The following is a 72,089-nucleotide window of genomic DNA, read 5'->3' as shown; positions in this document are numbered from 1 at the left end:
TTCAAATGTTTTCTAACTCCCACTAGAAGCACATGTTGCATCAACACATCACAATCATGGCTCTTCAAACCTAACACCTTCTCTTCATCCATACTCACTTTATGGGATATATTTGCTGCATAACCATTTGGAAATTTAATTGATTTCAACCAGTGCAAGAAATCTTTACACTCAGATGGCTTGAATACATACTGAGCCAAAGGCTTATCCAATATATTACATGCATTTAGTTTCAAATGCAAACTTTCCCTGATATTCATGTCTTGTAAATCCATCCTCGCCTTGAGGGTATCCTTTGACTTCCCCGTATTCAGCAATGTCCTGATCAAATAATCAAATATATTCTTCTCAATATACATAACGTCAAGATTATGACTAATCTTTAATTTGGACCAGTATTCCAACTCGAAAAAAATACTCTTTCTTGTCCAATTTAATTCTTCAACATTCCGCTTCCTCTCCCTATCTTTATTGCTATCATGTTTACCAAACTTATGGGGTACAAGGTAATCAAATTGATCAAGTATATCATCGCCTAAGAATTCTCGTGGACGATGTCTCATCTCTCGATGACCATTAAACAGTTGAGTATTTTTGCGCCATGAATGATTCATAGGTAAATAGCGACGATGTCCAATATGACAATACTTACTTCTCAACTTGGTGAACAATCTATCCTCATTGCACACCGGACATGCCAACTTATCGTGAGTGCTCTAACCTAATAAATTTTCATAAGCGGGAAAATCATTAACGGTCCACATAACAGCTCCATGCAAATTAAATGTACTCTCAATCATCTTATCATGAGTTTGAAAGCCATTTTCCCACAATTCCTTAAGCTCATCAACTAATGGGCGCAAATACACATCAATCTCATTTCCAGGTGCTTTTGGCCTAGGAATTAACAAGGTTAAAAAAGAGAATGGGTTTTTCATGCATTTCCAATGGGGCAAATTATATGGAAATATAACAATTGGCCACATACTGTACGTCTTACTTATATATGAAAATGGAGTAACCCGTCACTTGTAAGGCCGAATCTGACATTTCGTGGGTCTTGAGCAATATCAGGGTACATTTGGTCAAATTATTTCCATGTGATAGAGTCTGCTGGATGTCTCATTGTGTTCGGATCATTAACTCTTTTTTCCTTGTGCCACCCTATGTCTTCACTCATATGTCTGGACATGAATAACCTTTGTAGCCTGGGTTTAAATGGAAAATATCGAAATACTTTTTTTGGAACCTTTTTTCTTTGCTCATAATGACTATCTTTATACCTTGGCTCATTACAAACTGGACATCTATCTTTCTTTTCATGTTCTTTATAGAACAATACACAATCATAATAGCAAGCATGTATATTCTCACACCCCAATTCAAGACTTTTCAATAACTTCTTGCACTCACGGAACGATTTGGGAACACTGTTTGGTTTGGGACACATCTTCATCATCATTGCTAGCATCTTATCAATGCCCTTGTTTGTCATGTGATTATCAACTTTGTTGTGAATTAACTAACTCCACAACATAAGACAAAATTGTATATTGATTGCATCCAAGGTATAGTTCATTTTGAGCTTCATGAAGCAACATATCATAAGTATCAACATCTACCTTAAGAGCATTGGTCATATCTCCGCCCCACATGGTATCTTGGACCCCCATTGTATCATCATCCCATCATCATGCATTCTTCCAAATGCATCATCCATCATATTAAACATGTTGACATTAGAATTATTGATCGGCTCATTGTTCGTAGACATTGAAGACTCTCCTTGCACTTGATTAATATGCTCACCATGATTTATCCATATATCATAATTCATATCCATACCAGAATTCAATAAATGGAGATGAACATCTTCAACTGAGTGAAAAAATATGTTTTAACAAACTGTACAAGGACAAAGTATCTGATTATTCTGGTTCACATGGTGACAAGCAGCGTCAATGAATGCTTGGACCACTTCTCTATACTCAGAACTAAGGCGATTCTGACAACGAATCCATTGTCTATCCATAACGTCAAATCACTTCAATACTGGTATTAGGCGCAAACTTTGATATATTCTAATAGGTTGCCATAAAAATTTTAAAAAAATTGTTAAGATAGGTATATAATATAGCAAAGATGAATGTCAATAAAACAAAGAAAGCAAAGATAGGCATACAATATAGCAAAGATGAATTTCATATAACTGGAAATTCAAGATCAGGAAGATGCTAAAACAAAGAAAGTAGACCATTAAGCATTCGCACCCATCTAACTACAATTTTTTTTTTTTTAAAGCATGCCATTTAAGTATTCACACCCACATTGTAAACCCTAATTTAGAAATATATATCAACTATAAGACTAAGTCTTGACTCCTCATCCAAAAGAAAATCTTAAGTTGTTACTCGATCAACAATTATATGTTGGATACGTTTTATATTTTTGAATATTTGTTTTTCAAAGATTATTGTGATTAGCTTCCACCGTTTAATCTGGTGGTGATTTTGAATTTTGAATTGTAGCTTGTAAATAGGATTTTCAAAACCCTGATGTAATCTGTATTGAATTATAAATACATGGCACCCTACATTATTAGGGTATGCAAAACCATTGAAGAAAACCTTGTTCATTGTTTTTAGTTTCCTACGAGTTTCTATTTTTATAATCTTCTGTGATTCTCTAGTTCTTTATGGTACTTAGAGCCCTATAAGTCCAACAACAGAAGATAAATTTTTTTTTTCTACCCATCATGTCCCAGATTAACCCCCCACCCACAATCCCCACTGCAAAAATGTCTTCATACATGATTACTATTGTGAACATCAAACTAGATAGGACTAACTTCCACTGTGGTTAGCCCAGATTCTAGTCGTGATCCTATGGGTTACGTTGATGGCATCATCCTAAAATTTAATTAAACAACAAAAATAGAAAAATCTTCTACCCCAATAACACGAGTGAGATTTCTATTGCTGGATTTCTCTGCACATACTCAGAATGCTCTATTCCACCAAAAAACATTCCTTACCAAAGGTGGCCACTAGCCGATAAACCCAAATCCGAACAAGCTGGTTGTACCTACTCTTCTCCAGTTGATCTTTAACTCTTCATCTTCACCCTGTACACGAAGACAAAAAAGTTAGTCTATTATCATGGGAAGCTAATTAACAACATATTTGATAGCAACGTCTTGCAGGCATGCATTTGATCATTTAATATAAAACAAAATGTTGAGAAATTCCAAAACTTCTACGTTATATTCTCTCATATATGTAGCCTAAAATTGGGGACTCTGCATAAGGTGTTATGCTTAACAGCTTTTTTAGAAAGTGTTTGGTACATTTACAATAGAAAAATCATTTAAAAACATTACCAAAACATGTCATGTTTCTCTAAACTAAGAAAAATAAACACTATGAACAAGTAGTTTAATATCCTCTCCAAAATATTTGATCCTCCAAATCATGAGATAAAGAAAATGCAGCTACCAAACCTTTTACCTAAACATGGAGAAAGACTTAAATGGAACGAGTTCAATGCCACTTACACATGGAATTGTATTATTGAACACCATGCAACAGTGAACCTACTCAATGTAAGTTGCTCACAAGGAACCACATCCGCTTGGTGCCACATTGACCCCATTATTAAGTAACAGATTAGACACTTCTTGAAGATTAAAAAAACGACAAGCACAATGAAAGTCTTTCAAAAATCCCATGGCAACAATTCAATAAACAATGACAGATGAAATAAACAAATATAGAGGTCATCCCAAGCAAGAAAGCAATTCCACAAACACAGACACATAAACACAAGAACAAGAGTTAAAGAAGAAAGTAACCATTCTTCGAACAATGAAACGAGATATTTCAAATTTTTTTGCAAGACACAAAAGAAACTAAATTGGTGTTCCCCTGCATTTCTATAAACTGATGATATTTGTGTTTTCACATAATGCTCTTACATATTCTATAAGTTCTACTTGAAAAATACTCCACTCCCATCCCCATATTAACTTTAAAAGACAAATGTGTACTTGTGGAAATTTTAAGTTTGTTTGAATGTATTTTTCATAGATTGATTGAATGTACATATAATGAGGTAGAAGGATACAAGCAACCCTACCTTGGCAAATCCTACTAACCCGGTAAACCCTAAAGCTATCACTCCTTAAATTAAGGGAGTGCAGCAAGTAGCTAACACACAACTATCAAGTCATCTAGATGTCAATCATCCTCAAATTGAGGGATTAGACTTAATAGAGAATCCCATGGAAAGAGGAAACATAAAATATGGCAGCATCAGTCACCCCATATCGTCTAATATCCACATGCAGCATCAGTCACCTTATATCGTCTAATAGTACTAATTAGCCGATATAAATCATGCTCCATTTGCTAAATGCTCTCATAAATATCATTTTACATTTCAAGAACATACCATCAGACTCTTCCCCAACAAAGTTCATCAACTGGTCAATCCCTCTTACTTAAATAGCACTTGAATAAGAAGATTCTTGTCTGTCCCACACTAAGCGAAAAACCTACTCCATAACAATGCAAAAAAAAAAAAAAAAAAAAAACCTCTAAGACAATGCACCTAATATCAAGTAAGGACCTATATATATAGTACTTCTTAAAAATTAAACTTGTGTTGTGCTGATATTTCAAAAATTTGTTCATCGTAACTTGTAAACATAGATAGAGTATCATTATCAACTTAACTAAAAAGCAAATTGATTCAAGAACTACTAAATACATGACCCTATATCACGGAACCTGCTTTGATTGATTCATCCTTAATACCATCTGGCAAAGGCCATCCTAAGCATGAAAGTAATTCCACAAACACAGACACATAAACACAAGAACAAGAGCTAAATTATCAAATGTAGGAGAAAACAAGAGAGACCCATATGGGAAAACAGTGAATAACATAGACCCATTTAAGCAAAATTTCAAATTTTCACAGTTGAGACAAATTTACAAGAGAGAAATCAAGAAAAGTGCAGTAATTTCATGAGATAGAGAGAGATTTGAATACCTTTTGAGAAGAAATTGGGAGAAAGGATAGCTGATAAACTAGGTCTTCTTAAATCAAAGAGAGTAGAGTACAAGAGCAAGCAACTGAGGTTTGAGGAAGACAAAAGCACGATGCAGTCATGGCCACCAACAATCCGTCATCGGCAAAGTTGAGATACTAAGAGACGAAATGGGGTGGAAGTAGAATAGATGAGTTCTAATTGGGGCTTTGTTTTTATGTTTTTTTTTTTTTTTAAATTTTTTCCCTCTGCCTTTAATAAAAAAATGGTGATGAATTGACTTTTCTCACATACCTAGGTCACCTAATCTTAGGTTATGTGAAGAACCCAATCTTTTTGTCACCCGGTGAAAACAATTGGGCGGCAAAATTTGGCGCCAAAAAATTTGTGAGGAATTTAGGCTTGCTATGTGATGAACAACATTCCAAAATTGTTTTGTATCCCGCAGTAGTATGTATGTGACGCTTTTTTTTTAATTCCTCACCTATTGTACTAAAATGTGATGAATTTATAGGCGTCGCATAAAATGTCGTCACCTAATTCATGTTTTCTTGTAGTGTCGGATTATTTCCCAAATTACCAATTGGTCTTATGGTGGAATCTTAACTTTTTCTAATTTATTTAAAACCTTGTGTTAATGCACACAATTTATTCAAACGAACGGTTAGACCAACTATTTTTTTCTAAGTTGAAAACTAGAAATTCGTTTTCTCATCCAATATAAAAACGCAACGGAGATAAATCTAATTTATTGCACATGTTAGAGTTCTAACCTAGTACTCATGAGAAAAAAATAAAGGGATAGTTTAGTTGCGGTCTCGTCCCTAACTGTTATAGGCTCAAACCTTATGCATTTTAGGTTTTAGATGAAGCCCCTCTCCACATAAATAACATAATAATAAAAGAGATGTAATAATATCAATAAAGACTTAAACCACTATCTTACTTGCATTTACACCACCAATTTAATTATTGAAATTTGCTTATGGGTTTCAACAAAAAAAAAAATGCTTATGGGTGCATTCTAGAATTTTTTAAAAATATTTTTTTTATAATATGAGGACATTTATATAATAAAAATTGGGTACATTTTACCTATAAAAAAATTGGTACATTTATACAAAAATGTCACATCCCGGCCCGGGGGGGACCACTTCCCGGGCCCACTCCACCACCGTAACACGATATTGTCCGCTTTGGGCCCCCAGCACACCCTCACGGTTTTGTTTCTGGGAACTCACACGAGAACTTTCCAGTGGGTCACCCATCATGGGATTGCTCTCGCGCGCTACTCGCTTAACTTCGGAGTTCCGATGGAACCCGAAGCTAGTGAGCTCCCAAAAGGTCTCGTGCTAGATAGAGATGAGAATATACATATAAGGATCACTCCCCTGGGCAATGTGGGATGTCACAAAAATGTATATACATTTCACATACAAAAAGTTGGTACATTTTATACAAAAAAAGGGGCACGTTTTATATAAATTAAATGGGTACATTTTATATATAAAAAAAAAAAACAAGAGGTATATTATATATATATATATATATATATATATATATATATATATAAACCAATGGGTACGTTTTAGATTAAAAATAAATAAATAGATTGTTCATTAAAAAATGGGTACATTTTACATAAAAAGAATGGTACTTACAAAACAAAAAAAAAAATGGTAAATTTTGCATGTAACAAAGTGGTAATTTTTAATAAAAATGGATACATTAGAAATAAATTAGAGTGCTACTAGACCCACCCCAGTGTCTTATTTTCCCACCCACATGATAATCCCACCCACCAAAGAAAAATTAAAAAAGTAAAATGTTATTTCCCCACCCACCATTATTCCCAAAATAACCATAATATTTTTTTTTAAAATAACTCTAATATATCTTTGAATAATATTATAAATAAATAAAAAAATAGAAAAAAAAATGAAAGAAAACGCAAGACATAAGACCGAGACATTCATCATCTCCTTCACACCAAATGCCACCCTGCAAAAACCCCAGATCCCCAAACCACTCTTCTTCCTCCTTTTTGTCAAAACCGCAGATCTCACACCCAATTCTCTTTTTTCTCCATTGAAGTTTCTCGCCTTCATTTAGCACACGCCCATTCCTTCCTCCAACCTTTCCATCGATTCTAACCCAAATATTTCTCAACGTCTTTCCACCAAAGATATCACACCCCACCCACCATTATTTAATTTTTTTTTAATTTTTTTTTGTTTTTTCAAAATTTTAGCACTGAATTAAATAGGGGTTTAAGAGTCTTCTTTTAAAATGATAAATATGTTATTAACATTTTCATTAAATGGTGGGTGGGGAAATAAGACACCAGGATGGGAATATTACCACTCATAAATTATGGGTACAAATAAAAGGTTAAAAAATTATGAATACAAATAAAAGGAATGGTACTTACAAAACAAAAAAAAAAATTGGAACATTTTTAAATAAAAATGGATACATTAGAAATAAATTATGGGTATAAATAAAAAGTTTAAAAAAAAAAATATGAATACAAATAAAAGTTTAAAAATATGGGAACAAAAAAAAAATATGGGAACAAATTAAAACTAAAAAGAAAATTGGTACAATTTAAAAAAAAAAGGTTGCAAATTAAAAATGGGTACAAACTAAAAATAAAAATATATGATACAAAGTTTAGCCATTACTATAAATATATCAAAAGTAACATTTCTAACACTAAATGAATATATTTAGAAAACACAATTTAATTGAAAAGAAAAAAAAATTAATTATCTTGACATGTAATTATTTTATAATTAAAATAATTAATGACCTTATTAAAATGTAAGAACCTTGATTAAAAATTAAAAATAAATAAGATCTTAATTAATTGAGTAGAAAAAATAGGAATAGAAACTTAATTTTTCCAAAAATAAAACAAGGGATAAAGATGCAGTAAAATTTAAAACCTAAACCCTTAAACCATATTTATATTGTGTCATGTGGCCTAATTATTCGTCGACGCTGACAGTCTAACACCATGGGGCGTGAACATGTGGTGCAATATTAAACTCAGCATCATGGAAAATGGGACTACGTAGCAAACAAAAGTTTAACGCACGTGATCAAATACGTGTTTACTTTGATATATGGATAGGCATTACAGCATTAGGGACTCACGCAACATATTTTCAGATAAAAAGGAAAAAAAAGAAGACAAATGTATGTGTTTGTGTTGGTTGAAATCATTAGGTTATAAAAGGTGTTCACATGCACTTTGAATCTTCTGCTTTTTTTAAGGTATAAAATCGTCAAATCTTTTACGAAAAAGGGGAAACTGTGAAGCAAAAACATGATCTTATTAGTTACTTAATCTTGGATTAATCGAACTCTCCCGAGATATCTAGATTTTGATGTTTCCTGTATCATTAGGTAGGTACCATCAGTGACGTGAGTAACTGTATGGTTTCCCGAGCAACGTGGTCATTTGTTGTCCTAAGAAACTTTGAACATTATATGTAATTTTTCTAGTGCTTCTTGTTGAGTCCATCTCTTTGTTTCTTCTTTTCTTCGATCTGATCCGTCGGTGTCTAACATGATTTGTTAGGTAAAGAAAAAATTTCAGATTTTTTTCTTAATGTTATTTTAGCGTAAACGTTTAGGTTTCGTGAGAAAAAAGATAGATAAAACATGAAATATAATCGATACAGTGAGTTGTATTGACAGCTAAAATATTTAATATTACTGCTAAAACTAATATATAGGACAATTAATATCTTATGTATAGGTTGAAAAGTCTCAACAAAGTTTTAACCAGGCCAGATCTCACATGTGCGATATTCTTATGTACCTAAATCAAGAAATATCTTAACTCTTTTATAAAGCTACACTTGATAGAAAAAACAAAGTAAATAGCTAGATAATTGGTGATATCCTTGCAAATAGATGCCACAATAACTTTTCAAGGATACAATTTACACAAAACAAGTAAGAAAATGATTAATGCAGTAATACCACTAATATATATATATATATATTAAAAAAAAAACCTGTTAATTACTATCAGTGTTAATCTCCTGTGTCAACTATTTTTTCAATTCATATAAAATTTGGTGTTAACTACAAAAACTCTCACATTTATTCGAACAAACGGTTGAACCAACTATTTTTTCAAGTTGAAAACTAGAAAATCTCTCTTATTTATTTTCTCATCCAATGTTAGAGTTCTAACCTAGGATTCAAGAGGATTCGCATGCACTTCGAATCTTCTTCTTTTTTAAGGTAATAAAATCATTCTTAATTTACGAAAAGGCGAAAAGGTTAATCTTCAACTAATCGAACTGTCCCTCAAGATCTTAGATGTGATGTTTCCTAAATAATATATGCTAAATCTGTGGAGGCAATTAGGTATGGTTTCCTAAGCAACGTGGTCATTTGTTTTCCTCAGAAACTTTGAATATTATATGTAATTTTTCTAGTGCTTTCTATTGAGTCCATCTCTTTGTTTCTTCTTTTCTTCGATCTGATTTGTCGGTGTCTAACGTGATTTTGTTAGGTAAAGAAAATGTCGGGGTTCCATTCTTGAGGTCATCTGAGTGTAAACATTTAGGTTACGTGAATAGAGAGGTAAATATTGATGCGACAAAATAGCTAAGATAATTGGTGATATCCTTGTAAATACTGATGCCACAACAAATATTTCGTGGATACCCTATATTGAAAACAAGTAAGACAATGATTACACAATCTTTTCCCTAAAAGTTATTTATCTATCGCAAGCGGAGAAAAGTAAAGTATTGGACAAATAGATAGAGTTTTTTTTCTTTAACTCATTGCGTCTTGAGTTCAACTATTCCTTATCCTTATTCTAGTGTAAAATTAATGCAACAATATATATATGTATATATATTAAAACAAAAAACCTTATTAGTTACTATCAATGTTTATCTCTCGTCACACTACTAACATATGAGATGGTTATCTTATGTAATTACATTCGAAACAACGCTTGGTTACTAAAAGTTCAACGTGAAAACCTCCATAAATACAGACGTTCTCATAACGACATTTGTGTTCTATATTTCTTTGTATTAGTTTTTTTTCATATGCTAACCAACGCATTCCATTGTTCTATATTTCAGCTACTCTCTTGTCCGTAAAAGAGAGGGAAGGACAAAGAGAAGTCTTAACAGAACTTACATGAAACAGGAAGAACTCAGGAATAAACATTTCCTATTCTCCAAGTGTACTTGGTCTCCGTTACCATAAACATATCTTCTCTGTTCAACTTTACACTTTTGTCTGCTCCACTCTAGCATGTCCAATGTGTTGGCTACCAGCAACGAGAAGGGTATTTTTGTAATAGCACACTGAACTCGCTACATGCATAACTATCCTAGATAGGAGAAATTTTTCCTTGTGCTCGTAACATAAGTGATACACCACGTGTTATTATATAAGTGGTAGAAAATTTTATTTTTGTATGATTAATTTTTTAATACAAGAATCTCACCACTTATATAAAAACACGTGGTGTATCACCCTATATTCCAAGCATATTGGAAAATCTCCCCCTATATAGAGAAAGAGATGCACGTGTTCTTCGTGGTTGGTCTTTGGGTAGTAAAGGATATACTTGGAATTTCCAAGATCTTCCTATTTGTTTCTTATTTTTGCATTGAAATAATTTCAACCGTTGGATCATTCATTCACGGTGATAGATTTACATAGGATAATAAAAATGGTATTTGATTTGGTGATTGTTATTCATCGTGTCCTCACCTAAACGGAAACTAGCAGATGAGTCGAAAAGAGTAGGGTCTCAGATCAATGCAAAGATTTCCCTTGCCCCACACGGGGGGTCCCACTACATTATTTGACCTGTCATTTTGTTGCATGTGTGTCGTCATCTTGCTTTCAAGATTAGAGATGAGAAACCCAAATTTAAATTACTTCAGGAGGGAAATCTCTTAACAATGAAGATGATTAAGAATTCAGATAAAGTTTCAAGAAGTTTGTTTCTGCTCATGTGATTTCCTCATTCACCTATTTTCGGCTCGTAAAGCTTCCAACTCTACTTTTGTGGGTGGTGAAGATGATGGTGGCCGCATCATGGCAGTCCATACCATTTTAGCAACCTCCATGACATTCTTCTCGATGTTGGCGACTTGAGTTGTAGGTGGAGTTGGTGGTTTTGAGTTAGGTTTGGAGATGACGGCCTAATGAGGGTGGTGGTAACTATTAGTTGGTGGAGGCTATGCTTCCATGACTTTTTATGGAGACAAAGTAATCCTAGTTAGTCTAACAGATTTTTACTAGGACTTAATGTATGACATTTTCAATAGGTTGGGTACTTGTTTGGAATGTTTAAAAAGATTGAAACTAATTTGGAATGATATTAAAACGTTGAAGAGTTTCAGGTACTAAATCTTAAAAAAAAATCAAATGACTTCTACTGCACGATGTATGATGAACAGATAGGATGTAACGATGCCTAGGATCCTCACAAAAAGGATTCAGATGGGATCCAAATCTCAAGTTCAGGGTCATCGTGACAAAAGAGGATTCCAAGTGTCGGTTGAACTGGAATATCATATTTTCCTTGTTGTAATTCACATGGATCATTTTTAAAACAAACGGAGGGTATTAGGAGAGAAACTAAACGATAATTGGGATTTATTATGATACATTTTAATGTTTTGTATGGTAGATTGTGATTGGCAGGAAATGCCGCATTCTGTGTGAAAGTTATTCTCTAGTTACTTTCTTTCCGGATTTTTTTTTCTTTTATTTGTCACTTAATACTAAAGATTAGTGATATTTATATTCATTGTTTGGAAGTGTCAGATTTTATGTTTGAATCACATGTATAGCAAGTTTGAACTGTTTATCTTTGTAGAACACTTTTTATATATCATATTTTGTCAAAAAAAAAATATCTAACAAATCGAAATTATTTTGTCATCTAATAGTAAAATTTTTCAAATAAATATATGAATACAATGTTTGATGAAACACTGGATTCATATTATTAATGAAATGAACAATTAAATAGTTTTCAACTTGATTAATTGTTTGCATGAATGACCTTGAAGAATGACCTCAAAGGGGAAGGGTAAGTAGGATTTTCTACTCAAAATTTTTCGTTACCAATCCATAAAATTTCATGTTTATGATCAAAATTGTTTATATTATAAATCACTCGATATAAAGATCATCTATGCAAAAAATTAATTAAAACCAACGCTATTTAATCAGCAAACTATATAAAAAGAGATGAATATAATTGTTAAAAGCATTACAAATTGTCTACGTATTTGCTACAATAACTTTATTAAACAAGTTAATTCATTTTTTTATAGAGATGTTCTTCGCATAGTGATTCATAATATGAACATTTCTTTTTATAAATACAAAATTCTGTAATTCAAACATGAATAATTTTGAGTAAAAGTTACCAAATCATTTTTTTAGTGGCAAAAAATTGTTCTTAAAATAATCATATAACATTGCAGTGGACAATAAAATAAAGAAAGTAGAAGTTTGTAGCTAGCATTGCCCAACAAAGAATGTGAAATCCAACGTAGGCTAAAACTCCCTATTGGTTCTCGATTTATGTTCCTTTTTTGGCGTGGAAGGGAATTTCAATTCTTTTAAGAATGATTAGTCTCGTCGCTTAGTATAACGGTTTAATGATATTATTCACTTGTAAGTGAGATGTTTTAAATTTGATCACTTGCCAAATACGAATTTAAATCATATTATTGCTAGCTCATTTGTGAGGCTCAACCTACCCACTCACCTTTAATGTAAATGATACTGTTTGTTCAAATAAAAAAAATGGATTACCCTTGTCTTCTCCTTTAAGTATGCTATTTTTACAGGATCATGTGATTGCTCAGTCAAAAAAAAAAAAAAAAAAAAAAAAGGGGTTATATATCATTAAATTGCAACGTTAATTTGATAAACTTACAAAATCAAAACTAACACAATTTAAACTAAAAAAATTCAAGAAGATTTTGAAATAAACCACAAACTAAGCTTTCTTTTGAATGATGGTAACATTTGCTAACCTTAAGATTGGATTGTTACTGTCAATTAATTAACATTAAGATTGGATGATGGTGACAATTAATTAACATTAAAAGTACCTTTCTTAATTAATTAAGCAAGCTGCAATTTAATTACAGAAAAACTTTGTGGCTAAAATTAAATTAAATTGTATCTGTATCAAGTTGGGCCGTTATCAAATAAATATTTTGCAACATGGGATGTCAAATGATCAATTTTTTTGTTTTTTTTTTTTGCCAAAAGTTGGATTAATATTAAATACGAATCGAAATGTTTACATCAGATACCAAAGTGTTAAACAACCATTCTGGTTCAAAACCATCCCAAGAATGACTACCCCCCATATGCACAACATAAGATGTCACCATATGCGCAGCCTCATTACAGGCACGAGGAGCATATAAAAACTCAATAGCTTCAAATTGTTGCTTTAAAATACTTATATCCCACAAGATACCATCCAAAACCGCCTCCGGTTGTATACAGCCATGAATCATATCAACAAGAACCTGGGAGTCAGTCACCAATTGTATAGAGGTAAAGCCTCTCTCCACACAAGCCACCAAAGCCACCCGCATTGCTTCCGCTTCCGCCATAATACTTGAGACACAAGGAATTTTTCCAATACCACCAGCACCATTGAAAATGCCCACAAAATCCCTAGCCACCCACCCAACACCACCTATGCCCGTATGACTACACCATGTCAAATGATCAATGACTCATAAGTTTTTGTCAACAAGTTTAATTAATGACCAAAAAAAAAAAAACAAGTTTTAATTAACACACAAAGTTGGTTTTCCACAAGTTACCTAATATAGATTACGTAGGGTGGCTTTTGCAGCAATTTTCTCTCCATTGCCGGATTTAATTATACTGTATAGATGCGGTATTTGCACAAGTGAAACGATTTCTTCACAACGCTTTTCAGTTTTGCACGTCCTTATTTATTTTTGTCTTTGATTCTCTTTTTATTTATTTTTTTTGTTTCAATTAGACGGATTAGATTTTAAAACCCGTTTAGTGATATTATTAACGGATAAGATACTAATATAGGTGGTTTGCTAAGCGCTCGTTTTTTAATTTACAATTGTTCTTGTTGTTTAACCCAGAGATAAATGGATGTGGATGTATGTGGAAGAATGAGGATTGAAGCATGGTGAATGAAGAGTAAATGGAAGGGGGAGGAAGAAATGAAAGAGAATGTAAGAAACAAAAACTAGAAAGAAAGGAAAAAAATCCTATTAAAAAGTCTTTTTGTTAGGATTCCGACGAAAAAGTCATTAATTCTTTTGATCCGGATTTACATTGAAAATAATCATGTTTGTTAAGTTATTTCTTTCTATGGAGTTTCTAATAAAAAAAAATTAAAACAAAATTATTACCAAACAAAATGTTTAATTTCTAATTGCATTTTAATGCTTCAAGTAACATATTGCATGTACATTAGACTTGATTAGTGGTCTCACCGTCCTCACCAAAAACCAATTGTCCACCGTTTTTTCAGTCACCAATAGCCTTTGAGTCGAATAGGAGCAAAGTTTAACTCGTTATCTTCTATCACGATGCGTCACTATATATTAACTACTCAGCTCTTTATGCAAAAGGATCCTCATTTATTTTTTAAAAAAATAAGGATTATGTGTGAGGTTCACTCCACATCGAATTTTAACGATCCGATTCATAGATTATCCTTGCAAAAACTCAATTCAATCCGAAACTATTTTCCTATTTAATTATCAAAAAAAATTTCATTGTTTCTTATATAACAAAGTATTCGATAATTTTTTCGAACCCAATTATATGTCTTAAATATTTTCGATTTGGTTAATATTTTGTAAGGATAGTCTATGAGGTGCAACTTGAAACATAGACGGTTCGGATTGTTAAAGTTCGATTTGGTGTGGATCCCACAACTAATCCCCATTTTTATAAATAAAAAATAGAGATCCCTTCCTTAAAGGCTTCCATTAACTATTGGCATATGTCAAGGGAACATTTTTTTTTTTTTAAATGGAAATGGGAGAGGTAGAGAGAGAAAATGTTGAAGTGGGGAGAGAGATTTTTCCTTTTATTTTTTTATTTTTAAATTAGAGATACGTTAGGATCACATATGAATATGATTTAAAATATAAAAAAAACAAAATATAGTTTGTGCGAAGTTACTTTCCTACCCATGATTTTATTTTGTGATAGAAGACTAAATTGTATTTTCACTCTCTTTTGGTTGACAAAGAAGGTTTTATTAGATAGCAAATGCAATAATTTTCTTTTTAATGAACGATATTATCTATAATAAGGGGGATGGGTGGGTTTAGCCTCATAATACGCTAACAATAATGTGGTTTAAATTCACATTTGACTAAAATCGAACATAAGATCTGTTACTTACAAGTAAAGATGAATATCACTAGACTGTAATAATAAGTGACAAAACTTTTACGAAATCATGTTTCTCAATGATATAAAATTACTCCAATTACCTCTCAATCTAACTCTAAGAATTAATATTTCTCTTTCATAATATTAGGCTAGATAATAAAAAGGGAACTTTAACGAAAAACTACATTTTTACACTAAAAAGTCAATTATGATACTATTCACTTTATCCTTTATTTTATCTTCATCGTTAAAACTCAAAGTTTTTAAGCATTTTTCATTAGTTTTCCTTAATAAAAATTCACGGTGTCACATTCATTGACATTTAAACGACGTCAAGAATTGCCAATGCATTTAAGCTATTAATATGCACACGAAAAGACGTAAACGTAAAAACATATATAGGCCCCACTCTACATAGTGTCGAATGTGGTTTTGAATGCTTAAACTATTAGAAAATAGTAAATTATAGCAATGGTTCTTCAACTAAAAATTCATTTCCATTAGTCCCTTTACTCATCAAAACGTATAGCTATGGTCATTTTCTTCAACTTCGTCAGAATTTTGTCAAAATGAGTTATGTTGGAATGACCATTGCTATAATTGAGTTATAGTTGATGGACCATTTCTCTAATTGAGTTAAAGTTGAGGGACCATCGGTAATGGATTTTTATTCGAGGGACTGTAGATGCACGTTTTGATGAGTTGAGAGATCAGTGGTAATGAATTTTTAGTTGATGGACTATTACTCTAATTGAGTTAAAATTGATAGATCATTGCTACAATTTACTCGTTGAAAAATAAGCAAACAATGCAAACAATCAACAATATCAACATAATACATTAGAATAACTTTTACTCTAATTAAACATGTAACACAATAATCGAATGCAATGTTCATAGAACAAAAGCATACATGGTAAAAAGCTATATATTTACTATTTTAAACAGGTCGGCCGCGGGCAAAGGGTAGTTGTTGGTTATTAGACTCGTAGACGGGTGTTCCCACGTATGAGACACCGGAACGATAGTAGAGAGAGAAAATATCTCTTGGCAGCATCAAAGTGACCGGCCACCGAGGTAACCGGTTGATAAAAAAATTAAAAAATTGTTAAAATATATATCCCATCCGCTTAAAATGGGTCTGAAATGTTCCCTCACCGGTCCTATCAACACGCACTCTCTCTGTGAGCGTATGATATTCTCAGACTCTATGCCTCTCTAGCTTATGGTTATGGAATCACAACACACACAGCTCAAACGACGCCGTTGAGATTTCCATTCAACCCCTCAATCGCCGCCGACTAATGGAAATTACTAGTCCACTGGCTTAGAAAACGACGGCGTTGCCAGCTTCCTGTTTTACTTTCTCCGGCGATCGCCGACGCACCGTCTACTCTTTCTGTATTTCACGTTTGAGCTCCGATCACGTGCTTCCCGGTGTATGTTAGTGGTGTCTGATTCGGTCCATCTCCGCAGTCCGATTAGAGCTGGTGATCGACGGTCAGCTGAGTGGGGAGGGCTGAAAGTGTAGAGCCGGAGCTAAATTTGGAAGGACCAAATTTGATAGAGATAAGAGGAGCTATGTTGGATCTTAATCTGAACGTCGTCGTTTCGGGGCCAAACGACGTCGAGTCGTGCGGCACTCAAATGGACGAGTCGGGGACGTCCAACTCGTCCGTTGTCAATGCCGACGCTTCCAGCACCAACGACGACTCGTGCTCCACACGCGCCGCCAGAAACGACGCCGTCACAACCTTCAACTTCGGTATTCTCAAGGTCCAGGGCGGAGACGAAGAAGAAAACGACGACGTTGTCGTGACCAAGGAGCTCTTTCCGGTCACCGGAGGCTTGAACAATTGGTCGGGGCAGGCTCACGGGCATGGGCAGTCCTCTTCATCGTCGCTTTTGGTGAGGAAGAATCTGATGGAGCTTGGGTTCGATCTTGGCGGCTCCGGGGAGGTCAGGTTGGTTCAACAGAAGCAACAACAACAACCGGCTGCGCCGCCGCCGCAGCAGCAACAGGCGAAGAAGAGCAGGAGAGGGCCGAGGTCGCGTAGCTCTCAGTACAGAGGAGTCACCTTCTACAGAAGAACTGGTAGATGGGAATCGCACATTTGGTTAGTCCAGTTTTGATTTACTTTATTTGGGTTTACTTAATTTAATTTAATTTTTGATGGTTTGGTTCCTTTTGAGTTGATTTCTTCAATTTGAATGCAATTATGCAAATGAATTTTTCCAAATTTGGTATTAATCCGATGTGTTAATTTGTTTTATTAATTTTTTTATTGGGTGCAGGGACTGTGGGAAACAAGTGTATTTGGGTATGGATTTTTGACCTTGTCTATTTGATTGACTTGGATTAGTGTTACTAATCCAATTATTTGTCATGATTTTCTGTTTGGAACTTTTTTGATGAAAATTAAGTGTTGGATTTTGACATATAGGTGGATTTGACACTGCTCATGCTGCGGCTAGGTAAAAAGCCTTACTCATTTGTTTTGCTTGGGTTTTCTTACTGTTTGGGAATTTAAATAATTTGATTATTGTGGGAACTGTTTGTATTATTGTTCTTAAATTGGGTTTTCCCAATTTAGAGCCTACGACCGAGCTGCGATTAAGTTCAGGGGAGTTGATGCTGATATCAATTACAACCTAAGTGATTATGAGGATGATATGAAACAGGTTGGATGATGAATATGTTTCTTTGTTAAATTTTGATTAATTTCGAATGGGGAGTGGGATCCGGTTTTAATCTTTTTTTCTTAACCAATGAGCAGATGAAGAATTTGACCAAGGAAGAATTCGTGCACATACTACGTCGGCAGAGCACTGGCTTCTCAAGAGGCAGCTCCAGATATAGAGGGGTTACGCTGCACAAATGTGGTCGATGGGAAGCTCGAATGGGACAGTTCCTCGGAAAAAAGTGAGGAATCATTTTTATGGAGTTTTCAATTTTGTACTGAATAGTTTGGGTCTAGACCTTATAAGCATAGTGGCTTGGTTTGAACTTTGAGCTGAGAATTGGTTTCGAATTAATTCTCAATCAGTTGTCAGTCTTCTCTTTTCGTTGTCTGAAAAAAAAGTCCAAGTGCATATTTCAAAGAAAAAAAAATAAACATTGTGGGGACGGTGGTTTCATCATGGAGGTTACAATGCTTCATGCAGGTATATATATCTTGGGCTATTCGACAGTGAAGTAGAAGCTGCAAGGTCCTAATGTCATGAATTACACTCTACCTGATTGAATTTATTACCCTGAATTCTCAACTCATTAAGGTTCCATCCAACACATCTCTCCCTTTTGATTTTTTCTGGAAATTAGGGCTTATGACAAGGCAGCGATCAAATGTAATGGAAGGGAAGCGATCACCAACTTTGAGCCAAGCACATATGAAGGGGAGATGATGTCTGAGGCTGGTAATGAGGGTATAGTTTTACAAGTATTTTTGCAGTAGTTGATTTATTGTTGTCAGAAAAAAGTTAAAAAATTTGTCTTCGTGGGATTGTACTTGATTTTTTTTGTTCCTATAAAGCAGATGGCAATCACAATCTTGATCTAAATTTGGGGATATCTCCCCCCTCATTTGGCACTGGTCAAGGGGAAGGCGAAGGGCGTCTTCAGTTCCACTCCAACCCTTTTGATGTGCACAATGGAAAAAGGGTAAGATATAATTAGTTTGAAACATCAGTTCCCAAAAAAAAGATAGTTTCATCTTGAGAAGCCCCTAGTTCATAAAGTTCTTGAAGGGGCGGCCCTCTTGAAGGTTTTGAGGTTAGACAGTAAAATATCCTGTTGCCTATCTTAAACGTTTCTGAAATTCACTCGAATGAACTTGGAAAGTGAAAGAGGAGTTGTGATAGAGGTCATCTGTTTTCATTCTCCTAGCTGTCAATTTTTGGCTCTCCCTTTCTAAACATGCTTGGTAATGCTGCAGCATTTATCTTGATGCTAAAACTAAACATTCTCTTCTGACTTTGCAGATGGAGCACAATGTGAATGTAACGATGAGTGATCCACCTTTTAGAGGGCTAGTAATGACATCAGATCACCCACCACCATTGTGGAACGGTGTATATCCTAGTTACTTTCCCAATCAGGTGAGTTTAAATGCTTTGTCTATAATGACACAATTAAGTCCGATTCGATTAGCTTTATGACTTTGTTTTAATCCTTGGACCCTACGGGTACCCTTTTTCAAATAACCATCGTAGCTCAACCTGTACATACAATGTCATATTGATAGGTGAACATAACCAATGAAGTTACCAGAGAAAACAACTTTGTAGCTAAGTTTTAACTATGCTATTGTGCAAACATAGTATATAGTAGGTTTGGACGGTTTGTATTCTATGTTCTATAAGAGATGGTAAATAATAACATGGCTACAGCATATCTGTTGTAAATGTTCGTAGTTTCGTGGTCTATACAATATCAGAAACTTGGTATGGTAAATGCTGAACTGTCTCAACTGACGCTGCTGAAATAAGAATCAAAACTCTCTTTCATGCAAAGAGTGCCTATTCCTGTTTAGGTCTTGTTTATGTGTGGCATGAGAGGAAGTTGCATTTCGTAATTGTATGAGATCTTATAGTATATTGGGGAACGAGGATGAAGATATTTTTTCATTACATAAAATATGAGGAATTTTCTAACGAGCAATTTGCTCTTGAATAATTTTTTTGTCAGGAAGGAGCAACAGAGAAGAGACTTGCATTAGGATCTCAAGGACCCCCCAACTGGGCTTGGCAAATGCATGGCCAGGTTACCCCAATGCCACTGTTCTCAACTGCAGCATCATCAGGATTCTCATTTTCAGCTAACGCTCCAGCCGCTGCTGTTCACCCCTTACAACCCTCGAACCCAACAGCCCTCAATCTCTGTTTTGCTTTGCCAGCCACGGCTGCCACCCACACATCTCAACAATAACATCACCAAGCAAAAGCCGCGGCAGCCTAAGTTCCCTTCAAATTCAGATACCAACCATAACAACGGGTGGCCTTGAGATTTTTTGTATGATCCAAATAGAGATTCATACATACACTGCAACTCGATTTCTGACTCTTTTTCCTGTCTTGACCACTCAGTTGGATATATCGGTTCTGTTCCGTTCCATTGATTTGTATTTGTTCTCAGAAATATTTTAACTAACTTGAGCTCTCATGTAAAGTATCGAGTGGTTATTGTGGTACTTATATCTAAAACTACTCTTGTTCAGAAAGAGATTCTTAATAATGAACTCTTTTAAGATTGTTGTAGTCCAAGGTCTGTAACTTCTCCAGCTTACAAGGATTTTTGCTACGAACAGTCGTCCACACGCCCTAAAGATGTGTGCACAGTCAAGATACCCTCTACGCCAAAAGTTTGATGGCGGTCTGTAGAAGTACGGCTTATGCATTGGACATTCTTAGTGATAGTTCTGTACATAATGCTTGATAGTGGGAAAAGGAACAAAATCGAGAGGGGGAATTATTTCCCGTTGCTTTGTAGTGAAAGCCAATGCTTGTGAAAAAGTTGACATGAAACTTCAGCGCATCTCCTTTGCATATGCTTCTTCGTGAACTCTTTACAATTTACAACAATCCTTCGTAACAAATGTACATCTGGAGATGCTCTAATATAGTCATGTCCCTTCATCAAATTGCTTTGGCATATGTTAATATATGTTGACGTGCGTACAACTTGGTTCGATTGACGATAACAAAGTTCATTAAGTATTCGATAAAATATGTAAGAGAATAAACTAAATTTCTTTTGTATGCTTGGTGCACTGTTTTTATCTAAAAAATTTGAACTTCCAACATTCAACTTTTGGATTCGCCACTCATCGTAACCATCTCTTTTTTGGTTTTTGGTTTTTTTTTTTTTTTTCGTGTTTTGTTTAATGTGTCTAGACAAAAAAGAAAAGAAAAAGAAAAAGTAAGTGGACATGCGAGTCACATGAGAAGACAGAAAATTGGAAATCAAAGCACATGTCGAATGATGTTTCTGCTGCAGCGCACAGGTGCCTGTCTATCTTTCAACAAAAATAGTGTTTTGCAAAAGACAACACACTTTTTGCAGAAAATGAAAAGACAACACTGCCCACCCCATATAGGCATATACCATGTAGTTTGGACAAAAGCAAAAATGAGCATATTGTTGTTATATTATATGATCATCATTGTATGCTTTGCGTTGGAAGCCCTGCCCCCCTCCACTTGTACAAGATAAGCATCCCATCTTCCTCTCCCTCACAACCACCAAAATAGCACCCCAAAACTCGTTATCATTTGCATTTTAGTATAAGAACTTCGACATTAAGTACGCTTTTTGAAAACCAAAAGCATTTCTCATTGTGTTTGACAGAAAACCTACAAGTGCTTCCAAATTATACTTTTGCTTCATGGAGAGGCACTTCTAACTTCTTTCCATGAAGTATTTGAATCCTTAATAAATGTCGATATTTTTTCAAAAAAGCAAGCTTATAAACAAAAGTACTTCTTATAAAAGCAACTTTAAATATACTAGTTAGTCTTAATTAGTTACTGCTAGAGATGGCAACGAGGTAGACTGAGTTCAGATGTGCCATCATCATACTCGAATCCATTTATTTTCCCCGAACTTGAACCCATAGAATCCCCGAACGGGTTTTCTCCATAACCGAACCCGTCGGGTAATGGATTTTTGATCGGGGAACAGTTTTCCCCATTATGATATTTATATGTTTATTTATATTATTAACTAAATGAAGAATATTAAAAAATGATGTTAAATAAATTGCTATTATTTTAAAAATTTATATTACTAAGAATACATTTACATTCTTAAAAATTATAAGCATATAATTCCTATTATTAATGATATAAAAGTAAATAATTAATTTCATATTTAATATTTTTTTATTCATAGATGAAGTGGTTCTGTTTCGAGTATAGGTTTGGGGTGGATACCCCAATAACCAAAACCGAACCTGAAACCAAAAAATTTACCCGACTGTTACCCATAATCATAAAATACCCGAAATTTTATACCTGAAACTGAACCATTCAGATCGGTTACTTGCAGGGATCAGATTTGACGGATTAAATTACCATCCCTAATTACTACAACATGCTTACTGCTCCCACGACAGCTAAGATCAAGTTTTTATATCCATAAATTAGATTAGAATATCGCTCAAAACCTTCATTTCTTTCTCACATCAAAGTTTGCGCCAAAGTGGAGGACCCAATTGGGTTCTTACGACTATGATCCACTGTCCCACGTAAATTTGGTCGATTTGAAATGTTGGGTTAATTAGCAAGTGACTTTTAACTTATTTGGCTAAAAGCATTTATCTTTACGTCTGAAATTCTACGCTGTGTTCAACTTTCCTAATGTAGATATCTTATTGTTTGTTAGGAAAAATAAATAAATAAATAAAGGAAATGTTGGGTGCTCTTAGACAAACACTAAATACGTGACATTGAGTAGGACAACCCACTTGGTGGAAGACTGTCGATGCTGTTGTGGGGCTTGGTGGGTGAGATTTCACTTTCCAAAAACAAAGAGACCAAAAAAAAACAAAGAGCATACGTGCTGAGATCGTAGAGGTACTGTTGAGGAATAGTTAAAGTACATGTCATTTTTCTCAAAATTGTCCAAAATGATTGATTGTGGTCCGCCTGCCACTTGCTAAATATACTCCAAGATACATGTGTGCCGACGCAATTTCTAACAGTTTTGTTCCTGCCAAAAACGAGTCTAATACTTAAATTATTACCGACATACCGTATAAAGAATAGAAAAGTACCAAGGAGACTCTCTCAATGACTCTCTATAGACTCTTCGCCATCTCATACTTTTGACACACTTTTTTTGTTAACATTATAAAATATTGTGGCAAAAATAGGCGATGACAGAGATTCTGCGTAAAGTCTCACTTAAAGAGTCTCCTTAGCATTTCTCTAAAGAATATAATAAAAACAATTTAGTCTCTATAATTCTCTCTCGTTGCAATTCTGACAATTTGGTGCCTGTAATTTTCTAATTGTTATTAGTTAAATAAACAAAAGATTTAACCACAAGAAGTGACCCATTGATAAGAGCGCGTATTCTGCCTCCTAAAAATACAAAAAAACAAGGAGATCCTGGGTTCAAGGCTCCATGCTTGTGAGTCTTCTTGATTGTGGATAGAGGGAGGCTGAAGTGCCTCTTTAAGTCTTCTCGGCCTCCAAAAGAAGTGAATAACCGGTGGTTTTGCCACCGGTTATCCCCTTTAAAAAAAGAAAGGAAAAAAAAAAAAAAAAAAGAACAATTAGATTTAATCCCCCTATTTTTTTCAACTCCCCTTCCCTTCCGTTGATATAACAAAATAAAAATCGAAAGCATCAACGCAAAATAAACAACCCTCCTTGTTCCACACACACTAGTATCTTACTCACCAAGCAATCGTCTAACAGTCGAATACAGTCAGCAACAATTCCTAACAATATAACCGACTACTAACTAATCTAGCCATCTTGGCCGTACATTTGGACAACCCTGATGATGCCACCTGGCATCATAACATAAATCAGCGTTTATAAGTAGAGCCAAAGGCGTTTACTAGCTGGTTGATTACATGGGCAACGCTCAATAACATGTCAATGAGCTTGTCCTCATTGTCCACACCTGACCACATCGAACGCCGAACGGCCACAAAGTGACTGAGGAGGCCGTCTCATGTAAAAATAGGCCACAAAGTAGGCAGGCTGGAAGAGAATTCCGACCAGTAGTTGTACCACAACCTCGAATCAGCCCAAAAGCTGCAGCACAAGCGGATCGAAGATAGTACCGCAGCTTCTTGTGACAAAAGGTACAAACACATCTATCTTCCATTCTAGATCACATGTACGGGAAAATATGTCGATATCCCAGCAACAAACTGCTGCATCAAAACCCACATCATGAACTAGAGAAGGAAAAGAAAGCTCTACTTACATGCAACTCAATCAACAAAATATAACTACAAAGCTTTCTATTTTGTTCGGAAAACCACCAACCAGAATAAGTTTATATACCGAATTTCGTTGGTAACCTTAGTTACAGCACACACCCCAAACTCGGAATATAATTGGACGAAACGAATTACCTTTTAATTCCAATCACTCATAATTTCTGGTCTCAACTTTGCAACACACAATACAAACAGAAAAGCAAAAGGAGAAGGAACAAATAAAAAAGGTGTGATTTATTTATATCCGTTTTATCATGTTAAACAGTTAACGCAGTATTAAACTCCCAAAAAGGGTCAGATTTCATCCATCCAGTTGTGAGAGCAACAATCAAATATCAGTACAGCAGGGAGTTGAACACTCATCATCGGGATGATCAGCCGATCGGAAATTGACCATATACAGCAACCCACAATACAATCTTAGCATCAAGCATTTATCGCCCCACCTGCAAAATGCATAGAGGGTAGAATCCAAACTCAATACAAGATTAAGCAATCCACACCAATTTATAACGCAGCACTTCTACAAACAGAAACAAAGGCAGGCTTGCAGGCCACAGATTCTCACCGCAACAAAGAACGCGAGCATCTCTGGTTGCAATTGAAAACAAAGTGTAAAAGGAAACCACTGAAAGACAATAACAAAGTGTGCAGCAATTACCCTTTTAAAGTACACAGGGCCCTCTAGAATTATAGGTTAATATTTAAGGAAGAAAAAAATAGATGGACACAACCGACCACATAACCCTGCCAGCGAAAAATTAGTTCCATGCCCCTACTCTAGGTGCCCATGGTAACCAAGTAACCAACTAGTACAATTAAATCTGTTTAGATACCAAAAAATAAACCTCAAGTATTTAACTCTTACCTGCAGGATTACAGACCCCAAAAGTACGGGAGTTTGACCCTACATTACGCTGCGGAGAGCAAGACAAGTTATGAGTCAGTCCCATCCTTGAGTACAAGGTCACAACACCACACAGCCCTCGGTTCCTCCACTTGAACATTCCCCAAGCCATGGAAAGCTATTATTTTGCATTATTACATCCCAAATGTTCTGTTATACAGATCGCCTGAACTGGGCATCCGAAACTTTGATTCTTCATAACCAGAATAAAACTTGTTGAATCCTAGTCTCTCATTTCTCAGGAGCTCTGCCATACTTGCATTGCTTCCACCCTGGACCTCATTCCACCCATCCCAGTGGCCATTTGACATGACCCGGTTTCTGGACTGTTGGAGGGACATTTGAGAAAAAGGAGAAAGATTGCTAGCATGGGACTGCTCCAAAAGCCTTGAGGAGATCCCATAAGAATCATTGACGTGAGAAAAACCATCCCCAAAATCAGGATATCTAAGGTTTTGTTGTGGGGCGAGTGATCTTTGCATCAATAGTTGAAGCCTTGCATCGTTTTCATACCCACTCAACTGCGAAGGAAAATTTGATCTCATTTCTAGGCCTGGGTTGTTAAGCCCACCTTGCAGTCTCCCCTTACCAACTGCCAATATAGCAGGATCCATAAACTCAATATCTGCAGAGCTCCCAATATTTCCATTTGCCTGAGGTTGATATGCGTTTCTCAACAAAGATGAAGTACCATACATATGATTCCCTGAGAAGTAGATAATGAGATCAACACTTAAACTGTTAAACATGTACAAGGAAATGCATTAGTAAGACTAAAACTAAAATGTATTTGTTAACCAACCAGACAGAGTGTCAAAATCCTGATCCACTCTCTCATGGGAAGTAAAGCCTGGAGGTGGCGCCCTGCTTGGCACAGAGAATCCAGGAGGAGCAGAAATTTGAGCCCTTGAAACCGCTGAAAGATACAAATAGGGTCAGAAACCAAACTAAGCATTAGAATGACCTCGGGGGCAGCACAAAAGAACAAAGTAAAATAGAACCACAATAACAACAATCAGCACAGACAACTAAGGTTAAACCCAATTTCAAGTATTAGCAGAATAAAAAAAAAAAAAAAAAAAAACGAATTTGCACAAAAAAACCAGAACTGTCAATCACACCACTGACATATTAGAGCATGTATAATGTGTTGGGCAAGGGCTGGAGTCTAGAACCAAAATCTAGCCCCTCAAAATGATGATATAACCTACCAATATATTTTGGTTCTAGAATTGAAGGGCTAGAGACTAGGATTCAAAATGTTAGGTTGGCTCCACGCTGCCCAAGGCTTGGGCTTGGGCTTGGGCAAGTTTGGCTTCACAAGGTGCTTAGGCTTCAATTTGACCAGGCAACTTTTGTTGGCAACTTGGGCTAGAAGTTGTTTTTTTTTTTTTTTTTTTTCCAATTTTGGGCAAGATTATCAATTTGCCTGGGCCATGAGGCTCCCATTAGATATGCTCTTTAGACAATGCAAAGGTCTGAATATGGACTTTAAAAGAATTTCAATTGCTAAACAGTCAAGGATCTACTTTCTCACACCACTATTGAAGATGGAAACAATAGACCACACAATAAGTACAAAAGATAAACCAAACAAGAAACACTCTCAGACATTAGCAAAAAGGACTCGGCCAGAGTGTTAGAAGGTGAGATAAAAATATATCAATGAGTGACATGGGAGAGCAGATGATGAAAGGGATCAATAACAATAATCTTGAGTTCATACAAAATGCAAGCCCACTGAACATCAAGAAAGAACATCACCATAAGATATGCCAACCCAACAAAATCTTTAACATTATATGAGGCACAAAAAGAAACACATGACAAACCAAATGAAAGGCAGTAAATAACGTAACAAACCAAATGGAAGGCAGCAAATAACGTGAAGCTCAATAAATATGAAATAGAAGAGAGTTTTCCATAAATCCAGACAATACTCACCAGAAAGCTTGTTAGAAGAGAATGCTAAATGATTTCTGGCATGACTTTCAGATTCTTCAAAAGTACTAGATGGGAAACCATTTCCAATTCCTAGATTATCCAAATATAGATCTCTATTTTCAGAAAAGCCCTGATGGACTGACTGGTTATTAGAAAACTGCCCATCGACATTCAGAGATGACTGTAAATCAAATGCTTGATTTTTAGCATCCTCCTGTCTTGCAAAAGAGAATCTGGACTGATTATTATTTTGTACTTTCCAAGGACTTGACATTTTGAGCGCTCCAGACTGTTTATCAGTTTCACCCAACAATTTGGAGAAATGCTGTGGTGATGTTAGTGAGTCATCCCATGTGTCAAAGTCCATTGATAATATATTTGAGATTATGCTACTCTCTCCCTTGTCAGCAGCAGTACTGAAATCAGGATTTGCTGCATCATCCAGGAATCTTCCAGTGTGCTTCCCTGGGACTTCATTTGGAAGAGGATAGGGATACTCCAATGGCCTCCCTGAACCAGAAGATCTCGTTACCATGTTTTCAGGGTAACCATTAGATAAAAGTGAACTATCCCTAACCTTGTTATCTACAAATAGACAATCAGCATTGGAATAAACTGCACCATAAGCCTCATTATGCAACAAAGGGGGCCTAGAGTGATTTGGAGCATGTACTGTATTAGGCAAACTAGGCAAATATGTTGACCGACTCACTTCTGGATCCTTGAGTCTTTGATTGTCAAAAGACAGCACATCCTCCTCGACTTCAGAAGATGTACTTGGCACTAGTTGGGGTTGTGACTCTAACGTCCAGTTGGATTGTTCCCTTGTAATACACACCCCATTAACCGATGTGACAGCTTTCTCACCAGTTGATGGAGGATCTCTAGACTGCTCAGCACAATATTGTTGGTCCCGAGGCGATTTAATAAAGGAGTTATCTGAAGGTGAACTATTAGATCTGGCTACACTGGAATTGTCAAACTTGGCATTTCTATCAATGCTCATTAAAGGGATATCAGAGCATAAGTTTTGGACCACTTCTTCAGTGGAAACAATGTTTTCTTTTTCATGAGAGGAACTGCATGATAGATGGTTGGTAGGATTGCTAATGTTTGGTTGCATGCTTCTGCCTCTATCATCTTCCTTGGATACAGATGTCGCAAATAATTGGTTGCTAACATTCGCAGAAGTAGAACCTTCATCAGGTGCAGCAGGTACGTCAGACAGATCATTTTGACAATCCACACCACTATGCTGTTTCACAATCTTCAATGATTCTGGTTTACATTTAGCATGCAAAGTCTGACTTTCTTCATTTAATGCTGACCTCTTTCCTCCTTCACTATGCACTGTAGATAACTGAACAGAAGCACCAGTTGCTGCAGAATATGGCAATGTGCTTCTGACTGTATCAGGTTTCTGTTTAGAATGTCCATTTGAACTTATTATATGTGTAGCTGGTGGTTGGCAGTTTGAACCATGTGTTCCCCTGCAATGTGCATTCAGTACATTTAGAATTTTTTATTACAATCATAAAACAATGTGAAGGCCAAAAACAAATAACCAAATACTACCATGAGGCTGCAGCTGGGAGAGCAATAGATCTACCAGAGCTTCCATTTGGAGGAGATCCTCTAATAAGACTTCCAGTATTCTGCCAAGTTAAGAGAGAGGAGGGGAGATCAGAACAAGGAAATATGACTCAGACTTGCAACTTTTAACCAGCTATTACTGAATCTTAAATATCCAAAAAGCCTAAACTTGGAAACTTGTCGAATTCACTACCCCAGAAACCCATAAAATATATCAACTATATCAAGATACACATGGATTTTCAGGTCAATCAGGATAAAAAATAAAAAAAAGCCAATAGTAATGATGCCAACCAGCTTATTATTACAACCCATAAGTTTCCAACTTAAATATGACACTTACACTTGATCCATTTTTAATAATTGGTCCTGCGGCAGAAGCAGAACTGGTGTTGCAATAATCATCTAGTGGTGGAGGCAAAACACTCCCCGAACGCCGTTGCATACTGTTTGCTGTACCAGTAATTTGTTGTACCCTACTCCTTCAAACAGTTATGCAATTATTAATCATCCAAGGAAAACACCATGTAAAGTTTATTGGAAAACACAGATCAAGAGAAAATATATATAAATAAAAGTTAAAGGAAATGTAGGAAGCTATTAGAGCTATTTAAGGTATAATATATTTCTCACATTCAGTTCCACATATATCTTCAGTGATCATATGATGAATGAACTTTTGAATTTCAATGCAGTGAAAGAAGGGCCTATATCAATATTTATGGGATGGGTTTATATGTGAATGCTCATCATTCGTATAAACACCACGAAAAGCATTAAGCTAAATAAAGGCGTTTATGTACAAAAGAGATTGCAGGTTAATATTCTAGACTTATTGCAAGTGTTATAGCTTCAGAAGAGCATACGCATTGTACCCCACAACTTTTTTTAATGCCTCTTGAGGAAAAGAAAGATTTTTTAAGGCTCATCTCATCGATAACATACTTCTAGCATAAGCTTTGGAAAATTAAGCAGTAATACAAAACTCTTCCAAAAACCCCCTGATAGACTATACAATCAACAACGGCAGAAATTAACAAAAAAGATTGGCCAGGGTAGAGAACTAAATACCTAGTGTATGCAGAAATTATTTCATCTTTAGTGAAACTATCCTCCTGAGACCCAACCTCATGCAGATACAAACAATCAGGATTGGTGCAAGGCTGGAAATAACAAAAAGTCAATCCTCAACTAGATTGTTTCAAATTCAACCGAGCTACATGACACAAAATTCCATAAGACAGATAGACCAAGTAATGATTCATACCACATTCCTCAGCCATGCATGACAATATTTTGTGGTCCCAAAGCAAGCCCTGGAAAAAACATATAAGGATTAATATAATGCCAACTTGTTGAGAGAACAAATTTAAATTACTCTAAGCATGCATGTACCTCAAAGATCTACCATCCAAGAGGAACCCATGTACATTTTGAATACAACGAACCGCTTCCTCCTCTTTTGAGTATGTAATATATCTGCACATAAAGAAAATTTGAGAAAAGACACTAAGCACACAGGCTATCAGAAGAGTGCAAAAACTCAATGCTAAATTGGAGATAGGAGATCAAAAATCAAAAATTACATCAGTTAAACCAAAAAACACTTGCTGAATGTACTTTACATCAGAGGGGAACTAACACTGACTGTAAACAAGCATGTTAACATAGCGTTAACTTCAATTTAAACAAAAAATATTTTCGATACTAGGAATCAATCGGATTGTATTCACTCATTTAGTTTTAGGTAACAGTTAAATGTAAAACTGGAGACCAAAATACTAAAAAATTGCAAAAAAAAAAAATACCACTTTGTTTTCTATTAAAGGGAAAATGTTAGGTTCGGTTTTTGAAACGCCAAAAAAATTGTTTTAAGTTATTAACTGAAACTAAAACATAAAGCACTATTGATTAGACTAAAACTGAGAAGAGGATCATTACACTTCCAAATTTCAATAAGTTTTTGTAACCTAATCTAAATTTCTTAAGTAACAAGTACATCAATTTAAACAAACTCTATAAGACATGTCAATGGACGAAAATTAACCAAAGATCATTTATGCAACAAAAGTAGTTTAGGGCCAGACATGATTAAAACAGGTTTACTTACACACTACATGTATTGTTTGGAAATTGCTGAATGACGCCAGCTGCTGTTCGAGACATTGAAACTTTTTGAACCTTCCCATACTGACCAAAATATTCTCTGCGCTGCAGAAGCTGCATAACAGATGCTTAAAAAATAGTGAGTCTTTACAAGCCAAAACAAAGAAATGAGCTAGCAGCGCACTAACATGTCCAACAGCGAGAGAGAGGGAAATTACATCTTCATCTGCCAGATTAAGAGGCAACCCAACTATGTAAACGAGGTTCCGTTGAATCACTCGCACAGTAGTGAGCTGCTTCCGCCCTTCAGTAGATTTGACTTTTGCCTTCTGAGACTTCATCTTTTTCTCGCTGTTGATTTCTAAAACCAGCCTGTGGGCAAAGATAGATTGAGAAAGGTACAAGCAATAGAAATACAGATGTTTCTTATCACAATAAAGTTGGAAGCAATTATCTATCTAATGAAATAAAAGATTGTTCCTGGATTAACAACCTCTCACACTTTCCAGCTGTTCCTACAATCTTTTCCTTGTCATAAGGATTGCGGCATGCAGGACACCGCCCATCTGTCTCATCCTTCTCAGCCATGTCCATTATGTGGTGCCAACACCAAACACAAATCTGTGATCAAGTAGAAAGTTTCTACATTATGCAATCACGAGAATACAAAACGTGCAAAACTTACACCTTTCAAAGTACACAAAAAGAAACATAGATTCACAATTAACAATTTCAAACACGCATTTGCAATTCAGAATCCACAGAAGCAAAGCGCGGAGGGAGGAAGGGATCATCCAAAATATCAATGGCACAAATTTGGAATAGGTTCAGGGCTTCAGAATAAATAAATAAAAACACACACTGACCCAGATACAATCATACAAGTAAGGGGAAAGCAACCCTCAAACAGCCAAATCTGTCCAACTTTGAAAGGAAATGAGGAGGGATGGCAAAAAGCAAAGTTTGATACTTTAACACTGTCCTCAATCCAACTACTCAAGAGGGTTACATAAGGTAAATTATATTTTTGTTCTTCATCCCTTTCCATCAAATTTCATCCCTTTATCTTCCCTAAGGTTCTATCCTGTACATCCATCCCAACAAACAAATTGTGAAAGATTAACTTTATCAAAAGAAACTGTTTACTTCTCCAATAGTGGAAAAAAGAGTTTCAAATATCACTGAATCAAGATGAAGGGTACACTGCATATACAGGAACACTCACATTACCAGAACTTCCTCCACTAAAGCCACGAAACAACAAAGACCACTTCTTAAGTTTGGAAAGGAGGGACCAACAAAGATTCCAGAAAATGTTTCTACAGAAGCATAAGACATTTGTGGAACATAGCCAAATAAAAAACCAGTACAAATACTAAAGTTGGATAAACAGAATTTACACATTGAAGAACTGGACCCAATCTAGTGGGGTCAAAGGTTTTTCGTTAGTATTAGTGGTCGACTATACAGAGACTCAATAATGCTTTGCATCGCCATGTTCAGGAATTATCTTATAAATTCCTTCATCTTGCCACTAAACTTCTGAACTGGTAAACTCACATAGGGCTGTTATGTTATGTGGCAGAAAGAGATCACAATTTGTTAATCAAATAGATTAGAACTTCAAAAGCTTAAATGATTATTCAATCAGAAGTGAATACTCAAATGACAATGAGTAATATGATGCAGTTCAAAATGCATCAAAGGCACTATCTAGAAAAAGGGAACAATTATCCCCCAAACCTCCCTCCAACACCCAGAGAGATATATATATATATATATATATATATATATAAAGAGAGAGAGAGAGAGAGAGGGTTAGTGTCCCAGACCTCATAACCACATTTGCAAGGCTTCAATTGCTGATCTGTCAAATCCATCTCCTCCGCGCAAAGAGGGCAAGTCTTTTCTCCCTGGTCACTCATGATTACCTTAAAAATATTTCAAAACAGTGTTAGTAGAAAAACAAATGGACAAGACTCAATGCAACCATATCACAGCGACATATAATAGTGGGCATGCCAAATAAAAAGCAAAAGAGACATCAGAAATTGCAAATAAATTCAAGGGTGGTGCTACTCACACAACCCTCTCACTTTTCGGCCATTGGATCGAATTCATTCAAGTGAATTGAAGAAGATCAATGAACAAAAATTAATAAGGGTGTGTGGGAGGTAAAAGGGGGTGTTTGAATAGCACTACTCTAAATTCAAATGTTTAAATGCAAGAAAAAATTAAGCAGAAGGTATGTTATAAATATGACAACGAGGAACCTGACAGAGAAGGACTCGACACAAACACAATTAACAAATTTCCTGTAATTACTTTTCCAACCATGAAAAATGAAGCAAACGTTGAATGTAGCAGCTCAAAGTCACCCATACACATTATTTTACAACAAGAGTTTGCATCGTGGTAGAAGAATCACTTCTCATTCATTTAACTGTATTCACATTGCGGAAACAGCCATATACAAGTAGCAATTACTTAAACAAAATCAGAAAACTGGCAAAACCCTAGAAAAATCCCAATCACAGTAAACCAGACTAGCATAATTGAGCTCGCAACAGTCTGCAAAATCCCCAAACTGAAACCCTACAACCCGATTAATCCATCTAGCGCCATTTTTACATTAACAAACTCAAAATTCAAATCAGTCCCCAAAAATCAAATCAGATCGGAATCCAAAGCAAAGTAGATCAAAATCCAGTACCAATTACAACAAAAAAAAACACAAAATTTGAAAAACATTAATACAAACACACACAATAATCATCAAATTACAGAAAAATACACAATTAAACACCTAATTGGAATCGTTGACATGCAACAGAAGGAACGATGCAAATGGACATCAATCAGACAGCTATGGCCACGGACGAATCAACCAAACACACTAATTTGAAAAGAAAAATCGAAAATTTAATCCATTTTTATATAAATGATAAAAACAATTAGGGATCTGGGAGATTGAACGGAATGATGATCGGAGGGAGGAAATTAGGGTTAGAGAAGAGAGAGAAAGAGCGAGCAGAGAAAGGAGACTTACAGTTCGGGATCGAGACGAAGAGGACGAATCTGTAAGGATGAGATTGTGGTGTGAGGATCGCAACGCAGCAAGAGAGGGAAGGGGAGAGAGAGAGAGAGAGAGAGAGATAGAGAGAGAAGGGCTTGTTTGGATGATGGGCTATTTGGCAGCTCTTTGGCAGCTCTGCGCGTCGCTGTCAATTAAATATTATCGAGTTCCGAAAAATGCCCTCGGATTTTGATTTAACTACCGACATTGACCTTTCCTTTGTTTCCCGGGCCCGAACGTTGGCTTTTTGTTTTGCTCTTACTTTTCCGGTTTTGTCGAACTTTGGGTTGGGAACCTCCCTTCTTCTCTTCGTCTTTTTATTTTATTATTATTTTTTAAAACGATATTATCTATATTGGAAAGTGGATAATGAGCTAGATTTCAAAAGAAATTAGTAACAATGTAATTTAAATTTGTCGAAGATCGAATATAAGACCTTGCATCACAAGTGGAGAGAAAAACCAGTACTAAGTGGTTGTTCATCTTTTTATTATTTTTTTTTCTTTTCAGTTTTTGTTTTTTTTTTTTTCTTAATTAGGTGGTGTGTTGGATTTTTAGCATGATGTATTTGGTCTTTATCCACCCAATAAGATTCCACTTATTTTGTTCACATTTCTAGTTTTTTTTACGTTACAAAAGGAAAATATGACATTTGGAATCGTTTCCTTTCTAACAAATTCAGCGAATTGAGTCATCTCAAAGGGTAGAAAATGTTATTCTGAGATCCTCACTTATAGATGCATAAGTCAGTTCTAAGTTACATATTACATGTACAAAGTAAACTTGACGTGCTTTGTGTTGACGGGATTTTGAACACGAGATGTGGCAGTTAAGTCTTCAACTTCATCACTTAGTTTGGTAGAACCGTAAAGGCCTCTTCATATACGTTCAATAAATTATTACTCATTCTGGCTCATTTTAAACACTTTGTCCTCTAAGTTGAAATAGTGGACTGACCATATCTCTAGTGATACAAAAACACGATTAGCATTAGTTTTATTTTGAAGGGAGAATCGATCTAAATCTAATCATAGGAGTTGTTATTAGCACTTTTTTGTAGATAATCTATAATATTGTCAATGTCTGTAATTTCAATTCGTTTTTTTAAATATTGAGTTTAAAGTGTTTTTCTACAGCTTAACTTAAGTAAAGATAATGACTTTGATGGGGTATGAAAATCTATCAACAATTTGGTGGCAAGGATTAATCCTCACTTTTAAGAGTGATTAGCTCCTTGATCTTTCAGTATAATTGAAGTTTTATGGTCCAAGATCTTAATTGTCCCACTTCATCAGCATAGTATAACACTTTCACAAAATATTTGTAGAAATCTCATGGAATGCAAATTCGGCCGAAATGGTGTGATCCAAAACTCAAATTTTATGTATGGTAACCAAATTTCACCGGCCCAAAGAGGACGCTAAGGCCATCTCCAGCCGAAGACTGGCTAGAACTTCAAGAAATTAATATTTTAATAAACAGTGCAGGGCCATATTTCTTAGACCATCTCCAACCGAAGGGTCTAAAAGGCCAGAGGGCCGAAAATAACCCGAAAACTGTCTCCAACTGAAGGCCAAGGCAAAGGGCTCGTAGACCCCACTGGACAAAAAAGGGCCAACCGGCCTGCCTAAATAAGCCAGCTAGGTGGGCCCTGGGCAGGGCCAGGATTCAAAAAACCAAAGGTTAGCTGCTAACATCAGCTAGCCGTTATTTTTTATTTTTTTATTTTTTTTTTACAATTTTTTTGTAAATTATATTTTTTTTCCTATAACTTCTCAAGCCATTATACAACATTAAATAACATTAACCAACATAAAAATTATACAACATAAAAAAACATTTAACAACATGAAACTTAAATAACATTTTTCAAAACATTTAACAACATAAAACTTAAACGCCTACTCCATGCTTCTTTTGGTCCAAAGATGTGCAACAAGATCCTGTTGTGGGTACTTGTTTATGGCACGGGAACATATCATCCTATAGCACCTCATGTATTCATTTATAGAAATACTATTAGTTCTTGGATTGAAAGGAAAATTAGGTCCATCATATATTTTTGCACGAGCCTTTCTTGACCTATTTGGATCCTCTTGGTCGTCATCCGACTCTCCATCAATATACCCATCTCGCTCATCCTCCACAATCATGTTATGTAATATGATGCAAGACATCATGATGGAGTCCAAATTTTCTCGACTCCACCCTCTTGCCGGTTTCTTGATGATCTTCCACTGTGCTTGTAAAACATCAAAAGCTCTCTCAACATCTTTTCGATATGCCTCTTAGTGTGAGGTAAAACATTTTTCGGTGTCATTTTTAGGGTTTGGAATTGCTTGGACAAGTGTTGCCCACTTTGGGTAGATGTCATCTGCCAAGTAATACCCCATATTATACTGATGGTTGTTGATGTAGTAGTCAAGTTGAGGTGATCTACCTTTCGTCAGATTATTGAAGAAGGGTGAACACCCAAGAACTGTAATGTCATTTTAGGATCCAAGGACTCCAAAGAAAGCATGCCATATCCATGTGTCATATGAGGCAACCGCCTCTAACACAATAGTTGGGTTTCTTAACCTTCTGCTAAAGCCTCATTGCCATTCGATGGGACAGTTCTTCCAATTCCAATGCATGCAGTCTAATGACCCTATCATGCCCGAAAACCCACAGTCTTCAGCTTTGTGAATGAGCCGATCCATATCTTATTGATTTGGCTTGCGAAGGTACTCCTCTTTGTAAAGTTGAACAATTGTGTTACAAAATTCAACAAGAGTATCAAGGCATGTAGACATAGACATACCATGGGTTTCATCCATCGAATCAGCTGGGGATGCATAGGCCATCATTCGTAGTGCAACAGTAACCTTCTAATGAGGTGAGAAACCAGGGCGCCCTGCTCTGTCCAGCTTCTGTTGAAAGTATGGATTAACCTGATGGACATCATGAAGTAAACGCTCAAAGACATGACGCTTCATCCAGAAGTGACATCTGAAATCATCTTTTTTGTACACCGAGTTGGGGTTAAAGTAATTGTTCATCAGATTGGCATGTGTCATCGCTTGTTTCGTGGTTTGTAAGAGCGACCAGCAATAGAGCCACCCCATTGAGGTTGTGTTTCAGTTAGCTGACACATCATGGTCGCAGCCATGGCTGCCACATATTGTGTGTTGCGCCATGCTTCATCTTCTTCATAAGACTCCCTATCTTCTTGTCTTATTTGCGCCCATTTTTCTTCTAATTTGGAATTGGATGAGGACCCCCAATTGGAATTCAAAGAGGATCCAAAGTTGGAATTCATTGTAAACTTGAATTGAAAGAGATTGAATTGAAAAATATTGAAATGAAATAAATTGAATTCAAAGGTGTGTGAATTATAGCCTAATATCCATCCTATTTATAGCAAAAAAAAATCAAATCCAACAGCTAACTGACGTCATGTTGACATCAACTAGCCGTTGGATTTGAATTTGAATTTGAATTTTTTTGGCCAAAATTTGTAAAAAAAAATATTAAAAAATTCTCAATTTTTTTTCTATAAATTTAAGTTGTTGTAGTTTTTAAATTTAATTTGTAGTTTTTAAACATAAGTTGTAGTTTTTACATTTAAGTTATTGTAGTTTTTAAATTTAAATAATAAATTATGTTTGGCCCTCGGTTGAAGACGATTTTTTATGACAGGGCTAAAATGAGAGGGTCGAAAATAGCCCGAAAACTGTCTCCAACCAAGGGCTAGGCCAAAGGGCTCGTGGGCCCCACTGGACAAAAAAAGGCCAAAGGGCCAACTGGCTGGCCCAACTCAACCAGCCAGCCAGCTCCAGGCTGGGTCAGAATTTTCATTATTCCTATTGGTTATACTCGACAACAGTGTACTTATTCCTGTCGGTTATATCCAACAAGAATGGTAGGCCAAAATTTCAAATACAATGGCTAGTTACCATTGGATTCAATTTTTTTTTTTTTTTTGGGCCAAGTTTTTTTTTTATGAATTTAATTTGTAGTTTTTTTAATTTAAGTTGTAGTTTTTAAATTTAAGTTGTTATAGTTTTTAAATTTAAATAATAAATTATGTTTGGCCCTATAGCCCTTTGGCCCTTGGCTGGAGACAATTTTTTGTCATTGGGCTAAAACTAGTCCTATGGCCCTCGGTTGGAGATGGATGCAAATATAACCATGTACTGTTCATTAAAATATTAATATCTTAGAGGGTCAGAGGGCTAAAACGAGCCCTCTGGCTAGCCTTCAGGCCATCTCCAACCGAACGAGTGTCAGAGGGCTCGTTTTAGCCCTCTGGCCTTCCAAGATATTAATATTTTAATGAACAGTGCAATGCCATATTTCTTACCATCTCCAACCGAGGGTCATAGGGCTCGTTTTAGCACTGTCACAAAAAACCGTCTCCAACCAAGGGTCAAAGGGCCATAGGGCCAAACATAATTTATTATTTAAATTTAAAAACTACAACAACTTAAATTTAAAAACTACAACAAATTAAATTTAATAACTACAACAATTTAAATTTAATATCTATAATCATCATGATCTTCATCATCCACCATTGTAGAAGTATAGTCAGAGGTAAACAACTGTTGCCGGGTTATAATTTCTTCTTTTTTTCCTATCAAAATAGGCATCACTCATTGGACTGTAATTCGAAGTGTTCATTTCCATATTCTTATCATCCATTTCTTCTTGTATTTGTTTGGCCGGTTCTTCATGCCTATGGTTCATTTCTTCTGCGGCAAAGGCATTTTGCTCCGCCATTAATCGTAATGAGGCCGCCATTTCCTGTTGAGCGGCTTAATCATCATTTTCCTTGCCCTTTTCCTTTAACCTTTGGGGCCTTGTTTTGTTCCATAGCCCTAGATATGGAACTTTCACCCAAAGACGGATTTTCTACCCTTGTTTGTTGAATGGTAGGAGATTCATCATCATCCATATCCACAGCTGAAGATGCAGTTCTAAACACCGTTGTAGGACCTACTTTATGTTGATGTGGATCTTCAAATAACACCCACCTTTTACAAATTTCCCAACAACTGTGATGCTGAAAGGGTTTTCGAGCTGCCCTCCATATACAATTCCTCCGCTTGGCGTACCTAGAAAATATAATTACAGAAATTAAAGGAAATTAATTTATGAAATTAAATGTAATATAATTAAATATAAGTACAAAAATTAAAGGAAATTAGTTTATGAAATTAAAAGTAATATAATTAAATATTTAAAATAAATTGTGAAAACACTTACTTAGCCGTAGTAATTGGCGCCGCTTTCATGTCTACTTGCAACTGCTAACAATGCTTGATGCCATTTGTTCAAATTTGGCTGAAGATGTTTCTTCATTCTTGAAAAACAACTCTCGTGGTTTCAAGTATTCGGTGGAGTGGTGCCTTTTTAGAACTCTAAGTATTTTTTGGACACACGAGTCCAAACACCATCACTTGTTTAAGAACTCACCCTTACACTATCTTCTGAGGCCCATCTATAAACCCTGCAAAGAGCTTCATCTTCGTTTCGGGTCCAAGCCCTACCTTTCATTGCAGATGAAGCCATTTGAAAATTATTGAAAAAATTGAAGGAAAGATTATTGGAAGAGGTAAGAAAATATGAGAATTGAAATGGTGTAGGAATGGTGAAAATTTTGTGAGGAATGATGTAGGAATGACTTAGATATTTATAGGAAAAAATGAGAATTTTTTTGAATTTTTTTTATAAAATATTGGCCCAAAAAAAAAAAATTAAAAAACCAACAGTAACTAACATTAGCTGACATCAACTAGTTGTTGGGGATTCAAAATTGAGCCTAGCCCGGGGCCAGCTAGTTTGCCTTTTGGCCATTTTTTGTCCAGTGGGGCCCACGAACCCTTTGGCTTGGCACTCGGTTGGAGACGGTTTTCGGGTCATTTTCAGCCATCTGGACCCTTGAGTTAAAGATGGCCATCTCCAACCGAAGGCTAGCCAGAAGGCTCATTTTAGCCCTCTAGCCCTCTAAGATATTAATATTTTAATGTGATACATCCCGACCCCGAATGTATATTAGGACTCTGAATCGAGCCGTGCTGGCCGACACCTGGAAGGTGACGAAGCCATAAAGTGTAGTGATATGGAAAATGTGAATAAATTTAAACATAAAAGTGACCAAATACGAAAGCGCACTATGAGCGGAAATGAACCTATTTCACACGTGACGTCAGAGCATAAGTAAAGTACAGTAGATTTCCTGGACTTCCTTTAGGGGCCCGACATCCTTGTCGGCACACTTCCGGCCAAGGATTGGCTCTGATACCAAAATGGCACACCCCGACCCGGAATGTATACTAGGACTCCGAATCGAGCCGTGTTGGCCGACACCTGGAAGGTGACGAAGCCATAAAGTGTAGTGATATAGAAAATGTGAATAAATTTAAACCTAAAAGTGCCTAAATACGAGAGTGCGTTGTGAGCGAAAATGAACCCATTTCACACGTGACGTCAGAGCATAAGTAAAGTACAGTAGATTTGCCTATTGCACCTTTACGACAGTGTCGGAGTTGCCTATTATTGCAGTTGCCTATTATTGCAACATGTACGACAGTGTCGGAGTTGCCTATTATTGCAGTTGCCAATATGCAGTGATTTGGAATATTCTTGGATTTAATGTTGATTTACATATGATTTCATACTTATATGTAGTATGATTTCCTGGAACCTATACAGGTATTATAGCGAGGGATTATATTGTTTAGAAGGTTTAAAGCTTTATTTTATGGCCCACTCACTCTTGTTTTTATCCCTCCAGGTCTAATAGCAGAGTTTTCGAATCGACGAGGATTCGTGGCAAGTCTTGGTATTGGAGATTACCTTCGATGGTATGATTTTCAATCTACTTTACTGTACTTTACTTATGCTTTGACGTCACGTGTGAAATGGGTTCATTTCCTCACAACGCACTCTCGTATTTAGGCGCTTTTAGGTTTAAATTTATTCACATTTTCCATATCACTACACTTTATGGTTTCGTCACCTTCCATGTGTCGGCCAGCACGGCTCGATTCGAAGTCCTAGTATACATTCCGGTTCGGGGTGTGCCATTTGGTATCAAAGCCAATCCTTGGCCGAAAGTGTGCTGACGAGGATGTCGGGCCCCTAAAGGGGGTGGATTGTTAGATCTCACATCGCTCAAGGAAGTGGATCTTCTATGCCTTATATGTATATGCCCACCTTCATATAGCACGAGGCCTTTTGGGAGCTCACTAGCTTCGGAGTTCATAGGAACTCCGAAGTTAAGCGAGATTGGGTGACCTACTGGGAAGTTGCTCGTGAGTTCCCAGAAACAAAATCGTGAGGGCGTGGTAGGGGCCCAAAGCGGACAATATCGTGTTGCGGTAGAGCCGAGCTCAGGATGTGGTGGGGGCTCAGGCGGGGATGTGACATAATGAACAGTACAGGGTCATATTTGCCTCTATCTCTAACCAAGGACTTAAGGGCCATATGGCTCGTTTTAGTCTTGTAACAAAAAACCGTCTCCAACCGAGGGCTAAAGGGCTATAGAGTCAAACATAATTTATTATTTAAATTTAAAAACTACAACAACTTAAATTTAAAAAAGGTGAAAATTATGTGAAAAATGGTGTAGGAATGACTTAGGTATTTATAGGAAAAAAAGGGAATTAAAAATAAATAAAAAAAGGAAAATTTGACCAAAAAAAAAAAAAAAAGGACAATATTGTTAGCTATATCCGACACTAAAGAGGACAATATTGTCGGATATATCTGACAGAAAATGTTAATGACAAATCCAGCCTGGCCTGGGGCTAGCTGGATTGGGCCAACCGGTTAGCCCTTTGGCCCATTTTTTGTCCCATGGGGCCCATGAGCCCTTTGGCCTAACCCTGGATTGAAGACAGTTTTCGGACTATTTTTGGTCCTTTACACCCTTCAGTTAGAGATGATTTTACCATATCCAACCGAGGGCCAAATAGTCATAGGGCTCGTTTTAGCCCTGTCGCTAAAAACTATCTCCAACCGAGGGCTATAGTGTTAAACCCCACCCCCAATTATATGTATAATTTCATAAATTCCCAAAAACTTAATGGAATTATCAATTTAGTCCGTAGTTCATTACCCAATCCGGATCTAAAAGTGGGATATCCTCTCCACTCACAAGCTGCCACATGGTAACACCCTAACTCTCCCCATCTCTCTCTTCTTCCTTTCCCCCGAAACCCATTTAGATTCTTTTTTTCCTGTCTTTCTCTGCACTCACTCTCTATCTTTTTTTTTTTTTTTTCACAGCTTAACTTTATCTCTCTTCCTCTTCCCTGATATACATGCACACCCACACGCAGACCACCAACTCTTTATGTTCTTCCTCACTCTCTCGGACGTCCTCACCTCTCTCATCCCTCTAACTCCTCTGCAAGTGCAAACACTGTGATCTCCATCGCTACCATCGTAGGTCGATGAAATCGACAAGTTCTACCTATTTTCGGCTAGGTAAGCCTCGGGATTCCCTCTTTGTGTTTTAGGTTGATGATTGATTTTGATTGTTGAGAGATATACTCGTTGTTGTCAAGGTTTAACATGAAATCGGCTCAGTGAAGCTAAACCCAGATTTCCGGCGTGAATGCCATGATTTCCAAGCAATTTCCGACCACCTCCGACATTTTTACGGTGAATCTCAAGTACCAACTCCTTCCTCTCACCTCTATTTTCATTTTGGCACCTAGATCGAAGCCTAGGGTTCACATTTGCCATCGGCCGGAGCTAGGAAAACTCCAGAGTCCACCCCAGCCAGACAAGCCTTTCAGGCCAGTTCAAGCTCTTGAGCCTTAGGCCCGTTATGAACCCTGCCCAAAACCCCTTTTTCCTTTTATTTTGTTTTTAGTTTATTTTCCTAAAAACCTTAAGGCCTTTGGGCCATTTTCTTTAGGGCCTTAGGCCCGTGCACCTTAAAACCCAAGCTTTTAAAAGCTCAAGGCCTTCGAGCTGTTTCTGTTTGCCACAGGCCTATGGCCTTTGGGGCCGGGCCCTAAGCCTAAATTCCTTAAGCCTTTTTTCCCTAAACCCAACCCACCTATTAACTACCCCACGACCCAAACCTTTAGGGCCTGACCTGGTCCAACCCTAACCCTAAACCTAGTTTGACCCCGACCGTTGACTTTGACTTGGATCCTTTGACTTTGACCATTGACTTTTCATGTTGACTTTTTGGGTCTTCGTCCGAGACCCCTCCTCGGCTAAATTCGACGTTCTGGACCCATTTTTAACGTCTGTTTTCCCAAATTCAATCGTCTGAGTATAGTTATGGTACTCGTACTCTTTATGTGCTTAGGTGAAATTAATACCTGCGATTCCGTTATTACTATTTGTACGGCTGTGCACCAATGGTGTAAGGTAAGTGGACCCCTTCTAAAATGCATGTTTTAATAGTAGAAATGCATACATGAAAAGCATGATTTAATGATTACGTTTTATGAAACGTTTTATGAGATAACATGCTTATTGAGGCTAGTTTGAATTATTACTATTTGTCCTATAACCCGTGTTCTTTATAGAAAATCTGATGGATGATGATATAATATTTAGAACATGTTTCGAACACCTCTTTATAGTATAGATGATGGATGACTTTATACTATGAAGTTGCTTTTCAAATATATGTATGTTTAATGGTTTTATACTTACCTAGTGGTTTCTATTCCACTACGGAGCGAGAGATAGATTCCCTCATGAGTGAGGTTACAGTGTTGGCATACGGCTTGAAGAAATAATCTCTAGCTACGGGCTGCAAGACACGGGAAGCTGGCACGGGGCCTGAATGTGATTTTCCTCTGCCAATTGGCACAGGGATGGGGAGCTGGCACGAGGCCCTGAGTGAGATTGGACATTCACTAGTGATTACTATATATACGAGGTATGTTTTGAGACATTGCATGGCATGCTAGGTTTCGAAAAGCCTATTTTATTTATCATGCTATATGTGTTTTCATAAAACCTGGGGATTAGTATGTTGATAACCATTTTATTATATCTATATCAACTTGGTCCACTCATGTTTGTTTTGCGCCCTCTTCAGGACATAGGAACGAGGAATACAATCTGTGTTACTAGACATTCCCCTACTAGTGATATCGTGATACATTCTCTCTGCTTTGGCATCCATTGTGCACTTCTCTATCTTAAATTCCGCTTGTACTTTGTATTAGATATTAGATGTATGCTCTGAACATGTCACGCATTATCTTAATAATTAATTGTTGTGATTATATCTTACTGAATCATGAATAGTCACATCCTAGACTCTAATCACAATTTTATGCATGTTTCACATATTCTCAGCATTTGCATTAATTAAATGGCTTTCGTCACCCTCAGGTGTCGGCCAGCACGTTCCTATCCTGGTGTTCGTGGAATATTGGGATCGGGACGTGTCACATAGGGCCAAACATAATTTATTATTTAAATTTAAAAAGTACAACAACTTAAATTTAAAAACTACAACTAAAATTTAAAAAATACAACTTATATATTTCAAGTCAAATGTGAGAGGTTTTATTTAGAGTATAAAAAAAAAGAAAAGGAAGTGGGTGGGAGAGTCCCACATCGGCTGTGGGAGAGGAAGTAAAAAGAAAAGAAAAGAAAAGGAAGTGGGTGGGAGAGTCCCACATCAGCTGTGGGAGAGGAAGTATAAAAAAAAAATGGAAGTGGGTGGGAGTCCCACATTGGCTGTGGGAGGGATTTGAGCAAGCTCTAAAGCTTATAAAAAGAATACCAAACATACTTTTTGGGCCTATTATTAAACAAATTTTGTAAAAAAAACGAAAAAAAAATTGTAATTTTTTTTTTTAAATAATGGTTAGCCGACCGTTGCTTTTTGAATTCTAGCTTGGCCCAGGGCCGCCTGGTTGGCCCTTTGGCCCTTTTTTGTCCAGTGGGGCCCACAAGCCCTATGACCTAGCCCTCAATTAGAGACGGTTTTAGAGTTATTTTCGGCCCTCTAGACCCTTCGGTTAGAAATGGCCTAAGGAAAGGACACTACTTGTAGGGCTCACTTTATATTGGATATCAACAACCAAATTGTCTATTCTTCAAGTCTTTGTTCATAGATCATTTTAACGAAAATTCAATTCGAAACAATTTACCCATTTGATTCTCGTGATAAATTTTTAATGTTTCCTAGAACAGCACAATAAGATGCCTTAATCAGTTCGATATGGTTAATGTTTTTCAAGGATGCTGTAAAGTTAAATTTAAAAAATGGACAATTCTAATTGTTGAAATTTAATATAGGATTGCCCTCAAAGTAGTTTCAATTTCTTGTAAAAATGGAGATCTCTTTCCTTAAATGAGCTAGCAAGATATAATTCATAAATCATGGAGTGACTCATTTTACATGTGGTCCAATATCCTAGCAGATAAAATGTTGGATTTCTACTCATGCGTTTCGAAACTCCTCCTCTCCTAAATTATTGTAACAGTTTTTCGAACCATTCTCCTTCACCTTAATAATAATATAAATATAAAAACGAATGCAGAGACTCATTTTGCATTGAATCACAAATAATGTGGCATATGTAGTGTAATGGTCCTACTACTAGAGAGTATATATAGTTCTTGACCTAACCCCAAGGCCTTATAGCATCATATAGAGATAAGCACATTCATTTTAACTAATCTGACTACGTCCACGTCTTGCTAAAAATAGGTTTGAAAACCATTATTTGTTATATATATGTATGTCAGTTGAAGATCCCATATATGGTCCATAGTTTCCAATTGCAAAATCCAGAACAAGACCCCATGAAATGGATATTTGCAATCTCATCAAAATCGTGACATTTGGCCAAACCAGCCAAATTTTCATGAATTAGGGATCGATGAGCAAGTCGCACCAAAAAACATGGCATTAATTGGCATACATGTTCACCCTTGGACTTTCAATTTCTCTGTGGCTGTAGGTGAGCAGTCGCCACGCATCACAGTATTGCCACCGAGGATGCTTAATTTGTCGAGACCATGCTTAACTTAGAATTCTTATCATGCCATGTTGGTTTCTTCGAAAGTCCAAGCTTCAAACCTATGATCACACAATGGTTGTGTTACTTGTTTAAGAACGTATTTTTGAATCTTGACTCATAAGAATAATTTTTGTGTCCTCTTACGTAGGATTAACGAACATTTACCGTTTGAACATCCTAATCGGAATTATTCATTCTATTTATCATATCTGAAGATCATATATATAATAAATCATTCAATTTGGATATTTTTTAGCCAATTATATCAAGTTTTCAAATATTGATTTTTACAGAAATATTGACAGCTCAATTTACAGATATATCAACGGATATTTCGATGTCAATGAATATTTTGAGGAAGTGTTTTTTTATATGAAACTAATATATGCCCACACATAAAGTGTGTGAATTTTTTTTACTTTGGTTGTTAAAATTGAAGGAGTGAGGAAAGAGGGAGATAGGGAGAGAGGTTGTTTTTTTTCCTTTTATTTTTTTAAAGATGATAAAATTACATGTAGATGAGGTTTAAAAAAAAAAGCAAAATTTTATTTTGTGAAATTACCTTACCACCCTTAATTTTTTTGTTGCGATAGAAGACAAAGATGTATTTTCACCATCTTTTAGTTGATAAAAAAGGTTTTATTAATGTAGTTTTAGATAAGATACCTTGTGTAAGAATTAGATGGTATGTACATACTAAAAAGCATATGGTATTTCACTGGTTGAAATAAAAAACTGAAAAAATGTGGTATTCATCTATTAGAAACTATAGTATTCAAATCACAAAAATGGAAAGGCTTCCTTGAGATTAGTATAATACCTTACTTTAATTCTTGAGATTTAAAATCGATATAACTCGTTTCAAATTTTGTTAACCATCAATCATTCCAGTCATATCGGGAGAAATCTCCGTTAAATAATGTGAAAATAACAAAAATACCCTTAATTTTGTCACATCCTTTTGGCCCATTTTATTAAATTAGGAGTATTTTTGTCATTTTGGTTTCTTATTTAACATAGAATCTTCACAGAATAACTAAAATGATTTAGGTAAACAAACTTAGGAATTACTTCTATTAATTCAATTTTAAAGATTAGATTAAAAAATTATGCTAATTTCAATAACGATTTTAGCTAAAATGACAAACAGAAAATAGAGTATTTTATTTTATTTTTTGATCGCCTAAAAGTATGAAAGTATATCTGTACTGGGGGTCCAGTCGTTTCAATAAAAAATGGTGGTAAGAAAAGTATTTTGTGTCTCCCTCACAAAAGGTAAGAAAAGTATTTTATTTTACTTTTGTTTAAATCACAAGTCGTTTCATTATAGAAAGGCAGTAAGGCCCATTAGTGAAACCGCGTCGTGGGACTCAAATATTGAGAGAAGGTTTCCAAGTCGGTCTATTTATCGTGAGTTTATCTTCGGCATCTAATTTATGTACGATCATTCTGTGGCTGTTATCATTGATTAACACATGTTTATACATTTTTATTTTTATTTTTATTGTCACAAATTTAACATTTGTTAATAAATGATAGGTCACAAAGAGGTCACACAATATAGGTGCAGAGTGCATTTTTGCTCATTACCATTTAGTGTGGTATATGCTCACTATACTATTTATCACCGTTAGATGAGTTTGAATTTTGAGATTTGTATTTATCCACTACACGAATCTCGAAATTCAAACTTATCTAACGGTAATAAATATGATGGTGAGCATACACCACACTAAATGGTAGTGAGCAAAAATACTTTCATAAGTGCAGAAGATTTGAACTCCTTCCTCGTGAGCCTCTACAACCCATTCTCTACATTTTCAGTAAATTTGTTTCAAACTTTTGGACATTCCCACTCAAACTTGGCTGATAAATTGCCAATTTCTATGATAAATCACCGATTGTACTGATATTAATTGGATATGTGGAAGTATCAAAGACAGAGGGTGAAGAAATATGCTTCCTCCTATCTATGCCAATGGTCTTAAGTTCTAATATATCAGCTAATATACCGTTGAAATTAACGATTTTAAAAACCATGATTCATATACATAAAATAAATAGATAATTCATCATAAAGATGCTACTTGTTATCAAAATTATTTATTGATTTAACACAATGGATGTTATTTGTTACCAAAACAGCTTCCGGAACAACAAGAAGTAGTTGTTGTTGCTGGCGGGCAATATCAATTCTCTTTTCGACAAACTTTCTTTTGTGGGTTTTACTATTTTGGATAAATTACATAAGGAAAAGTGTTGAAAGTTGAAATAAGTTTTGAAGGTAGTAAGAGTTCAAAATTAAAACAAATGAAACTTTAGTGGTAATGCCCCATGCAGATCTCAAACCTACGACCTTCGCGTTATTGAGGCTCTAACCAAAATTTTATTATCATTTTTCACTCCTTCAGACTTTAGTAATCCGGTACTTGTTAATTTAAAAATATTTATTATCATCCAGTGAAATCTTTTCTTAATTTTTTATTTTGGTTAATCTTTTTCAATACCTATATGACGTATATATAGTCAAATACATGCAATATATTGTGAAGATTTCCCTATCAAAAGTCACATTTCATGATAACTCTTTCAATTTTTTATTGAGATGCATGCCACTAAGGGCTAGTTGGTATTATTGAGCTTAAAAAACCAAAAACAGCTTCTACTCTAATGTGAGGATAAACAGTTATGAAATAAAACAGCAAAGTGTTTGATAAATTATAACTGTAAAAGTGTTTTTCATAAAAAATTAGTGTTACAGTATTTGGTAAATATTTATGTAAAACGGCTGTAATTTATAAAATGACAAAAAAGAAACAAAAAATATATGGGCTTTTCTTTATTTTCTCCGCCTTTCTTCCTTTTTCCTTTTATCTTTTTTCCTTTTCTTTCTATCATAAGATTCTCTGCTTTTCTACCTTATCCTTTCTTCTCTCTTTGTCACATCTCGGACTGGTTCCGTCGTAGCACGATATTGTCTATTTTGAGCTTACCATTCCTTCATGATTTTGTTTCTAGGAACTCAGTACGAAAACTTCCCAGTGGGTCTTCACCCCCTCTCTGTTGGTTAATGTGGGGGTGTTACATCTCTCTTTATTTCCCTCTCTTTATCAAAACGTTTTCAACCACACTCACTCCTGTTTTCATTTCCACATTTCAATCAGGCAAAAAAATTTTAACGCGCTTTCGTTGTGTTTCAAGATCGAAGAAAAACGTTTTCTATGTCTCTTTGCGTCATCCATGCTATGTCTCTGAATCAGAGGGTCAATGTGTTGTTTGGTGTGATGGTCAACATTTAGCTTCAAATGACCCCTTAACTTCGAAAAAAAGCAGGTTTCCCTTTGTTTACCAAGCACTAAAGAGCCTTTAGTTTTCTTGGTACCTACTGTTTTTTTTTTTTTTTTTCCTTCAACTGTACCAAACTGGTACCAAACATGAGGACTTGGAACATTGACTCATGGTCATGTATGTAAGTCACGGCGGATTAGTTTAGAAACGGCTTTTTTAGAAAACACGTTTACTCATAAACCTTTTTTTTTTAAAGTGCCTTTATTAAAAGTACTTTAAAAAGTAGTTTAAAAATCCAAGTCTTCCTCAAAATACATTGAAAAGTTTTATTTTAGAAAAATGCTTTCATGACCCTGTAGCACCTTAGCAGTATCTTCAACATTATATTAAGTGAGAGTGAGTTTTATCTTTGTATTTGACAATGAAGATCGAAGGCCGTTCTCCAATAGATCTTGAAAGATTACAGCCCCCTGACCAGTTGACACCGTTCTCAAAATTCAAGCGCACAAATGGAACTCTCCGTTCACCACAAAACTCAACAATGATGCAAAAACCATTCTAGCTTTGATCAATATATTACATTGTTTGTTTGGTGCCAAATTCGACTGTTACCTCATAAAATTATTGCAAAAACCAAAAACCAAAGTTGTACAAGGCCGTAAACTACACCTTGCCAAAGCTTTTGGCTCAACCCGAGAATTCAAATGATGGGTTACAGGTAACATCCATAGTTGTCAATGGCCAAACAGTATCAAAGTTCATGAGAAGGATCCGTTTTGCCTTTCAAAGACGCAAATTAATTTCATAATTCATTTTATCAATGACAACAAAGCTGGATCTACTTCATCTATAGACAGTAAATTAACTATCAATTCCGTAGTTGATGCATCTGCAGAAAAACCCCTCTCCACCGCTGTTTATGTCTCATTGTTATTGATAAATCCTCGGATAAGTGCACTTCACAAAGTGATGATTAAATGTTGCTCCAAAAGAAATAATTTACTCTAATGAATAAAGATAGCAACCATGAAAACGAAAATATATTACAAACCTGAGGCTGTTGTTGTGCAAATGCAGTTAGCTTCTCCTCTTCATCTTTTAGTAATGCATATGGTGGAGGCGCGAACAAGTCAGTAGTTGCAGTTAAAGCTAAAGGGCCCAGTCCCTGCAAAGGGCTAATGTGTTCAACCGCAAGATTTCAAGTGCCTATGCCCCCATATAATATGAACTGTCGTAGGGCAGCATTACTGTCAATACATATTGTCGATAAAGAGTATGTATAAAGTCGATCCATCACTATTATGACACAAACTATGGTCGGTACAACTTCTCGAATTGTTCTTTCTACACCCATCTTTCAATTAATATACAGTTGCTTCATGGTCAAAACATAGTCGATAAACTATCAATATGCGTTTAGTAAACAAAAGGTAAGAAAAGTCTGAAAATACTGAAGTGTACTGCCTATTAAAAAAAGGCAGTAAGCTCATTAGTGAAACGGCGGGGGCTCAAATATAGAATTAAGGTTTCCAAGTCGGTCTCTTTCCCGCAAGCCTCAGCAACCCAGTCCCTACGTTTTCAGTAAATTTGTTTGAAGCTTTTGGACATTCTCACTCAAATTTGACAATAAGTCGTCGACTTTATCGATTTTAAGTAGATATGTGGAAGCATCGGAGACAGAGGGTGAAGAAATAGGCTTCACCCCTCCTATCTATGCCGGTGGTCTGAATTCTGATATCTCTAGTATGGGACAAATCTGTGAAGGAAAATATGCATGATTTGGATCTTGGTGGTTATATTTTTGACCCGCATTCAGCTGGGTTCTATGGCGAGGCACGATCAAGGCCGTGATGCATCGTCGTCATCAAATATCTGAGTCCGTGAACTACAGATCACCGTCAGCTTTGTCATCGGCCTCTTTCGTTTTTTGCTTTCTCAGTTTGATTATGAAAACAAGTCGATATTCCATACTTCTTTCAGATTCTTACGATTTTTCCAATGAGTAATTGGTTTTGAATATTAAAGATATACTGCATCTAGAAATATTACTGATTATTCGAGAAATACTACTCGAATTCGCACGTATATTTGCCCTACTTCCACTACATATTCCAGGAAAATTTACCTTTAAGGTTAGCCTTAAAGATGCTAGTCAATAGTTTCTCTATGCCATTCACTAATTGCTCCGCTTCATATCTCGAAAGTCCGTCCCTCCAACCCGAATCCCATTTCCCGTTCACCACCTCAGCACATTATAGTCTATCTCCAACTGCTTCTTCCTGCTCTTCTCTTTCTGCCACTATCTATTTCTCTACAGTTTGCGCAACCTATAAATAGTCTTCTGTCGAATTCTCCAAAAACTGTAGATGGAAGATGTCTGTAAGATTGTAGAGCTATTCATGTTACGATCAAAAAGCTCATCTGCAAATCAGAACAGGGAATGTTACCCTCTTGTTTTCCTCATCAGCTTGGAAATATTTAATGGTTTGAAAATGTTAAAACATTACAAAATCCATTGATAAATATAAAACATTGAAGAAGGAAATTACCAAACCTACTCGCAGCACCACCCACCCTCCCAGTCACCACAACCCACAACACCTCCACCCTTTCCATCCACCGCAACCATGTTAGAACTGCAGAAATCTTGAAGAAAAGATACAGAAAGTAGAAGAAAGAAGAGAGGATTAGAGAAAGAGATTAGGCTGAGAAAGAGAGAGAGAGAGAGAGAGAGAGAGAGAGAAATGATTGTGTTATTTCAGTTCATTTTTCACTGTTTACAAAAACTTTTATATCTCGTTACAAAGCTTTCTCACTAAACTAAGAACTAACTGCCTAACTACCTCATAACAGACTATGTAATCTTTTGACAAGTGTCATTCATTTCTGCCATAGATTTATCTGTCACTTGGATGTTGGTTTTCTTCACTTCACTACTCTTACATCCCCCCTTAATCTCATGCTTGTAGGAGCTGAACATGAGATTGCCACAATGCAACTGAAACAATGGTGCAGACAGCCCTTTAGTCAATATGTCAGCAGACTGATCAGATGAAGAAACATGTTGAATCTAGAGATCTCCTCTTGTTACTCGTTCTCTAACAAAATGGTAATCGATTGCAATATGTTTGGACTTAGCATGAAACACTGGATTTGTGGATAGAGCGATAGCAGAAACATTGTCACAATAAATCATGGGAGGCAATTGTAATGGAATGTGAAGATCACAAAATAATTGTCTTATCTAGGCAAGCTCAGCTACAGTGATGGCAAGAGATTTATATTCAGCTTTTGTTGAGGACCTAGAAACTGTATGTTGCTTCTTCGAAGCCCACGAAATTGGATTGGAACCAAGAAACACAATGAAACCAGTTGTAGACCTTCTGTCATTGGGATCTCCAGCCCAATCTGTATCACTATATGATTGTAGATGGATTGGTCTTGATTGAAATCAAATACCATACCCCGAAGTTCCTTTGAGATACCTAATGATTCTTTTTACTGCAATAACATGTGATTCCATAAGATCGTTCATAAACTGACAAGCTTGATTAACTGAAAATTCTATATCAGGTCGAGTAAACGTGAGATATTACAGGGCTCCAACAATACTTCGATACTGGTCAGGACTATGATAGGGTTTCCCATCATCTTTTAGCAATCTGTTATAGGGAAGACAAGGAGTAGCATAAGGTTTGCAATCTTGAAGATCAACTTTGTCAATTAACTCCTTTGTATATTTTGATTGAGAGACAAATAAGCCATCAGAAGTATATTGAATATGTAGCCCTAAGAAGTAGTTCAAAACTCCTAAATCCTTCATGTCAAATTCCTTTGTGAGATCTGCAATAACATCTGAAACCAACTTCGGATCACTGCCTGTGAGAATCACATCATCAACATAAGGCAATAGAACAACCGTGCCCTGTGATGTGTGTTTAACAAATAAAGAATGATCTGCTTAAGACAGTTGAAATCCCAATCCTAGCAGAAAACTTGTGAACTGCTTATTCCAAGCTTGAGGAGCTTGTTTCAGACCATATAGGGATTTTTGAAGCATGCATACATAATTGGAAGGATGACTAGAACTTTGAAAGCCTTGAGGTTATTCCATATACACCTCTTCTTGGAGTAAACCATGTAAGAATGCATTTTTAACATCCAGTTGTCTAAGAGTCCATTTAAACTGTGTTGCCAATGCTAGAATCAATCTAATGGTTATTGGTTTAACCACCGGACTGAAAATTTCACCATAATCAATGCACTCCTCTTGACTATAACCCTTTACAACAAGTCGTGCTTTATATTTGGATATCGAACCATCTGTATCCCTTTTGACTCTGTACGCCCACTTATAGCCAACAAGATTTGTAAAGGTATGACTAGGAGCTTGCAGTCTAGATGTACCAATATTAGTGATTGTCAAACCTGCACCACTTGCAGTGGTTATTGTATCTGTGCCTTGATATTGAGTAGCCAAATCAAGATTTGCAAGCTCTGAAGTCAAATGAGATATGGCACCAGTATCCGCAACCCAGAACTGTTCAGGTGGTGCAGAAAGATTGTGACTTGCTTGCATCGCAGTGAGATTAACTGAGAGTGGTCTTCCTTGGTATGCAAAGTTGTTTATGTGATAACACTGAATAGCAGAGTGCCCAAACTTCCAACAGATTTGACATTGAATAGCTGCTCCATGTCCAACAGTTGGTATATTATGCCTTTGAAAACACTCTGCAACCACATGACCTTTTTTGTTGCAGATTTGACAAGTAGGAATCTCATTTGGATGATCAGGACAAATGTGTTGAAAAACTTTTGGAGCTCCAAGAATTCCAGGACTAGAATTGTATGCTGGAGAGTGAAATTTGGGACCATTGTTATACTGAAACCTGCCTCTTCCTTTTCCTTTATAGTGTGTCCCCTTGTATCTCCCAGAAGAAAATGAATTACCATAATTACCATTAAAATTTCCAAAGCCATTTTGAGAAGATGACCCTTGTCCAAAGTTATATCCATTAGAAGTAGATCCTCCATTGAGACTGTAACCCTGGCTCAAAGACCCTATGTCAAATCCCTGAGACTGAGATGAACTGTGATCAAGACTAAGTGTTTTTCCTTTTTCAGATTGAGTGCTTGCAACCATTGCAGTTCCAAAAGACATAGAAGACTCACAAGACTGTCCAATTATAGTTTCTTCAGCAAAAAGCTATGATCTAAATTCTTTCAAGGAAATCCCATTTTCTCTTCCTCTAATAACACACCGAAATGTATTATAATCATCACACAACCCTTTTAGAGCAAGGATGATTATATCATCATCGTTAAATAGAACACCGGCTGCAGCAAGATGGTTTCTGGCATCTTGCTGGTTTCTGGCATCTTTGATTTTTTGTAGATAGACAGATATTGAATCAAACCCTTTTTTTATATTCTGAAGCTCTGTCTTCATCTGAAAAATTGTAGCCTTTGTAATTGTAGAGAACTGTTCTTTGAGATTTGTCCACATTGCATGAGAACTGGTACTGCCAAGAACACATGAAATCGCAGTAGATGACAATGTAGCTATGAGAAGCTGCATAAGAGCACGATCATGCATTTTCTAAACCTGATAGGCATTTGTTTCAACTCCTTCAAGATTCGCCTCATCAAGAAACCGTGGAGGACATTGCTTGGATCCATCAACAAAACCAAGAATGCCATGACTGTCTAGTAGAAGATTGATCTGAAAACTCCATACAAGATAGTTTGAGTCATCCAATTTGATTGTAACAGAATATGACACAGTAGAAATGAGACTTGTAATGGGCGATTGCACAATTTGTAATTGAGCTGCGGTAACCATTGTTGTAATAGCAAGAAATTTCTTCACTTCGAACTTTTATCAAACAGTTGGTGGGCAACTGTGTAGAAGTCGAGTATCTTGAGAACTGGGATTTGGATGAACCCAGAAATCACACAGAATCAACAAATCAGAGGGTTGAGAGAAAGAAATATATGTATCAGATAGTATGCGGAAGCTTTGGATTCACCTATGGTGATGACACCATGTTAGAATTGCAGAAATCTTGAAGAAAAGGTACAGAAAGCAGAAGAAAGAAGAGAGGATTAGAGATAGAGAACTAGGCTGAGATAGAGAGAGAGAGAGAGAGAAATGATTATGTTATTTCATTTCATTTTTCACTGTTTACAAAAACTATTATATCTCGTTACAAAGCTTTCTCACTAAGCTAAGAACTAACTGCCTAACTACCTTATAACAAACTATGTAATCTCTTAACAAGCGTCATTCATTTATGTCATAGATTTATCTGTCACTTGGATGTTGGTTTTCTTCACTTCACTACTCTTACAAACCAGCCCCAGCCCCGCATTTTTGTCTTGTCACTAGTTTTTGCAGCCTCATCGGCAACAATTCTTTTCGGCCTCCTATCTCTTTGGTGCACAATATTGATTCTGTCAAGGGATCCATATATGTTAGGAATGGATGGGGTGGGGGCAAAAAAATAGTACACAGTGCATTCCTTGAACTTCATCCCGTCGTACTGCCCCGTAATCACCAACCCAAACACCCATCATTACCATTCCAAACACAAACATAAACCATCAACCTTCTCCAAACAAAACTTCGAAAAATTCAAGAGCATTATAATTTCACCCTAGCTCAATGCTTAATTAATTTTGAACTATATATCTATGTTTCTGTAAGAACAATAGTTAGTAAAACACGGGAATAGGTATAGTACGTGAATTATTTGGCAACTTTGCTATAAAATATTTTGACAAATTCGGCCTTTTTAAATTTTTATGTATTTTTTTTTATCAACAATAAATAAAAAGATACGTGTAGAATATGTGAATTTTATAAATGTATTATTGCAAATGTGTCAAAACAACATGTATTAAACGTGAAAAGTACATATGTGTGTCGTACATTCAATTTTTAAAGCTTGTAATAGAATGAGTCGTTAAGAAGTGTGAAAAAAAAACAAAAGTATTTTTGAAAAATACATATACATGTATAATACACAAATTTCCCCACCATGCCAACCTTCTTGAAATCCGTCTAAAGTTCGCACATTGAGTTTTTTTACTTCAACCAAATAACATTCTTATTGAATATCAATTAACCATTGATTCCATTATTTGGAAATACAAATTGTGGTTTTAGCTATGAAATTTGTCTGTAACAGTTTCCCTTTCCGCTTTTTGCGGCTTTATCGGGTGGTGCGTAGAGCTCCGGGTCGGTGTTTACACCACCACTAAACGTTGTTCGCTATTTTCGGCAATGTTGCTTGTGGGATTTCCCACTAGCTTCCTTTCCTTGGTGGTTGCGGATTGAATCTTTGTGGTTCATGTTACAGGTATATGGTGTCTTCTTCTTCTCGTTTCTGGGGCGTTACCTTGTTGGATCTTCAGCGTTCGCAAGGGAAGCTGGTTGGTAGTGGTCCAGTGGATGGTTGGTGCTCCAGCGGCGATAAAGGAACCAGCTACCGGGATTTGTTGGTTTTGTGCTTTCATGTTTTGGGCTCCAAAGTTTGGGTGGGCTCTTTTTTATGTTACTATCGAGGTTTATATCTTTATTTTGTGCTTTCATTGTCTATGGAAATGCCTCGGCTTGGTAATAAAATTTACCTTTGTTCACAAAAAAATAAAATAAAAAAAGAGATAGGGAGAGAGATGGAAGGGATGATGGGCTGTCCGCGTGGAAGGTTTGTGTAGCAAGAAGGGGACGAGAGAGACGTACATGGGGTTTTGTCGTTTTCTTTTTGACTTTTGCTAAAAATAATTAACATATTATTTAGGTGGTGCATGCGGACATTCAAATTGGAAGTTGGTAGAGAATTCTACCAAGGAATTTTAAATGTCTTCCTAGGTTCAATTATGGATGGTGATTAATGCATGTATTATGCCACTTTTGGGGAGAGAGTTTTGAATGAAATACAAGTTGATACATTACGTGTTAATGTGTTATAATGCATTCATTTCTTCAATGTTGATAACACGTAAATCATCTTCTTAAAGTCCAAACATTTTTGGATGTACTTGTAATTTTCAATATGATATCTTTGGTTTTGGTCCTGTCATGCGATGGATTACCATGTCTTCCGGTGTTTTAATTGTTATGACTCACAGTCCCTTTTACTGCTCCTTTGTATGCATGTATGGCTTAGTTTTTTTTTTTTTTTTTTGGTGAATGCAACGACTCAGTTCATTATATTAATTTTGAAGAAAAGTCAGATACAAAATCAAGCTAGGAAAAAGACACCAGCAACTTAGGGCCTGTTTGATATCTAACTTCATAACGGAACTCAAAATTTTGATTTTTTTGTTTTTTTAAACCCATGTTTTGATTTAAAAATTTTAAATTCAAAACCTTGTGCATCTTCTCAAAACTAATTCAAAACAGGAAAAATCAAGCGCCCAGGCCAGACCAATTTCCCAACCATCGCATCCCTCCCTTCCCCGGCAACCCCTTTTGCTATTTACCGACTCTTTCCTCCAAACTTGCGTTGACAGACCAAGGCTGGTGATGTCGATGATCTCAAATCTGAGATCTAGCGACCTCCAAAACCAATAACTATTCGTTGTCGTCGATTTATCTCGTCTGAAGGAAGAAGGATAGAGGTGGTGGCTATGGTGGATGCAAGTGGGAAGAGATTGAACAGGCAACATAGAAGAGAGTATCGAGAGAAAGGTAAGGGAGAGAGAAGAGAGGAGAGAGAAGAGAGATAGAGAGGAGAGAGAAGGAGAGAAAGGGGGAGAGAGTGGTAGAGAGAGACAGAAGGGAGTTTGGTGAATCCCCACAAACAAACAAAAAAAAAAAAACCAAAAATGATAAAAGAAAGTCTAAAAACATACCTTTTGTGTTTTCAACAAATAAGCTTTGTTTTCAAAGCTTGACAATCGTACCATTCCATAAATTATCATTGCGGGCAGCCCAATGGACCACCAAATCATTAGGCACAGCTCGAAATTGTGCTGATTAAGGTCACTTGCCAAGGAACAAACCCACTCCAGCATAGAGAAACCCGCTGGACCAGGAGGTGTAGATCCAAGAGGGGATGACATCCACACATAGATAGCAAAACAGTATGGTTTAGTTTTGTTAGTCTCTACTTGTTGTTGGGTCGTGTTTTTCCCTACTTGAGTTAACACCAAATATTGTCATTGTATAGTAGGGTATATAAGTTATTTAATATTAAATTTTAATGTGGAGTTTATTCAACATTACGTGGGATGTTAATAAAAAGCCAAATATAAATTGAAGTTGGAATTTTATTTTAAAAGCACATACATAATTGTCAAACAGAAAGCGCATACATTGGCTTCTCCTTACAAGTTTCTCAAAAAGTAGCAAATCCAAACCTAACTAAAGATAAAATAGGAATTCAAAACTAATTTTTCTGCTTCCTATCAAATATTCCCCTTCCAAAAGTAGAAATGAATAACTCAACAAGCAACAGAGATTGCATCCATATGAACGAGGTAACTGGAACACCCAAAATACTTGGAATAACAATTGATGATTTCCCATCAAACATAATGTAAAGGCCGCAAGAAAAGACGATCATCATGGTAGTGATAGATAAAAAGAGGGTGAAATCATTTTTGCGGGCAAGGATTTGTAGAAATCATCTTTAGAATAACGTGACGTGAGAATGCCCAGAAACATGATAATCGAAGTTGTTGAAGAAAAGAGCAAGATTGCATCTGAAACTATAAAAGTTGTGAATACCTTTGGAAGACTTGTCTTTATAGCATTTCCACCAGGAACTATGAATGCTGCAGCAAACATTATGGTGATAATGAGAGCACCTACAACTGTACAAGAAGTTGTTGTATCCTTCATTGAAGTTTCTACCTCTTTCAACATTTCTTTGTGATCCTTTGCAAATACTTCTCGTGGTGTCATATTGTCTTTATTTACAGATTCACAATCCATGGGATTTGCAATGCTCTCCACCTCCTGCATTTTTTGCGACAAAATTATTTATGGATGTGCCTATAAAATCTTTATCTCTTAATATAAATCCTTAAACTTTTGTCATTTGAGACACCACAAAACCCAAAATCATTAGTTAAGCACATAGGATCATGGTATAGTACGTACTTAAATAATAATGTTTTCCTTTTTTTTTAATTTTAATTTTCCCCCTTGTGCTTGTGCAAGTCGACAAACTTTTTATTTTTATTTTTTATTTTTAAAGAGAGTAATTTCTACATTTTCTTTTTTTTTTCTTTGAAATTGAATAAATAAAATAACAAAAATACGTGGAGGAGTAGGAGAAAAAAAGGGTAAAATTATAGCCACAAAAATACATATAAACAATATATAAGCAAAATATTCATAATAGTTTTTTATTTTTAAAGAGAGTAATTTCTACATGTTTTTTCTTTGAAATTGAATAAATAAAATAACAAAAATATGTGGAGGAGTAGGGGAAAATGAGAGTAAAATTATAGCCACAAAAATACATATAAACAACATATAAGCAAAATATTTCATAATAGTTTTTTATTTTTAAAGAGAGTAATTTCTACATTTTTTTTCTTTGAAATTGAATAAATAAAATAACAAAAATATGTGGAGGAGTAGGGGAAAATGAGAGTAAAATTGACACCCCGATCGAGATCAGGGCATGCTGGCCGTCACGTGGGAGTGACGTAACCATGTGCACAGTGCGGAAGCTAACAAAATAATAAAAGTACGAATAAATAAAAACCAGCTTTACACAAAGCAAGAGCATACATGTGCAAGCGTGAAAAACAAGTTCAGAGCACGAAGATCTAATGCAGTCCGAAAGAAACAACACTACAAAAACACACCCAAAGGTGGTCCACAACCAGCCAAACCAAGCTCAAAAACAACCACACAACGAAAAATCACACTAGGGGCAAAATCGTCATTTCACCCTTACGGTTCGAAAATTCTGGAACGGGCTGTCACAAAAATTATAGCCACAAAAATACATATAAACAACATATAAGCAAAATATTTCATAATAGTTTTTTATTTTTAAAGAGAGTAATTTCTACATTTTTTTTCTTTGAAATTGAATAAATAAAATAACAAAAATATGTGGAGGAGTAGGGGAAAATGAGAGTAAAATTATAGCCACAAACATACATATAAACAACATTTAAGCAAAATATTTCATAATAGAATTACATATAAATAACATATAAGCAAAATATTTCATAATAGATAGATAGATAGATAGATAGATAGATAGATCGATCGTCACCTAAAACCATTGTAGTTCTCTTTACATTTGCAAAGCTACAGCTTGAATGTCATAAATTTGTGATAATGGGCTAATAGTTGCCACAGTATGTAGCATATTATTGCCAAAGTCATCTTTCTTCCTCACTATTTTCGACTTTTCTAATTTTTGGTGGACATGCATATATATATATATATATATATATATATATATATATATATTTGGCATAACTCATCGAGCACATGTATAAGATTATAAACTTTGTGGTAACAGTAATCAGCGGCAACTTGGAACAAGTTTTGGCCTTTTTCATTATTCCAGTCAAATACGGAATATGAGGAATCCTTAAGAAAATGATTAATACATAATATATACTCCACATGCCCTTGTTCTGCTGCCACCAACACTGCTTTGGTCAACTGGTCTATTGTATGATTGTTGATATATTCTCGACGGATAGCTTTACACATAAGAGGTAGAAGCTGATGGACCCCCTCATGCATCAATTTCATCTCATATAAACGTTTGTTTCCTAAATTCATTTAAAGCAAGTACAAAATTACAATCATTTAAAATTAATATTGACTATTAATAAAACACTCATAAAAAATAAAAAAAATCAATTAAAGATATGAATGTGTATCTGGCCTACCCAAAAGTAATAGGAAATTCGTCATTAGTCCTTGGAATAAAAGCATTCCTGCATTACAAGTCAAATTTGGTGAAAAACAGAGAAAAAAAAAATTATTTACCATTAATATGACAATCTTCATACTATGTTAGTTTCTGTCATACTCACATATGTGTATTGCTTTTTCTTTCTCTGTTTTCTTACAAATATGTTATTTGTATCATATTTTTCTTATATTACATTTATATCAGCTTTCTAATTAAAGTGAAACACATTTGGAACACTGGGCCTACCTGAGCAAATGAGATGCCTTTGATTCTCTTTTGTCTGACAGATGCCCTTGATCACTTTTCTCACTTTCTTGTTTTTCCTTGTTGACGAGAAGAGGTTTTATGCGAATAACTACACAATTTCACAAACCAAACATTGTTAAACATTCCCAAGTAACTCAGCCCGCAAACCAAACATATAACAATGAATTTTCTTAATTAGCTATGAATTGTCACTTAATATTACAGTATAGTGATATTTTTTGTCAAAGTTAAAGGTTATATGTTCGAATCTCATAAATTTGTGTGAAATTACTTTTATATATGCTCCTTATTTTTTTATTTTTTATTTCTAATATCTTATGACACAAGTAGATAAACACCACCGATTTCCACAAAGTTAAGAAGACTACCATTTGTGTTTTTTTTTTTAATTTTTTTTTTTTGAGAAACACTACCATTTTTTTTGTAAATATATATACACCATTCCGTGCCATTCCCTTTCACTTTACCAACATGAAGTTTGAACCCAGCAAGCACCAAACGAGATTCAAAGTAGCAGTGGTTTTCAAGGAGAAAGACGAACAGAAAATAAAAAACAAACTATACAGACGAACACAAAATCAAAGTTAATGATGTCAAGCAAGGGAGCTATAGAAGACATAGACACCATATTTTCTACGGGAGAGTTGAAATTGCGGGATTAGTTCAACTCGTACAGTTAATGAATTCGTTCAACTAGTAATCCTATAATTAAGGGATTATGTGCTGTTACACGTTTATAACAATTTGTAATCTTGGGAGTATATTGATAGACCAATTTTTCCCATGATTTGAGTCACTTTCCACTTTTGAATGCAAAATGGTTACCGGCCAATGTTACTAAGGGGGATATTCCCGTTGCTGTCTCCATTCTGTCAACATAGCTAGAAATAGCAAAGCTTGGCTATGGAGGTAGACAGAGATAACTATCGAGAGCTTTTAGAGAGAGAGAGAATATTGAAACTGTATTTCTTATTTCTGTTAAGTTAAGCAATACAATGCATTTCTACTATTTATACTAACACGCTCTCACAACAACCTTAAGACAAATGATCAACAGCCACTAATATAATGACAGCTGGCACCCTCTACATAACTCAGATTATAATCTACAAATATCCTTATATTCTAACATTCCCCCTCAAGCTTATGTTGGGAAGTCCCAAGCATAAGGTTGGAACAATGATGAGTGAAGGAAGGAGAGCACAAGCCCTTGGTCAGGATATCTGCATACTGATCAGTAGAGGAGACAAACTGAAGAGAAATAATGCCTTGTTGAACCCGTTCTCTAACAAAGTGACAGTCCACCTCGATATGCTTAGCTTTGGAGTGAAGAACCGGATTAGTGGCCAACGCCATAGCTGAGATATTATCACAATGTAACAAAGGAGGAACAGAACTCGAAATATGCAAGTCCTTGAGCAATTGTTGGATCCATATAATCTCAGTAGTGGTAGTGGCCATAGCCCGATATTCGGCTTCAGTAGAAGAGCGACTGACTGTGTGTTGTTTCTTAGAGCTCCACGAAATGGGATTGGAACCAAGAAACACGACAAAACCGGTTGTAGAACGCCGATCATTTGGATCACCCGCCCAATCGGCATCTGTGTAGGCGCGAAGGTCTAAATCTCCAGGCCGAAAACAGACTCCCCAATCCATAGTGCCTCGGAGATAGCGCAAAATCCGTTTGACAGCACCAAAATGAGACTCCAATGGTGTATGCATGAACTGACAAACCTGATTAACAGAGTATGCAATGTCAGGGCGAGTGAAGGTGAGGTATTGTAAAGCTCCAACAATGCTCCTGTAGTGGGTGGGATCAGAATATAACGAACTGCCATGATTAAGTAATTTTTGGTTGGGATGACAGGGAGTAATGCAAGGCTTGCACTGAACCATATCAGTTTTCTGCAGCAAGTCTTGTATATATTTAGACTGATGGACAAACAACCCCTGTGGACAATACTCAATTTGCAGACCGAGAAAATAATGAAGGAGACCCAAGTCTGTCATAGCAAATTCCTTAGTCAAGCGTTGAAGCACAGAGTGAATAGTAGTATCATGATCACCAGTAAGTATAATATCATCCACGTATAACAATAATACCACCATATGAAGACCATCAAACTTGACAAAGAGAGAAGGATCGGCATAGGAAGCTTGAAAACCCAGAGAAACTAAGAAGGAAGTAAACCGAGCATTCCAAGCTCGGGGAGCTTGTTTTAGGCCATAGAGAGACCGTTGCAGCTTGCACACATATTCAGGATGATCAGTATCAACAAAACCCTGAGGTTGAGACATATACACTTCCTCCTCAAGGAAGCCATGCAAAAACGCATTTTTGACATCAAGCTGCCTCAACTTCCATCCGTTAGTAGCTGCCAAGGATAACATCAATCGGACTGTGGTTGGTTTAACTACCGGACTGAAGGTCTCATAATAGTCAAGGCCTGCTTCTTGAGAAAAACCCTTGGCCACTAACCGGGCTTTATGCCGAGCAATCGAACCATCAGGATGGCGCTTGAGCTTGTAGATCCATTTGCAGCCGACAAGGTTTTTGTTTGGAGGTAGAGGAACAAGGGACCACGTCTTCTGTTGAAGTAGTGCATCCATTTCCTCTTTCATGGCCTGTTTCCACTCACCGGATTTAGAAGCTGCAGTAAATGAGGTTGGCTCTGATACCATGTCAACATAGCTAGAAATAGCAAAGCTTGGCTATGGAGGTAGACAGAGATAACTATCGAGAGCTTTTAGAGAGAGAGAGAATATTGAAAATGTATTTCTTATTTCTGTTAAGTTAAGCAATACAATGCATTTCTACTATTTATACTAACACGCTCTCACAACAACCTTAAGACAAATGATCAACAGCCACTAATATAATGACAGCTGGCACCCTCTACATAACTCAGATTATAATCTACAAATATCCTTATATTCTAACACATTCATAACCAATATTGGATAACTTTGAATCAAATCTCATGCATTATCTATATATAATTTAACAAAACTGTTAAAAAAGAACATTTTACGTATGCAGACAAATTTTTTAACAAAAAATCACACTGAGAAAAATTATACCAATTTTTTTTTGTGATAAAAACCGTCAGAAATAAGTTAAGCGGTATCGGAAACTTTTAGTGTTTCGGGTGGAGTGAGGATATAGATCCAGGAAGCCATTCGTTCCGCTTTTGTCGTCTCTTGGGCCACGACAACTAGAGGCGCACCGTCGCGAGGAGGTAAAATAGTAAGTAAATTGTGGTTCTTATTAACCATGCATTCAGCTACTTCAACCCTTTCTGGATAATATATTATTGTATAATAAAGAGCTGTGTAACCGAGTTTGTCTTGTATTTCTAAGTCTTCCTTTGCCATTAACTTCACCAACTCTTGTATAACGCGCACGCTGCAACTCTTCTCGATTGCGAAGTGAAGAGCTGTACCGCCATCCAATGGAAATCTATAACTTCCTGCCTGGGGATGATGGCGAAGAAACTTGATCGCCTTATCCCAATCATTAGACTTCACATATTCGGGGAAAGTTTCTGCATGCCATGTTTGTTAATTTCTAAATTTCCCATACTTGCACAAAAATAATTGACACAATTTGAAAACAAATGGGAAATTCTAATGGAAATGCACCAAATAATCACACACGGGAAAATATAATAAAACTTAATATACAATATATATATATATATATATATATATATATATATATATATATATAATTAAGGGAGACTCCACTCCTAAATTCCTAATTAAAATCATAAAGGTTTATCGGTGATATTAGTAGTTAGCTATACTAGACCTACAAATTTATCATTAATCACTATTAAATAGAATTATATACATATATTAATTTGTGAGGATACCTCCAAGGTGCCCATCTCCCAATGCCGGCTCTCGCGTAGTATCATGATCAGTCGGAGTTAGATACGCTTCATCATCTGAAAATGAAAATTTTGTTGTTAAGATGACAGATATCATTCAGTTCTTAATTTTCTTTGTACTTTTCCTGCATACAAATGCCTATTCGTGTGAAATGAGACTAATAATTACATTTTTCAAACCAAGTATAAAATCTCCTCGCCAACCGTCGCAAACTATCAAAGCCAGCGAAGCCTGCATGAACCGTCGGAGTTGAATGCGCTTGATGAGGGTCTGAAAATGAAAATTATGAATTTCAGATGACAGATCTTATCAGTCCTGCATGCCATGTTTGTTAATTGCTGAATTTCCCATAATTGCGTGAAATAATTGATACAATTTGAAAACAAATGGGAAATTTAATTGAAAATATACCAAAATAATCCTACATCGGAAAATATAATGAAAATTAATATACAAAATATATGAGAATAATCCACCCTTAATAAATATCACAGAGAGACATCAATGATGTTAGTGGTAAGCAATAATGGACCTAAAAGTTTTATCATCATGTAATTACCTATTAAATATAATGGGTGCATTTTTGTTCATCCACACTAACTATAGGGTATGCTCATTACCCCTTCCAGTGCTTGCCATGTGTAATCCACACTAACTCTAGTTAAGCCTTTTTTTTTTTTTTTTTTTTTTGCTTTAATTTATAGGAGAGAGAATCCTAATTTTACTCATTTACTTTCATATATGTCCTTTCTTTCTAAATATTTTGTTAAAACTTAAAACTCCCATTTTTGAATACAAACAGACTCAACTAATTCCAATTTAAAAAACATAAACATAAACTTAAAACCCCAATGTCGATTACACCTTCGTAGTCGTTGTTTTCCGTAAACTTCCATGACTTGGATCTTTACTATTGTATGATCATGTAAGGAGTTTTTATCATAAATAGGATCTGTAACTAGTTGGAGATTATGGTAATCAAAATATGTGTAAATTTTTTTTTATGGTAATTAAAATATGCGAGCTTGATCTTCCATCTGCATATATGATTCTAACCTTATATGGATATACGAATCATATCAAATCACTCGTCAATATCCAACAAAAACTAGTTTCAGTGACAAAACTAATAAGACAAATGATGTCATTCAAAACACAATTGTTTTAGATGAAACTCGTCAAAATAAAATTGTACAAAAAGCTAGTCCAAAAAATACAATTGTTTGAGATGAAACTCATCAATATCCAACAAAATACAATTGTTTGAGATGAAACTCGTCAAAATAAAATTGTACAAAAAGCTAGTCCAAAAAATACAATTGTTTGAGATGAAACTCATCAATATCCAACAAAATACAATTGTTTGAGATGAAACTCATCAAAATAAAATTGTACAAAGCTAGTAGGATGAATATTCTCCACTTCAAAGGATGTCGTTCCAAAAATTTTCTGTAAATTCTATAACAACTTGATCTAAGATGTTGATGGATTTGAAAAATTCAGTTCATGAGTGGTTCCCAGAGGCATTGGTTGAATGTTTGATGTTGATGGATTTGAAAAATTTAGTTGAGGAGTGGTTCCCAGAGATAGTAATTGAATGTTTTCCTGCAAATTAATAAAAAGAAAAAAAATTACTTATGAAACTAGAGAACAAAAATATAGTACACTATATATATAGTACATTTAGTGAAGATACAAACCCGAGGATTCATAAATGAGTAATTGGACATCATGGGACTTATAGCTTGAAATCCAGGTTGGTGATTTTGAATCCCTTGAGCTGGCTGATTTTGAATCCCTTGAACACAAGGAACAATTGGAAATCCATAAGGAAAATGTGTGACTTGACTTACGGTGCCATATTGAATTGGTTTTGACTCGGCATTCCAATATGTCCCTAGATACCAATTCCAATTGATCCATCAGAAATAGATTAAAACAATGCTAATGAACAAAAATATAAATAAATAAATAAATAAAACATCCATGACAAAAAATTGCTAAACTTTAAACCTGAGTTTGTGCATATCTTGTTGATGGTCTGTTCATCTCATATGCATTTGAATTGGATTCTTTAAAAGCTATTAAACAATTAAAATAATAATTACAATGACAAATGCAAATTGTGAATCAAATAGTAAATAAAAACAAGTCAAATATGTGCTAACCTTTTCTCTTGTATGGACCTTTCTTTTTAGGTTGATTAGATTCCAAAGCACTCTTCATTCTACCCTTGCCCTGATATTTGGACTTCTGAACTTTTGAATCTTGGATCTTAAGATTTTTCTCAGCTTCAGTCACATGCTTAACATAATTTACATCATTTGTTCCCTCATCTTGTTCTCCAAAATTGGCATGCTTTTCCAATTTTTTCTCCAACTTTAACAACTCGAATTCAAAAAACTACATTTTTGGCTATTTTTTGCACTTTTGCTATGATTCTTTGTGCTATATTAGATAGCTCGCTATACTAAACCAAGGAAGATGAATCTAAATTACTCACAACCAGTTCGCCATAAGAATAAAATCCAATACTACATTTAGCATCCTTGCTCCATCTTTTCAAATAATAATTGGATGGTATACTTGACAAATCTAAATCATAGTATAACTTTAGACATGTGCACAAAGAATCCCCTCAAACTCAAACTTTTTGCAATTGCACAGTACTGTTTGATTTGCAAGGTCATACATAAGTGTTCTATTAATTCCTCGTTTTCCTGAGTTCATTACTGTGTATTTACGTGTTAGTCCATCATTACTTTCTAATTTTAGTGGCCTCAAATTTAAAACTTTCTTAACCTTGTCTTGGAAACAATAAAAAATCTTACTTGTATACTGCTTTGTTGTTTCAATCTCCACATTCCAATCAAAATACAAACTACGCCATTTCTGTTTAGTTGCATTTTCTACTTGCCTTTCCTTTTCTTTTTATTCGTTACTGCTTTATCATATTGGACGACGAACTCTTGCAGAAGGAGGTTTCGAGCAAAATACTTTTTTAAAAACTTGTTCATGCTCTCAATTCTTTGTGTTGTTGTCATACCTAAGAAAAAAAAATGGAAATTGATCACAACATAGTGGAAAAAGAAACTTGTGAATAATATGTAAAAATAATATAATAGGAATTGGTCAAGAGTAATACCTGCACAAAAGTGGTCTCGACCATAAACTTGTGCCCATTTCTCGCATAATAGATATATCCCTTCTAGCCAATCTTTACCTCTCAATTCATAATCATCAAGTAACTTATTCTAACTTGATTCAAATTCTTCAACAGTCTTTGGATCATACATGCATCTTTTGAAATCCTGTGTAAATGATTTAAACTCACTGAAAACATGATTCAAGTTCCACGCAACATTCTGATATATGTGCCACAAACAAAGTCGACGGTGGTAATTAGGAAATACTTCACTAATAGCAGCAGTGATTGATTGGGATTGATCTGTAAATATGGTTCCTGGTGCTTTTCCATCTATGGCTTGTAAAAAGGCCTTGAACAACCACTCACATGCATCTGTTGTCTCTCCATCTAGCAAACCACATCCGAAAAGTATGGTTTGATCATGATTATTGATACCAACTACTGGGGCACACACCATATTATATCTATTCGTTTTGAATGTCGTGTCAAAACACACAACATCACCAAATATAGTATAATCGCGCGTCGAATTTCTATCACAGAAAAAATAACCACTTATTTCATTCTCCTCGTTTGTTTGAAGAGAATAGAAAAATGACTTATCTTCAGTTTGCTTTTTCTTAAATAATTCAAGCAAACATTCTGAGTCGCCCTTCTTAAGAACCTCGATGTGCTTTCTCATTATCAAATTGTTACAATCAGACTGAATAAAATTTAGTTTTTGAGACCTTCCTGCTTCTGTGGTAAAGTATGAGAAGATTTGAGATGGCTGTAGTCCTGCAGAATGCATTTGTTGATCTATCAATTTTTCTTGAGAAGGCTCTATTAATCGTTGTGACCTCAATAAATGGGAACTTGATGCCGGAACAAGAACATGACTATGTTCAGCAACAAAATTTGTCACAACAAACTTCCTTTCTAAATTAAGTTTGATTTCAAGCATTGCCTTGTAGCCACATCTTGTTTCTTCTCTTTTCTTCTTTGGAGTTCTTTTATTTTTATTTATTTTTTATTTTTATAAAAACCTTCACAAGAACAACAAAATTGTTTTTTCTTTAGCACACCTGACCTGTCCTTATTCTCTCTGTTCTTTCTCACGCTAAATCCAACCCTTCTACCATATGCAATGTAGTAATTATATGCATCATCCTCATTATCAAAAGTCATCCCCAGTGAAATATCAACAACTTTGCTTGTAAATTCTCCTTTTTCTTCATTTTGATCCAAGACTTCAAAGGTTTCTGAATCTAAATCTGAGTGTATACCATCAACTGATTCTTTGGCATCACTGGAAGATGGAGTATGAAACTCATCATCTTGGTGTTCCATTTGCATAAGTATCAAATTACTTAATACTGAATTAAATTGATACCCTATAATAATCCTAAAAAGCATATATTGACACCCTATAATAATTATAGAAAGCATATATTTTGACACCCTATAATAATCCTAAGAAAAGCATATATATTGACATCCTATAATAATCCTAAAAGGCAATTAAATGGGAGTTGCATACCTTTTTCTAGTTGGAGAAAAATGGCAGATGGAAAACCCAGAAGATGTGTGCGTAGGGTTGAGTTCGTTTGTATTTAAAAAGGGGAGTTTTAAGTTTTAATAAAATATTTAAAAAGAAAGGATATATATGGAAGTAAATGAGTAAAAGTAGGACTCTCTCTCCTATTAATTAAAGCAAAAAAAAAAAAAAAAAAAAAAAATTAGGCTTAACTAGAGTTAGTGTGGATTACACATGGCAAGCATTGGAATGGGTGGTGAGTATACCCTATAGTTAGTGTGGGTGAGCAAAAATGCACCCAAATATAATTATATACATAGGGATGGCAACGATTCGGTTTTGTGATGAAAATGCAATATCAATCACCATAACCACAAAAATTAATCACATCCATAACCACAAGTTAACTATCAGGAATTATTCATAACCATATTCACCGAGTAACGGATTCTCTATTGGTTGACGGTTATATCCATCTTCGTCAATACCAAAAATATTCATTCAGTTGACGCATTATAATATAATAAATATTAATTTTGTCAATAAACATTTATGCTTTTTGCAGCTGTTCATGAGAAGCCAAATATGATAAATTGGTCCATGAAAAAAGAAAATGATGACAAAAGCAAATACAACAACCACTAAAGAAGAAAGAGAAAACAAATTGTCAAATAATTATAAAATTTGCGACATACAAAATTAGAACATTGAATTTAAAAATTAGAGCATTGAATTTAAAACATTGATGACGTTGGCTGATCTTTGATCTCTCCCATAAGCATTATTGAATTCTCATTGGTTTTTATTCCAAACTTTTGAACTTTCTCACAAAATGCAACTTTTGTAATTCTCAAGGCTGAATATACATATATTATACAATTATATTATATATAATATTATTATTCGGATCACATTATGTGACGGATAGGGATTGGAGACCCCTTTAACCATATATGAAATCATAACCGAATGATTTTTCCCCATATCCCAAACATATCTGAATTTTTATCCCCAAATCCGTGTCATTTGAACAACACAGTTATCGAATTTAACGGTTTGAATTGTCATTCCTATATATACAAGTATTAATTTGTGAGGATACCTCCAAGGCGCCCATCTTCCATTGCCGACTCTGGTGTAACATCATTCCTATATATACAAGTATTAATTTGTGAGGTAGAGGTTTTGAGAGATGGACGGAGTAAAAAAATAAAAAATAGAAAAAAGATAAATAAGATAAATTTTTATTAATTTTTTTAAAGGTTATCACAAATTAAATTTTAATACCACTTGTCCGAACAATTTATTTTATAGGAAGGATATAAACTCGGGCAATTAATATTCACTTATCTTCCCATTTTCACATTTTTACTTTTACTCATGCAACGTATATTACACTAGCACGTAAAACTAAAATTTAATTACTTTTTAGTTGACAAACTAAAATTTTAATTACATTAAAAAAGGAATAGAAATAGTGAAATTTTAAAGTAATTAGTTAGAATCCCCTACATTATTTGCAAGCTGGAAAAGCAACAACAAAAAGCCCAAGGTAAAGTCAAAACTCAAGGTCCAAAGAAGAGGATATTCTTAAGCACTAAAGCCGACCGCTGACTAACTCAGCCTAACTAGGTTATGTAAAGTGTTTCTCAACTGCTAGAGGCACGTGAGCAATCTGATAACTTTATACTATAACGTGAGGTTTTAGGACCGGCATACATCAATCAGGCCACATGACGAGTCGCATGTAAGAGTAGAGACTTAGGGTAGGGCATAAAAGTGGTCGGGACATTGCTCGGATAGACATGGTTGGATAACCAAAGCTGAACAAGCTACTTGGCACACATCACTTTGAAAAGGCGTGCCATTTCAACTGAGCACTTGTCACCTCACTGCCGAATACCCAGTTGATAGGTAACGAGGTTTTAGTAAGCTAGTCTCCATAGGTAGAGCATTAAATGTCTGATTGAGGGAACCCAAGGCTTCTGGTTCATTAAGGTATCATTT

The 72,089-nt window shown here is 35.6% G+C and overlaps 2 protein-coding genes across 7 annotated transcripts; one reads left to right on the top strand and one right to left on the bottom strand.

Moving 5' to 3' along the window:
• The first annotated feature begins 16,652 nt into the window (after positions 1-16,652).
• Positions 16,653-20,935, top strand: LOC137743336 (ethylene-responsive transcription factor RAP2-7-like). 5 transcript variants are annotated; one of them, XM_068483210.1, is made up of 10 exons: positions 16,653-17,598; positions 17,777-17,802; positions 17,926-17,956; positions 18,076-18,163; positions 18,259-18,404; positions 18,647-18,691; positions 18,804-18,898; positions 19,018-19,142; positions 19,463-19,579; positions 20,169-20,935. In XM_068483210.1, the coding sequence occupies exons 1-10, from the start codon at positions 17,063-17,065 to the stop codon at positions 20,406-20,408; spliced, it is 1,449 nt and encodes a 482-aa protein (XP_068339311.1). In that variant the 5' UTR covers positions 16,653-17,062; the 3' UTR covers positions 20,409-20,935. The 5 variants fall into 5 exon arrangements, with proteins under 5 accessions (XP_068339311.1, XP_068339310.1, XP_068339309.1 ...); XM_068483209.1 differs by having other exon boundaries at positions 18,804-18,907; XM_068483208.1 differs by having other exon boundaries at positions 18,804-18,907; positions 19,015-19,142.
• A 3,720-nt stretch (positions 20,936-24,655) lies between these two features.
• On the bottom strand, positions 24,656-34,176 carry LOC137741661 (uncharacterized). 2 transcript variants are annotated; one of them, XM_068481357.1, is made up of 14 exons: positions 34,038-34,176; positions 32,821-32,919; positions 31,482-31,609; positions 31,207-31,360; positions 30,993-31,102; positions 30,278-30,361; positions 30,150-30,198; positions 29,954-30,045; positions 29,226-29,364; positions 28,865-28,944; positions 27,290-28,779; positions 26,148-26,261; positions 25,307-26,051; positions 24,656-24,884 (listed from the first exon to the last, which is right to left on the bottom strand). In XM_068481357.1, exons 2-13 carry the CDS (start codon positions 32,911-32,913, stop codon positions 25,480-25,482), a joined length of 3,105 nt encoding a protein of 1,034 aa, XP_068337458.1. In that variant the 5' UTR covers positions 32,914-32,919; positions 34,038-34,176; the 3' UTR covers positions 24,656-24,884; positions 25,307-25,479. The 2 variants fall into 2 exon arrangements, with proteins under 2 accessions (XP_068337458.1, XP_068337460.1); XM_068481359.1 differs by having other exon boundaries at positions 29,226-29,358.
• Between the last annotated feature and the right edge of the window lie 37,913 nt (positions 34,177-72,089).

The sequence above is a fragment of the Pyrus communis genome, chromosome 8, assembly GCF_963583255.1.
Source record: "Pyrus communis chromosome 8, drPyrComm1.1, whole genome shotgun sequence".
Lineage (NCBI taxonomy): Eukaryota > Viridiplantae > Streptophyta > Magnoliopsida > Rosales > Rosaceae > Pyrus > Pyrus communis.
The sequence above is the reverse complement of the archived record's forward strand: the minus strand, read 5'-3'. Positions and strand labels throughout refer to the sequence as shown.

Coding starts and splice junctions, on each gene's coding strand:
- LOC137743336 (XM_068483208.1), top strand. CDS start 17,063: ATGTTGGATCTTAATCTGAACGTCGTCGTTTCGGGGCCAAACGACGTC. Junction 17,803..17,925: donor TGGGAAACAAGTGTATTTGG/GTATGGATTTTT, acceptor TTTGACATATAG/GTGGATTTGACACTGCTCAT. Junction 18,164..18,258: donor ATGAGGATGATATGAAACAG/GTTGGATGATGA, acceptor ACCAATGAGCAG/ATGAAGAATTTGACCAAGGA.
- LOC137741661 (XM_068481357.1), bottom strand. CDS start 32,913: ATGAGTGACCAGGGAGAAAAGACTTGCCCTCTTTGCGCGGAGGAGATG. Junction 30,362..30,992: donor CCAAACAATACATGTAGTGT/GTAAGTAAACCT, acceptor CTTTATGTGCAG/ATATATTACATACTCAAAAG. Junction 28,945..29,225: donor TTATTAAAAATGGATCAAGT/GTAAGTGTCATA, acceptor TTAACTTGGCAG/AATACTGGAAGTCTTATTAG.